We start from the raw sequence: 72,089 nt of genomic DNA on the forward strand, positions 1-72,089 counted from the left end.
TGTTCTCTCTATCGTGGCGAAAGACAGTGTACTCATTAAAAAAAATTCACAGTATTTATTTTATATCTCACCGTTTGGCTCGTACACTAAACGCTGTTGTTTAAAAAAAATTCACAAAACGTTCTCGAATTCGCAACTATGTCTGATTTGGGTGCGGGACATATATATTAAGGAATGCTTGTAGGCTGCCCAAACGGCGTTACATACTGATTACTTGTGCTTTCTTATTTGCCTATTTTGGTCAATGGAAGCGCTCCTCACTTTGCAGCACAGAAAGCTTAGTGAAAATAAGAACCTTTTAGCCCAATCAATCGTGGCTTTAGGAACTTCCTTGAACCGCTATTCCTACCTTTAGAGTAACGTTACTCTTAACTGCGCATTTGTGAGCGCATAACATTAAAAACAATTATATATCATTTATTATATGTTCTAGCAAATAATTACATATTTTGGTTAATTCTTTATATTCCGAAGATGGTATAAACTCCTTCCTGTTTCGCTAGTAAGCGAGCTAAGAGCTTGTATTTGCTGACGGGACTCTTTTCTATTCGTACAGGCTTTCGTTTGGAGTAGGAGCCGCACAATGAGAACGCAATTTCAAGTTTTCTTGTGCGGCGCCTGTTATATGGCCATATGAACAAGCCTCCATAAAACACGACTCTAAGCAACGTAATAAAGTGCGATTGGCCGAGTGTGTTGTATATAAGTTCTTCCGAAGTATATCGCCGACTGTTTTGGGAACCTCGCAGCTCAACGCAGAGAGCATTTCCCAAGCGCGAGATAGTTGTGGTGAGTTCCCTTTCCAACGTTGTGTGTTTTTTTCATATCCTTATTTCAACGTAGGAATGTCGGCTTTATGAAATTTGTAAACATTGCGGGATTACTAGTGCCGACTTACGTCTGGAGGCCCTAGGCTCCATTGCATCCACTCTGGGTCCATTTTAACTATGTAGTCAGAATAAACCTCAATTCAAAAGTGTCAGTAATCAATTGTTTGTACTCCTTACCGATTTTAGCACGTTTCTTGAGACATGAGAAGTGTTTGTTTTTTGTCGTTGGTGTCTTTGCGCAGATCGCACTGCTTGCCGAATCTCAGCCAAAATCAGTGGGTTGGTCAGTCCACCGAGGGCACCTGGTAAACAGGTCGCAAAGTTGCAACTGAATCACAACACTTGTGCCCTCATGAATGTGATTCTATTTTATAACCTGTAAGCTGTATTAGGGTGGTTTACAGAGTTCATAAAGCAAAAATAACTGCACGCTAGCGCATGCAACATCAGTACATCGGCTTACGACACTTTGCTGACTACACTGCATTGAAGTACCATGGTCCATATGCGCGTGCTACAAGCACATGGATAGAAAAACATGAGGCACATTCAGAGTACAAAAAATACATAGGTTTTTTTCAACTGAAGCTTTTTTGGGAAAGCCACAGAAATGTTTTTTTTTTCATTTTCAACTGAAGCCTTGTTTCTAAGGTTTAAAACAAAGGTGAGAGCAGCATAATTTAGGCAACATAAACCTGCGGTCCAGAAAATTACACATTTCCCATCACGTTTCCTGCACTAAGTACCACTTAGGAAGGTGATCAGATATTTGTGAGGCTAGTTGGGAACCTAGTGCACGCCAGATGTTCTAAAATAGTCATCTGAGAGTCTCATAATACAGCAATACAATACTTGAACAGGGATTTAGGTCACTGTAGCTGCCGTCTTGGTGCAGAGCCTGCTCGGAGGAAGACTGGGAACCAATGTCCCTTTCTTATTTCGAGCAGCGCCTTGCACGCTGAGAATGATGCACCTGTAATTGCGGCGTTTCGTCGTTTGGAGGCTATGTATAAATGTTATTTTAGGGTTACCTGCGCGCTGACGTATGAGACAAACGAAGCACTAACAGGGCGGCTTCCAATTACGCTAGTTCGCACAGAGCGTGAATTCTCCGCTTTTTTCACTACTGTATGAGTGAGGTGGCCGGCTACGTTGCTACACTGATGCGACGGCTACTTTCAACCGCCGCGGACAGTTAATCGGCAACCAGCGTATGGGCGTTCAAATTTTCTGAACTTGCAAGCGGAACCCCCTCCCCGTCCACATACGGCATGCATGCGTTCGCGCACGAAATCAACCCCTATGTATGCACAAAATAAAATTATCGTTTTCCTTTGTTAAAGGGAAGCTGAAGCGCTTTCCAAAAAAATTGAGTTAGATTAACAGTTATATAGTTTCTTGCGCGCTGATTCCGAATATCACATTGAAATTTATTGTACATGGGTCCAAGTGGCATTTATCTTGCAAAAAGCGCGGCCCCGTTTGAAAGACGCGCGCTTTTCATCTTTTGACGCCCTTGATTGGTTGCGCCCGTCATGACGTCAAAGGAGGACACCCTTTGGCCGCGCGGGATTGTCGGAAGCATTGCGAACGATCGGACGGTTGCTTTTGGAGCAATTTAGCTTGCAGTTTAATTTTCGCACATGACTGGAAGTTTGTTTTATAATTTCCCGTGCTGTTGGTTCAATTATCTTGGAGCTTAAATTTGCTTTACACGACAGAAAACCCCAAAGCAGTGACTGTGACGTCGACTAGTGGGTTCCATCAAAATATTTTTGAATTAGGCAACCAGCATAGGGGGATTTTATACTGCCTTAACTGTTTCTTATTATACATAAAACCATTTATGCCGAAGATTAATGGGCGTTTTATAAACAATCTACCAGCGAAAAGCACGTACGTGCACTGCGCGAAAAAATAGCGTTCATGCGCTGTAAACATATATGCGAGACACATCTTGCCGGTACACGCATAAACCAACAAGCAGACTCTGCTTCCGCATTTCCGTTGTTCGTTGTCGCCGACCCCAGCCCCGTTACTCATCGCCGTACACAGACCCACACGCGCGCGACATTTCGGCAGCGGCACTACGGCGCCTCCGCGATTGCTAGCTGCACTTCGATGAGTGGCGTCTCACTGTTTCACATGCATTTATTCTGAAAACACTGCAGCATACTAGTGCCTGCATGCTCAGCATTATTGGCTGTAGTAGGACTTGATTTTAGCTTGTTAGTTGTGCATTCTGCTACAATATTACGGCCACCTCGTTATAATTAACAGACCAGTCGGACAAGGCAGTTACGTTGTAGTTACGTTACTTTAGGTAACAATCACCAAACGTTTGCGATAATGAATCGTTGGCCTGTTTCAGCATTTCTAGATTTAAGCATTTACCGCGCCAGTCGGACAGAGGCCGTATATTTACTCTTAGCTCCTAATTTTTTTAGTATCATCATTATATATATCACCGACTACTATCACTGGAGCACACTTGAGGTTCAGTGAAGGGCTTGCCAGGTTATAATATGCAGCCACACGGAATCTTGGGCAAAAAATTAGGCCCCCGCAGTCAACAAAAATTATGGCACGGTGGTGGTTCGGAGTGGTGTTTTTTTTTAATTCCAGACAAACATCACCTTATATCGTGACATGTATACTTGCAAAATAAGTAATGTGGTGGTCTTGGTTCTGTTACTGTCACTTTGTAGGAATACTGTTTACCTCTTAGCCGGGAGAGAACTTCTATCAGGATTGGCCCCTTGTTTTAGTTTCTCCAAAAAATTGTTTTTTTGAACACTGTCCTGAGCCCATAGGGAAAGAAAACCGACGCGATTAACGAAACAAGTATTTCCTGAACAAATGTGACTTGGTTTCTGGAATGGAACGAGACATCCCCGCCCAAAGTACAGCAGTATTCCCCATACTTCCTAAATCTAGAATCTAATGTGAATATTCACGTCCGTCGCATAAAAAAAAACCGCATTGGAGCGGTTTACAAAGTATTTAACGTAGTGTAGTATATTCTCTGTCATCAAGCACAGCCACCTCGGCTGTCGCTTCAGTATGTTATCAAGCATCCCGGCGTGGCATTATTCTGCTTAGGAATACGGCATGATAACATATGCCTCGTTTGGCGTCCGTGCATACTTTTTGAACACGAAAGTCGTACAAATGAGTGCTATCAACCACAACAACAACAAGTATCATTCACAAGGAAACACGGCTAAAAGAGCATGGCCGAGTGGCCGATCCGGCCGGGAGTCCAGGTGTGACGTTTTTCGGCCGGTTTTCGCCCGCGCTCTTCGGTCTTCCGGCATCGCGCGGCGAGATGGAGGAGGGGCATCGGGCCACGTTTGTTTGCTCATTGCGCCGCTTCTATTGCATGTATTACGAAAATATTTCGTACACATGAACTATTCAATATGTACTTGCTGCTAGTCAACTTTTCTTTTAATTCTAAAACCGCTTCACCTTCCCTTTAAGCACAGGAGGCAGCAATAAAGCAATGTTGGATGATCATTTCTCGGTGAACTTCTGTGTAAATTTTCCTATTCAGCCCAAGTACAGGGAACGTTCGTTAATTCTAACTCGGTTAATTTGAACTTCCGCTTACTTCAAACTCACACCCTCGTCCAGGCACAGCCCTTTATATTTCAAGCGGGGGAAACTCCCCATAATTAGAGCTCGTCTGTATCCAGAACGGTGAATTTAAACTATGATCCCCTGGTTTGCACCGCTCTTCGCAGCAGAAGTCGGCCTAGAGTGATTATAATGTGTTGCAGATCCAAACTAAACCAGATTTACTAGACACGTACAACAACGAAACAGAAAAACAACAGCCTGGTGCTTCGCGCTTATACGCGGAACGCTCGTGTAACAGCTTATTTTGCTTTTACAGAGGACGCCACGCCACCGGCGCGAGTGCTCCGGCGCATGCCGTTATTAGATGCGAAGCATCTCATTGTCGGGGCTATGTCCCTCCTTTGTTGTTGTTGCGCCGTCCACACCCCCACTGCGCATGCTCCGCTTGCTGAACGCCCGGTGGTGTCTTACCCTTCTATGGCTCCTGGAGCGACAGTGTTGCCGGTGTCTTCCTGGGCCGGCACGAGACGAGCACGCTTCACGCGCGTTCCCCGTTTCATCGTCATCGGCAGCGGCGTGTGTGGGTGAGTCTCGGCGGGCCGTGATTACAAGCAGCCCACAACAATCCGGGAAACGATGTGCATCGACCTCATCTTCAGCAACTTTAGTGCTCATCCACTACAACAGCCTTTGACTTTACATTTCACAGACCATAAGGCGGTCATAATCAAAGCGGAACGCCAACCACAGCTCGGCGCCACCTACGTTGAACATGATGATGATAATGCCTAAATAAAGACAAACTCACACCACGCACAACATCTCTCTGTCTCTCTCTATCCCTTTAATGCCTCTTCATTGTAACAACCCCCACCCCCCTCCAATAAAATTACACCATCTTCCCGAAACAGCCATGGGGTCAACGCTATTTCCCATTTCGTAATTCCGGTAAGTGAAAAGTGTGGTAGTTACCATGGAAACCAAACGGTAAATATAACGGTAGCTACGTACTTCAAGCTAACGGGAACGACGAACTGAAAACTAATGGGCCCTTGAATCGACCCCGTGGCTGCTTCATATAATACTCAGTGTTCCCCTACGGGAAGATGGTGTAATTTTTATATTTACAAAACATTAACGAAAATTACCTGCCATAACCGTGTAGTAGCGCCCAAGTCGCAATAACAAGGTCAGAGGTGTGTTTGTTGTATTCTGCCTGCGCAGTGAGTTGCAATTTTCTTTCCTTCTAGCGCCCACCTGCTAATTCAAACTCCGCTTAATTGGAACAATTTTATGTTCCCCTTTGAGTTTGAATTAACGAGCATTTACTGTATGCAATTTAAATTTTGAATGTCCGCGTTCTTTTTTTCTATTCACAGCTTCTTGCAATGAACATGGCATTTTTCTCCCGGGTAAGCAAAATGTCCCAAGATTGCGTTTTACGCATGTTCTTGTCGTTCGTTCTAGTATAAAGTACTCTCGATTTGGAGGTTTCATAAGTTCAGACGGACATTCCTAATTTGTTATGCTGGAAGAGAGTTTGTATCGGAATAGTTAGGACAAATAAAGTGAGAAGCAGGATATGATGTCTCGGATTGGCTGTGGTTTGAAACTACAGCCTTGGAGCCACTTCTCTGGCTTGCGCTAACAGCGCGAAACTTGTCCGCCACCTACACGTTGTCGGTGATAGAAGCGTTGTGGAACACCATATTGAAATCCCCACAACTGCTTCAACGGCTGTAGGGCACTTTACACTCTTCGGATTGTGTACCCAGTTTTTACAGGGCAACGTTTGGGGGTCTATGGCCTATTCAGTCTCACCTATAGGAAACTTCCGATCGTACTTCCGATCCTACTTCCGCACTTCCGATTAAGCGCGTGGCACAAGAAGTAAGTGACGTGTTAACGTACATTATTAATCTATGTCTGTCCACCGGTGTTCTTCGTGAGGAACTTAAAGTTGCTAGAGTGTCACCGATTTATAAAGGGAGAGCACACGACAATATATCAAATTAGAGGCCAATATCTGTCGTGACAGTTTTTTCCATGGTTCCTATAATAAATTATCGACTTTTGTTCTTAAACACAATGAAATTTTGAAGTATCAATATGGTTTCCAAAAATCTAAATCAACAGAGAAAGCATTACTATACATAAAGATAAAAAATTGCAAATATTGAAAACTGGCAGTTCACAATTGGACTACTTTTAGACATTAAAAAGCCTTTAAATCGATAGATCATAATATTATGCTAACTATATTGGAGAGATATGGAATAGGTGGTGTGGCAGGTAACCTTTTAAAAGGCTATTTGACACAAAGAACGGAGTTTCTTCAACTAAACTACAGTGCATCAAACATATTAGAGCTAAAAAACGTTTCCCGCAAGGCTCCAAGTTAGGCACGCTACTGTTTATAGTTTATGTAAATGACATCATAAATATGGAAGGTCCGCAAGAACTTGTAATGTATGCGGATGACACTAACGTATTCTTCATATCTGATAATATACTTAAACTTCACAAAATGGTCAATGTTTACTTGGAACAATTATCAAATTGGTTATTAGATAATACATTGCAACTTAACGCTACAAAGATCACTTACATGATATTCAGGCCATACGATAAAAATGTCGAGAAAGAAATCCCGATTATATTCAACGAAACCAAGTTAAACCGCGTGACACAACAGAAGTTGTTAGGTGTTTGGTTTCAAGAACAACTTTCGTGAAATACGCATATTGCTCACCCGTCCACCGAACTCTAAAATTATAGGTCTCATATATAGAATCAGCCATTTGATACCACTATGGTTAAAACAAAACTTATATAATGCTCTCACTTATTCGAGACTATGCTAGGGGATTTTGGTGTGGGGGACCACAACTAAAGCTAATTATAACAGGCTCGTTTTATTGCAAAAAAGAATTTTGCGCATATATTTAGATTATCATGGCTGTTACGCCGATGTGAGGACAAGTCCTTTATTTACAGAATATTCAGTGCTTCGAGCTGACCAAATCTATTACATGAAGGTTCTGCACACCATTTGTAGGCAAAAGACCCACAAACAAGTTAACAATAAATCTTCTGGCTATCGTCTCAGGCATACAATACGGCAAACTCCAAAAGTAAGAACGAAGTATGGTGAGCAATGTTTTCTGTACCAGTCAGCTGAAATAATAAATAAATTGGGAGAAGAATTAAACTTCGACGCCAGTGAACTTACGCTTAAAAAACAGGTCAACGAAGTGTTACTTAAGCAAGACGCTTGCAATACTGATACATATTTAAGGGTTTAAAATATATGTCTACATGTTCCCCTAAAGGTAGAAATTCAAAACAACTACAAACAAAAATGCATTCATACGTAATTGTGACATAGTAGTGTGATGAAACTTCATGTGTACGAATTATTGCGTTTATGTGTACACTGTGATCCTTCTGTGAATTTTAGACCAATGCTTTGTATAATACATAGGAAATGTAGTAATGACTTTGCTTTGTGCTATTTCTCTATTACGATTGTTCTATTATGCTTAAGTTTGTGAACAGACGTGTTATTATGTACGCTGAAAATCGGGTGGCTGAGGCCCCTGTCAGGCCGCGTCCGCCTTTAGTTTCAGCCTCCCCTTGGGTTTGCCAAGAAATAATTGATTGATTGATTGATTGATTGTAGGGTTTAACGCGCCGACGCAGCGCAGGCGATGAGGCGCGCCGTAGTGGAGGGCTCAGGATTAATTTTGACCACCTGGGGATCTTTAACGTGCGCCGAAATGTCGTACACACGGGCGTTTTTGCTTTTCGCCTCCATCAGAAAAGCGGCCGCCGCGGCCGGGAATGGAACCCGCGACCTCGTGCTCAGCAGCGCAACGCCTTAGCCACTGAGCCACCGCGGCGGGTGTTTGCCCAGAAATAAAAATCAAATACTCAAATACTGTAACACTGCGTACTGTGTAATTCATTCTGGCGTCCGCGAAACTATCACCTTTCATTTGTAGTTGCTTGAGCTGAGATTAACTTTGCAAAATTTTAGAAACAACAAATGGGCGCAATTGTTTGTTAAGGCGGCGGTGTGTCGTCACAGCGAGCAAAGATACGCTCAGGCAACCACCTGTGTATACAATTGATGTGATACTTGGACAGCATATTGTGTAAACAACCATGACGAGTGATTGCTTGATTGACTGATTGAAAGGTTGTTTGTTTGCGATAACTTTTAGTCTGTGTAGAAAACAAACTTTTTAAAAGCTGGCTTCCTTAAAGGCAATAATTTCACAATGGCTAGTTAGCTTACGCATAAGGGAGCTGTTTAAAATCTGCCCTTATTTTCAAAATACGAACTGAATGCTGCCGCACGAATACATGCACGTTAGATTTCATTCGAACCAGGTTGGATGAAAAAATTCGCAAAAGGGGTACGTTATTTTGCGGAAATAATTCTGACACAGTTTGTTACATCGTACAGCAGTGGTAAAATTAGCTTGGGAATTCAACAAGAATAAATCGAACCCACCAGATGGGAGATCGCTACACCAGGGTAACTGCTGTTTTTAAGAAAAAATTGCTCGCTCCACATCCCACCAGCAAAGCTGCCACTTAGGCGCTAACTTGAGAGAATTGTTACCCCAGGTCCTGTAATTGTTTCTGTGAAAAGCGTGCTTCAGAAATTAATGATGGTATAATTTACAGCACTCTTTTGGTAACGTTATCAATCAAGACAACTACTCCTGAAAAGAGATAACTGACGCAAACTTTGAAACAGATTTCCAGATACCACGTGGCGATGGCTATTCTTTTCCTGGCGCAAATGGCTCCAGAGGAGGTGGATGCGTCCTGCCAACGACTTTATAGGGAGGTGAGAATTAATACCCTGCGTTAACGTAGTCAATTTAAACATTAGAAATTTTTAGTTTTAACTATAGCGTTTTCTAAAGTTTTCACTGGCGTACGTGTGCCAGGGTAGCACTAATACCTCTCTCACTGCATTACAACAACGTGTTTTCAAACTGTTACCGCTACATTTGTGTCCCGTATTTTGTTATACTGGCCTGTATCAAGCACTAAGTCTCCAAATATTGTTGCCGTGCTTGGGGAACCGCCCAGTGAAGCTCATAGTCTAGCTGTCGTTACTTTTCCCTTGCATGACCTGCCAAACCCACGTTCGTATGTCTAATGATCCACTGTCTCACACTATTGTGTTTTTCTTTGGAGAAGCTGATTTTTTTATCGTGATGTTTTACGCTTGTTATTGTCTTTTGCACGGCTTGCTGGGCCAACCTAAATGTCTACTGAATTTACCCCGGATACCACTCTTTCCGTATGACTGACGTTTTGGGTAACTGAGTAACAGACTTTTTGGGCCTTATCCTCCCTTTCTATAATAATTACCGAACGTAGTCGTTCCAAACTAATCAGATATTTTTTCATGCGTGTCATAGGAATTTTTACTGAAATTGTCGCGAGATGAATTGTATGACGTTGTGTGAAGAGGAGGATTAGGGAACAAAGAAAGTGTGCGTGCCTTCGAAAATGGCACAAGAAGGCGCTGGGTACGCCTATTTCCGTGCGCGCTTGCGCCTACCGCACGACGGCACCGAGCAGCCCCGAACCTTGCAGAACCAAGTGTACCGAACAGCACCGAGTGCACCGAACTACACCGAATGCACCGAACTGCCTCGAGTGCACCGAACTGCACCGAGTGCACCGAACTGCACCGAGTGCACCGAACTGCACCGAGCAGTTATACCTTGCGGTGCAGTTGTGTGCCTCTTCACTGTGCGCTATCGGCGCGAAAACCGAGATATCACTTGACAAACGTACTTTAATTTCTTTAGATCAGGGAAATGTTTTTGTTTATGTAAATTCGCTCTTGAGCTTCTTATTTTGTTCCTTTTGCTCTATTTGTGGAGGGTGCAACCTGCTGGACATACGTTGACTGCGGTGCTACCAAGAACTGCCCTAGTTCCCACTTCGCTATCCATTCATACTATCCAGTCCCAAATGTGTCGTTAAAAAGCAAGTGCAATTGCACATTGGACAACTAAACTGCAGTCAGCGTGCGTTTTGTAAAAACTGGCGATCTTTACGGTGCGGCGAAATCTCTGGGGCGTTTTTGTTTTTCTCGCCACCATAAAAAGAGCCGCCTTGACCGAGATAGAACAATCGGCCTGGGGCTAAGTGCCAGAACGGCCTTTTCAACGGGGTTCGTGACCTTCCCTGAAGGCTAGAGTTTCATAATGAATCATGCAGGAGTACTCAAAATACAACTAACGAAAACACAGCAAGAGAAAGTCATTTTTTCACTGCGAGTGCGCTTGCGCACATAACGCGCAGCGCCCAAATTCGGTTCGAGACCTCACCACACAAACATTGGGGCACACTAGTTCATAACAGAAGAGCACAGCTCCCCGTGAAGTGCTGTATAACAGTATTTCCCAGCATCAAGGCAAGAAAGGGACATCCTAGAGTTTATGAGGCGCGAGTAAACGGGTCTCCGTAGCCTGTTACGCCGTTGGGTCGTTGAATAATGTCCGGCCCGTAGCTGTATGAACTGCAAAACAACCGAAAAATATAATGATGGTCACATCTTTCGAATTCTCGTCAGCACATAATTCCGCTGACGTGCCCTCGAAACACTAAAATAGGATAACCATGTGCATGGGGCGGTCATCAGAGCAGGCTGCGTGCCACATCAATGTGCCAGATCCTACGAGAGCCGAAATATAGGCGCGAGTTATCGAGCAGATTGAGTGCAGTTCAGAAATATAATTATCAGTAGCAACAGCGAAGCTGATATTTGCGATATCTGCAACCTCATTCCGGTCTACGTGCATGATGGACCTCGTACTTGGAGAAGCATATTAGCCGTCATGTCATCTGTGACTGGATGCCTGGTTAAACGCGAATAGAAAAACCAAAAAAGGCGCATGCTCTTTCTCGTGGTCAAGCACAGTTGTTACTAGGCGTTGGCAGCCTTATATTGGATTGAACACACCACGACATAAAACATCTGATACGCATCTGCGCATGTATCACTGCTCGTAAGGATCTTCCTCGTCTTTGCTCACAATTTACCAGATAAAATGCTGCATTGATCAAACACGCAGACAAAAGCACTCCTTTGGGACAAGCGCACCACTACATCCGCAACCACCGCACATACCGAGAGTGCCCAAGGCCTCAAAATTCCAGCACTATCTCTTGCTATCACTTTCTTCCTGGGGTCGCATACACCTGGTGCAGCTGGATCAGCCCATACGGTGGCCTCAGTTCACACAGGACATCCGGGTATTCTGGGAGCCCCGATGTCTTCGTGTTCTCCAGCAGAAAATCTTGCTGGGCACCTCAAGCTGCCACGCGACACAACCTAGAATCGTAGGAATAAAGCAAGCCAGGTCGCCCTCCGTCAGTCCCCATGCGTAGTATGTGCCAAAAGGCCAATTTAGCAGTGCTTCACAACTCTGCGGATTAGGTAAATGCGGTGGGCTGCAAAAGAGTTAGACATGTGAATTTATATAATTAATATTGTAATAAAATTGAAAAACAAAAGATGTGCCTCAAAAACCTCTGTTTCTTCATTGTTTCGCCACGAACTCAGGTATTCATTCAACTCAAGGACGGGCTAAAATGAACCTCAACCAGGTGTCTTTTGTGCTTAGTACCAAAATATACAATAATTACTTTGAATTTTCATGCACGCGCTAATGAGTAGAGGCTGTAAACTAACGCCTTACTGTACACCCTTGGGACATAAGTGAAATGTACCCACAGTAGAAATAGCGTTACATGCGTGAAGAGTTAGACAGATATACCGCATACCGTCTGCACAAGTATAAAAGGAATATGTGTAAACCTGTTCAATTGCCACAAATGGCGTGCAAACATCAGTGGACTGCCAGGGCGACCGACAGCATGGAGGCTAGGAGCACCGTCAACGTAGTGCGAGAGGTTGCAAGAGCAGCCTACCAAACATGGTTCGAGCAGTACAAAATAAAAAACAAATCAGAACTGATTTAAAGCCACCCAAACAGCAAAACAAAATCAAACATCATAAAAAAACGACGCCACATATGCAGTAATTTTGCTCTGTCTTGCTACCCTGGTCGTCCCCACTGTATTTCCAATTATGGTACGCCACAATACCTTCATTATTACTTAAAAAGTAACCTACCAAAGTAAGCATTCCCTGTCAAGTAGGCCTGGCATTCCAACGTCCTGTTGGATGTTGTAACGAGCTGCGCCAGGAAAATACCGCATGTTACATCGCCATCACGAACCTCACATACAAAAAAACCCCTTCCAACAACGCTAGTCCACGCTCTCACCTCACCCATAGGTGGCACTGCAATATTCCCCTTTTGTTAAAAGCGTGTCACAAAGTGCTTGTCGTGATAAGCACGCTGCGTAGAATTGTTGAAAATGAACGCTCAGTGGCTTTGAAACCACCATAGTCTAAAATGGGTGCAAGGCTTGTGCCAGAGAAATTTGTGTTCCCATGAGGCAGTAATTTAGTGGAAATGGTTTTCTTGTGTAATGGTTTGAACAGCAGCAGGCGGATAAAGCTGGCCCTTAAAGCTGTCTAAACACGGATGCCGCCATGATGCCACGCCAGGTGATTCGAAGATAGGATAACACTATTTTTCGAAAATCATTCACAAATTTAGCGTGCTAAACTAGTAGTAGGCAAGTATTATGGCAATATCTGAGAATATTTGCTACGTGCTGTATGCTTTTTATAAGTTCTCTGAACGTATTCATGTCTGACGATCAAAAATAAATGACATATGAAGCCGAAGAGGAAAGTTCTGATGAACCTGACTCAGCTCCGGTATATTCAGAGGAGCGTCAGTCATGTGGGAGTGTCACAAATTGGGGCGTAAGGTAAACGTATCGTATTGTACAACGCCTAATTCTGGTTATCCAGTCGTTCGATTTGATGAATTTCATTTCCGCTCGCCCCGGGAAAAGCCTGGAACTTTCTCGCACGAGGCGTCTATGCCTCCGCCCACTCGCCGGCTTGCCGGTAAGAAAATAAAAACAAAACCTCCGCCGCTCAGCATTCGTCGAAGCTTCGAGCGCTTTCGAGGGGGCGAGCGGAGCATTGCCAGTGGTGATGCGTGCTGATGACTCCAGAAGGGAGAAAGAGGGATGTTGTGCGCTCGACGCAGGCGGGCGCATTGTGTGTCCTTTCTGTCTCCACGCGGGCGCGGTTATAAAAAGAGAATCCGTGCGGTGACGAACTAGTTAGGTTTGGACGTCGTAGATGTGGCAACGGCTTCTCCCGTGCGTGCACCACCATCGGCGACCGGCACCCTGGAGGACTCCAACGGGCTCCCGGGCCTCGAATCCCCCTGATCGCCTCGGACGGCCTGGTCTACAACCAATCCACTCTTCACCGGGACCCGAAGCGCCTCCGGCAGCGGTGCATCGTCCGACCAGGTCGGTGCATATTGTTGGACTTTGTCTCTCAAATGCAACGAGCTGTTTTACTTTTAAATAACTTTTCTACCTCCTAATATACAAGTTAAAGCTCCATTTTGCACGTTTCGCATTTGAACTGTTTCCCGCATTTGTACGCGATGTTGCCTCTTGTTAACGTTACATGCCGTCGTGCTTGTAGAGTGTTTTGCCTGTTCATCATCATCATCATCATCATCATCATCATCATCATCATCATCATCATCCCCAGCCTGTCTACGCCCACTGCAGGGCAAAGGCCTCTCCCATTATTCTCCAATTACCTCGGTCCTGTGCCAACTGTGACCAATTTATCCCCGCAAACTTCTTGATCTCATCTGCCCATCTAACTTTCTGCCGCCCCCTGCAGCGCTTGCCTTCTCTAGGGATCCACTCTGTTACCCTTAATGACCACCGGTTATCTTGCCTTCGCATTACATGCCCTGCCCACGTCAATTTCTTCTCCTTAATTTCTACTAATATGTCTTTAACACCAGTTTGCTCCCTGACCCACTCCGCCATCTTCTTGTCCCTTAATGTTACACCTATCATTTTTCGCTCCATTGCCCGCTGAGTCGTTCTCAATTTAAGATGAACCCTCTTAGTGAGCCTCCAAGTTTCTGCCCCGTAGGTGAGTACCGGTAAGATGCAGCTGTCAAACACTTTCTTCTTCAGCGACAATGGTAGGCTGCTATTCATTATCTGAAAATGTCTGCCGTATGCACCCCACCCCATTCTGTTCCTTCTAATTATCTCTGCCTCATGGTTGGGATCTGGGGTCACAACTTGGCCTAAGTATATATATTCGCTTACCACTTTCACTGTCTCGCCATCTATCTCAAACTGCTGTGCTGTCCCGAGGTTATTGATCATTACTTTAGTTTTCTGCATATTAATTTTCAGGCCCACGCTTCTACTCTGTTCGCCCAGTGCGGAAAGCATGCTTTGCAATTCTTCCCCGGAGTTACTTAGCAAGGCAACGTCATCAGCAAATCTGAGGTAACTGAGGTATTCTCCATTAACCCTTACTCCCACCTGTTCCCAATCCAACGTTCTGAATACTTCTTGTAAGCATGCTGTGAATAACATTGGAGAGATTGTGTCTCCTTGTCTGACACCCTTCCTTATAGGTATTTTACTGCTCTCCTTATGGAGGATGATAGCGCACTTCTCTATCACCTGATTGATCGTGTGAATATTGTCCATTGTTGAATAACCTTTACGGAACCCTGCTTGTTCTTTAGGTTGACTGAAATCTAAGGTTGCAGAGATTCGGTTAGTGATTACCTTGGTAAATACCTTGTAGACGACTGACAGTAAGCTGATCGGCCTGTAGTTTTTCAAGTCCTTCATGTCGCCTTTCTTATGGATTAGGATGATGTTCGCGTTCTTCCAAGATTCCGGTACCATTGCGGTCATTAGGCATTGCGTATACAGGTTTGCCAGTTTTTCAAGTACAATTTCTCCGCCATCCTTCAAGAGGTCTGCTGTTATCTGATCCTCACCAGGTGCTTTGCCCCCTTTCATTTCTTTCAAAGCCTTCCTTACTTCTTCGGTCGCTACTGGTGGGATGTCTATCTCCTCTGAACTACTGTCTCGTTCGGCATTATCCTGTATGTCCCGGCTACTGGACAGATCCCTATAAAACTCCTCGGCCACTGTGACTATTTTATCCCTATTTGTGATGACATTGCCTTGCTTATCCTTAAGTGCATACATCTGATTTTTCCCCACGCCAAGACGTCTCTTTACTGCTTTCAGGCTACCTCCATTCTTTACAGCGTATTCGATCCTCTCCATATTATACTTCCGTATATCAGCTGTCTTGCGCTTATTGATTAACTTCGAGAGCTCTGCTAGTTCTATTCTGTCAGCTGCGGTAGAGATTCTCATGGTTTGCCGTTTCCTGATTAGATCTTTCCTGTTCATATATAATTAGATTGCCTGTTCATATATAAGTATTTCTGTTGTTGTTTCCTTCAAGGCTCTGACTAATTCTTACCGCTCTGGTCGGCGAAAACCGCACGTCAGATGGCGACCACCTTCGTCACCCGTGCCCTCTACATTCAGTGGGGTTATTCGCTCGCTTGAGTCAACTCCCCATACCTTCTAACAGCGCATCTTATTAAGGAAGTGGTGACAATTTCTGGCGTCACGGACAGGACGTCTCATGTGAGCGTTGAGGAAGAGAAAAAGCCTATAACATTTGCCGCATAGATTGCTACTGTCTTTTGAGTTGGGGCTCTCGTTAACTTTCTCCGTGTACATATACTTAGCTGTAGGCTAGGGTATTGTGTCTAGATTACAGTACATTTGATATCATGGATCTCGAGAAAATTGTAGCGTTGGGCTGCCAGCTTGGGATGTCAGGAGCCTAACTGCGAAAGTGGGTCGCTCGGAAAAAAAGCAGAAAACGAGAAAGTTTATAGGGCAAGACAGGCAGAACGAGAAGAGGCTGAAAGAGCTGAGAGGGAAGTAAAAATGAATTTCAGAGACAACTTCGGTTGGAGCGAGAGAAAGCTGAGCGAGTGGAGAAAGCACGCAAACAGGAGTTAAAAGAGTAGGGGCACAAGTTTATGGTCAGCGCTTGAAGCTCGACTGCTCATCAGCAGATCGGAGCATGGAAGGGCAGAATAGGCGCCTGGGCAACGGTCTAATTAGTGTGGCGTCATGGCGGCGATGGAAACAGTCGTAGTTGATTTTACCCAACCGGACCAACCGCTTCCGCTCACTGACTAGCCCGAGTCACTGTTTATTATTGATACCGACGCTGGCTAGTCAGTGAGCGGAAGTGGTTGGTCCGGTTGAGTAAAATCAAGACGGACTGATCAGTTGCAGTTGCGAAAAGACACCAGCGAGGATTGCTGCACTGGATGGGAGAAGCCTGTTTTTGTTTTTACCCAACCGGCCAATTGGGTAAAATCAACACGGACTGCTCCCATCGCCGACATGATGCGACTTTATTTAAACCCTTACCAGGCGCCTGTGCCTCAGTACCGACCTTGCAGACAAGGTTAAGGGAGATTTCGGAAGCGCGGCAGCGGACAGAAAGAGTGCGAGCCGAAAAACCTCGCTTAAATGTTCCTCTTGTAACAAGTTTGGGTACATTGCCAAGGACTGCCGTAGCACTTTTTAGAGAAATAGTGCTTGCAGGTGTTTTACGTGCGGGCGAGCTGGACATAAGGCGGCTACATGCAGGAGCAGCAACAAAGAAAGGCGCCGGGCTTTCAGAAAATGCGCACCACCCAGGGCAGCCAAGGAGTACGATGTTACTGATGGCCCCGAGGAACGAAAAGGGGGAAAGGAAATTCACGTAGCGGATACATTACATTTGCGTCGAAGACACTGCGAGCGCTTGAGGGAAAATTGTCGCTCCACCGGTACAAGCGCTCCACCGGTACAAACAGAGTTATGGTGCTAATGGATTTAGACCGAAATGACGATTTCCCTTAAAAAACAAAGGCAATGTACAGTATGTACGGCTTAATGCGAGAGTTGCCGGTAGCACAGATCGACGTGGAAACTCTCTACTTCCGCGGAAGTGTAACCGCCCTCTGTATGGAGAGGTCCATGTATGGCCTCATCCTCGGCAACATTGACGGCGTCAGTGGCCACGACGACCCGATCACTTCAACGGCCAAAGAAGAGCCACCTGCCGTGGCGGTTGAAGAGGCCGATATAAAGGAGCCACGCCGCGACCGCGATGTGTCGACTGGCGAGACAGCTGAGGCTGCCGTACCGCAAGACACGAATAGGAGCACAGAGATAGTGCAAGATGAGTTCGATCAGAAAGATGAACTCGATGAGGGAAACACGAGGGAAGAGAAGAGTGGCCGGAGTACTAACCTTGAGAAGAAAGTGGATGATAGTGCGGTAAACAATTGTGCTAGGGATTTTCATCCAAGGTGATTTTCAAAGAGGTGATCGAATTTGTATCGCGATGCGAAGCGCCGAGCAGTCGGGGAGGCTCGTGGACGGCAGCAAATGAACCTGGCCGAGCATGAAGTGCGGCGAGAGGCCGATGGATGGCGCTACCTGCGTGCAAGAAAGAACACAGCACCGATCCCTAGAATTACTATCCACGTGCACATGAGGTTACACATGCGGGAAAGGGGATGATAGTATTTTGAATAACCTAATTAAGGATAGTCATTCGCAATTGTAGAGATAGCAGCGACCAAATATCTGCCTCCGTGCTAAGCCTAGAGTTCCCAATACCCGAGGCGAACTGTGCAACACAAGTCGGCTGCAGCTGTTGGGGAAGGCGTTCTTCTAACGCTCGTCGCGTTCGTGCTGCGTTTGGGTTGCTCTACCTTGCGGGGGGGGGGGGGGGGGCACCAATATTCGGTTCCCCTCTTCTAGAACTGCGTATGTGCAGCACTGCCATATTCCGCTGACTGGCCTCGCAGCGACCCTGCACCAGCCCCTCCGGGCGACGCGGCGACCGGCGGCGGCCGCATCGCAAGCTGCTTCATGCGCGCATCGCAGGCCGCTGCAGAGAGCTTGTTACCGCCTGCCCGAACGTAAGAACGAAGTCACACATGCGAGGAAGGGTATGATGGTGAGCTGAAAAATTGTGGCAGGAATTGTGACCAGCACTGGTGGTGAAAGTGGCAAACCCACATCTGCAGAACTTCGCTGCATCCGAGTCGGCCATGAGCCGTTGGGGGAGAACACCTTTCTAAAGCTTTCCCCCGAGCGAACTTGTTGCGTTTATACTTTCCTCAGGCTCTCCTATTCCAAGGAAAGATTGTGTGAGGCTTCCATTCACCCGGCAACCTTGTGGCCCGTATCTGAATGGGAACAGAAAATTATAGAATGAGCTGTTCCGGCCGAGCGGTCACGCAGCGCCGGAACTTCCAAATATGACGTCATCTGCCGCCGGCCAATCGCGCAAGGCAACCGAGGCTCTCCCCACGCTCATGGGCAGGGGTCGTTTTAGTGTTGTACGGAGCGGCGTTACAAGGAAGTTCCTGAAACTAGTTCCTTTTTGGGGGAACGGAGGAACGCCATCGTTCCTCCGTTCGGTGGAACTGTAACGGTAACTCTTTGGGTTTTTAAAGGAACGACAGGAACGGCGTTCCTGCCGTTACATCGCTAGGATTTGGGTGTTTTTGATGCTAAGGCTCGAGTACAAAAACCCACAAGTCGCTACTGAGTTTCTCTTACTATAAGCTGGTCAATTTTCCCGCCCTTCAGCCATAAGTCATTCCTCGAAGGTCAAAGGCAGAAGAATAACCACGCAGCAGGCCGCAGCTTGTGCTTGCTTTCATGCTGGTTGAACTTACGCGGCGTACGACGGGTGAATAGAGTAGCCGCGAGAATGCTTTTCACCTTTCTTCGTTGTCCTGGGGAGGCCAGGACGCGCATCTGGCCGATAGAATTGGTCCCTGGCGTGGAAAGTTTGTCTAATACTGGATCCGCAGATTTCGGTGTCGGACATATAGGTGCAGGACGTTTCGGTCCGGAGATTTCTGTGCACGGATATTTTGGTGCACGACGTCTTGGCCCAGACCTTTTGTGTCACGGGATGTCCCAGGCATTCTTTGAACATTTTAGCTCTGGTATTGTAATTTGTGACTTGATATGATTTTACGTTCGAGACTTGTGCTTGCGCCACACTGCGTGGAAACGAATGCTAAACCATGGCGGAAAATTGCCACGTAAAACTCAATTTCTGTAGTAGATGGTAAAAAGCAACGTTGTTAATTTGCATCCGTTCAACCATTTTTTTTTATAATTCTTGTGAACAACCCCACTACTTTAAGTGTTAGTAAAGCGATTTGCTTTCACTTCACCCTACGGTGCAAGACGCTACTGCTTTTAGTCCATCCTCCCCCCTCTGCCCCCCCCCCCTCACAGCAAAACATCCGCGAAAAAAACAAAAGAAAAACCAGGTTGATTAAGCCCGTATGCATTCCGTTTTCATGATTTTCTCAATCAATCTCGTATTCGTTGCATTTGGTGTCGGTTCTACTTAAAACTAACCAACCAAAGATCGCACTTACGCTGGCGTTACTTAAGGGCTGGGAAGGCTGAGCCCTGCCGGCTACCAGCCCCCTTGGTAGAGAGAGAGGGGTGTCACTTGTGGTTCCCAATTGCGTCAACTGGACTTCGAAAACTTGAAGACGACTGTTGCCGCTCTCGTCACACGAGCGCATTCAATTTTTTTTCCTTATAATGAGAAAGCAATGTATGCCTGGGGTGTCCATGATATGCGCGACGTGAAGAGTTAATTCCCAATGGGGAGACTGAAGGCGAAGAAAGAGTGATTCCTGGAGTGGGGGCACCATCGGTATGACCGCGACGCGCGGAAGGGTGTAGCCAGCAAACGATAGCGCCCATTGTGTTCTCAGCGGCTGTTTGGGTGGCTTTTTGTTTCACATTATAGAGATTTCGTGAGCTCGTGGTGAATTGTAAGCTTTTTCCTGTATCACTGCGGTGAGGCTTCGGAGACCGCAAACTCCGCCACGCCTGTAGGATTGCCAGGGAAAACCGAAAATAATATGACTGAAAAAAAATCTGGTCGAGCTTCAAGCGTACACGCGGGAAGGGGCGGTGGTGCCGTTAGGATAAAGAAATAAAATATTAAAATGTGGTGAATGGTGGCATGTAAACACAAAACGAAGGTTGGATTTTCCGAACAGGATGGGTGGAATTTGTATGCACAACCCGTACGCGCGTAATCAGCAATTGAGACGCATAGAAGCTGCGGCTGTTTTCAAAAAGCCCCGTTCTTTCCTAACGACAATATCCTAGACCAGTGTTCGCAAATTCATTTAAGCAAGGCAGCCCAGCCTACGTAATACTCTTCACAAGGTTTTCTGCATTCTAGGGGGCTAATTAATGTTTGATACGTTTTGGATAGTGAGAGTGTGCATGTAATTTTTGTAATTTGAGGTTGTGTAATTAAAAAAATACTAAAAAGGCGTCGGACCATTGTAAACACCGGTTAATTGTCTTAGCTACAAAAGAGCCAACATAAATTACAACCTGTCGTAAATGAAAAAAGAACGTGTGCTAAATAATTCAATCGGCTGCATAACAGCTGTCCCCAGGAATAGGTATTAAACAAAAATATATAAATGTAGAATTTCTAAAAATAAATGGCAAAGATCAAACATGACATCAATCAAAAAATAAATGCACCGCTCCAGATTGTTGTCCATAACCCACGTTAAACGGAAATAAAAATATAACGGCTGTCGCAAACAGGCAAGCACCGGATAATTTGGTCGCCGAAAAGTTTTCGCACCGAAATGGCCGTACACCAAAATGTCCGTGCACCGAAACGCCCGTACACTGATATGTCCGTACACCTAAATTTCCGCACTGCAACATCCTGCACCGAAATGTCCTAGAGCCGTCTGGAGTTTGTCCGGTGCTCACTGAAAAAATTTACCTAGGAGATTTTCTCTTGATTATTTTTATCTCCAGATAATCTGCTGCCGGCGGTGTTATTAGTTGTATAATATACGTAGTTCGATGTGAGTTTAAAATTTCTCAATTCATTTCGCCCCAGGAATATCCTCATTGTAACATTAATGTAGCGACACGTTCCAATGTTCGAAGTGGAGCTGGAACGCGTACCTTTTGCAATAAAGGAACTTATAACAAGACCTCTTTCAAAATTGGGAAAGAACTAGGAACGAGCTTTCGTTCCTATTTTAGAGGAACGTGTACAACACTGGGCCGTTTGTTTTCACGAAAAAGAATGGGTGGGGATATTCACACATAAAATAAACATGTTTTTCGAATTCAGCTTCAAGAAAACCGTAATGTAATTCTGCCAACAAAGTTTTTTTTGGAAAGCTCTGCCGGACTTCCTCCACACGGGCGGAGCTGGCAGCGCTGCATCTGGCCGCCGACCTCCTTCTCGAGAGGTGGCCCCATAACCACCAAGGGTCAGTCATCCTCACGGACTTCAGGACTGCCCTCCTGCTGCTGCACGCGGCCGATCACCCTACCAAGAACAGCGGCTACCCGGAGCGCTCCCTTGCAACCAAGTTGCGCACTGCGGGCTCCCGCGGCTGTGACCTGCGGCTACACTGGCTGCCGGGCCGCAGTGGCATCTGGGGAACGCGGACGCCAACGCCCGAGCCAGGGAGGCCTACCACGAGGGCACCGCAGTCTCCGAAGACGTCACCGCGTTCGACAAGGCCCGCACCGCCCTCGCCCGCATGGTGCAGACGATGCACCCCGACCCTCGGGTCGTGAGCGGCCTGGCGCTCCGACCCTTGCCCGCGCGCGTCAGCAGGGATGCCCGAGGCCTTCTTCTCCGCATGCAGCTCGACTGCCGCAGTGTGGCGGAGCATCTCCACCGACACGGCCACAAGGACTCCCCTACATGTGCGGACTGTTCCGAATTGGAGACGCTGGAGCACCTACTCTGCTTCTGCCCCTACCACGCGGGGCCGAGAGGAGGGCTCCACCGAGCAATCCAGCGTCGAGGCCTTCCCAGCGCCGGCATGGAGGGCCTTCTGTTCCCGAAGCCGCCTGCGGCAACCCAACGGGAAGTCTGCCCATCTGCTGAATTACCGGGAGACGACAGGCCTCACGCAGTGGTTGTAGCCCGGAGTGCAGTTATTGACTGATTTGCCCGGACTGACAGCTTCCTAGGACTGACAGCTCTCTTTATACCTTTCTCTCGCTCCCTCTACTTTATCCTGTCACCCGCCCTCTACTTCCCTTCTCCTGCACTGGGTTATATGCAGGCCATCTCCCTGGCGAGCTCAAAATATCCCCAGTGCTTTTCCTTTCCTTTTCCTGTCGCAAACCACAACCACACTTGAGGCGGCAGCTGCCATCGTAAATGGCCAATTCACTGGGTGGGTTATTTATATTGCTATGACTACGTTAAACTTCATTCTGTGATTACCATATTTTGTGCATTATTTTGATTTGGCACTGTCCAAAATTTACGCGTTACAGAAACTTCAAACCTCCTCCAAATGCCTCCTCCTCATACATCGACCCTCGAACACTGGAACCCTCCACGTTGACTTTAATGGCGCACTACTCTCTAGAAAGCGGTCTAGCGCGAGCAGTTTAGAGCCGTGAGCCTGCTCTCCTCACCCCACGTGGCCTCTTCCGCCTTCGTAAGGAGCCATTCAGCTTCAACTTGAACGGTTTATTTTCAAGATGTCCCAAGCCTCGAATATCCCACCCTCTACTCCCACTTCCCCCACTTGACCTAGCGTCTTCCTAATGTAATAAAGGCTATCTCCTCCTCCTCCTTATTTCGCGCCATTCACCGTCAAACTTTGTGTCCAGTGAGCTGCCTGTGCTGCATGTGGACGTTTTTCCAACTCCAGGTACAAAACGCATGCACTAGGCCAACCTTCAGCAAGCTACAGTCTTGGTTTTAAAGTTGTGCGGTGGTAGCTTTCCTGACTCGATCGACGGGCTTGTGGTCGAACTTTATCCAAACCAAAATATCTGTAAATTTATTTTACATATTTCTTTTTATTTCTTAGTGGGAGAATGACGTCCTTTCGAAAAACGAATGCATTTTCTCCTAGACTGGTTGGTCGAACAAAAAGCTTTGATGAAATCTACACCCAGATATCATTATCATCCAAAGAAGAAGTGACAACTGGGCTAGTTTGTAATGCATATGGGACATCTTGAAGGTAGCGCACTTAAACACGGAAACTAGCGAAAGAAACGACAAACCACAGCGCTGACTCACAACTGATTTTTATTAGAACAGACACACACCTAAATACTACAACCCAAACCCATGTGACCAGACATCATACATCCGTCACAATCCAGCGTATCATTTCTAAAACATGACAGGCATGAAACAGACTGTGTGGATGAAGGCGCGTGTTATATTTACGTTACAGAGCGATTTAAAAATTCAAACTCACTCTCATGTAAATGAAGTTAGAATTTTTAAATCGCTCTGTAACGTAAATATAACACGCGCCTTCATCCACACAGTCTGTTTCATGCCTGTCATGTTTTAGAAATGATACGCTGGATTGTGACGTATGTATGATGTCTGGTCACATGGGTTTAGGTTGAAGTATTTAACTGTATGTCTGTTCTAATAAAAATCAGTTGTGAGTCAGCGCTGTGGTTTGTCGTTTCTTTCGCTAGTGTCCGTGTTTAAGTGCGCTACCTTCAAGATGTCCCATATTATCATCCAAACTCTGATCCAAACCCAGATATCTTTATTTCATTTTGCCCACTTTTGTTTTATTTTCTCGGTGTCGTCCGTAATTTTACGGCGGCATTCCGTTCCCTAGTGGGTACAAGCCAGGCACTACCTGTGCACGCCAAGCGCCATCTACTCGTTTGCTCGGAACACTCCTTCTGTTCTTTTCAGCAACTGCTAAACAGACTCATATAATGCGTATTGGTAGCGCAGGGGGATAATCCCGGGTTTTTGAGTCAACGTCCTGGGTTCGAGCCCGAGCAACGGTAATTGTACTTCTGCTCAATTTCCCTATTTTTGTTTGTTACGTTTTAGGTCGGCTTAGGACCGAGGCTAAACATATCAAAGCGTTTAACTAACGCTCTGCACGGCACCGTCAGTGCCGGGATTGTGCCTACCTCGAAACAGAATATCGCAATTTTACAAGCCGTTTCTGCCGTTTCTCTGTGACACTTGCCTAACTCCGGATGCCGGCATTTGGGCTAAGAGGCCCAGTTATTCTTTTGCAAAATTATACATTCCAAATATCATGCCATGTATTCTTTCGTTTCGGGATTCAGTCGATCACCGGGAGAATATTGCATGCTCTTCCAATTACATACCGACGACACTGGCATTCCAAACAGTATTTACATTCACATTGACGCATAGGCCCATATCTGTGCGCGTATACAGCCATTTTAATACGTAGAATTTTGTTATAGGCAATGGAGCTTTCAGTTGTATTAAGTACAAACACTTAACAACATTTTCGACCTTTCACGGTACCTTCTGAAAGTCGGTTGCAACCATGAATATTTTTCTCATCAACCTATATATTACCACATTCGAACACGTGAACAGCGGAGGTCTTTCCATGCTAGTTCAGTGATTTTAATTCCATCAAAAGGCATTACACAGCGTTTTGGTGCCACAGATGCTTCACAGAATACACAGTTATTAGTGTAAGTAAAGAATATTTTTTTATCATCACACGGGTACACTTTGTGGGATTCCACAGTCGGGCCTCAAAGGTAAGTCTTCTCGCTTCGGGGTGTAACCAGTGCATCAAAAAGAAAAATACACAAAACAGGTTAAGGCTATATAACAGAAACAGTTTGTCATAACTGGAATATCCAAAGAACGAAAGTGCGTTGTTAGGTGTTTACGACAGCAGATGCTACTCAGGGCGAGGTGACATTGGCCAGTGATCGTTTGTGAGCCTTATGCCGTCGGTGCTTTTTCGTTCTTTTCTTCACATTAGACAGACTGTCCAGGGATTGCTTCATTTCACGGACGGTGCTCACGCTTCGCCTGAGGTCGTTTATGGCACACGTGATGCTCTCCTCGGGGTCCGCCAGAGGCGCGTAAGTGCCGTACTTCAGGGGCAAGTAACGGAAGGAGTACGCCGACGAGAACGCCACGGTCCCGATAAGCGCGAAAGGAGAGCCAATCATTCAGAACCTCTGAAATCACTGCAGAGCAACGTGGAGCTGTGACCTTGGCGCGAAATTCATCAGCTACGCCTACTTCACTGACGCCACGCTGGAGAGCTATTGATAGGGACGGATGAGCTTGACTCGTTGTTGCTCTCAGGCTGCAGAAAACTTGCCAAATGCGAATGTCTCTGGTGTCAGTGTGTCATGGCAGTGTGTCGTGTATCTCCCTCTTCCTTTTGTGTTCGTTTTATTCAAGCTGATTCCCACCGAAGTTGCCAAATGCGAGTCAGCGGTTTGCGGGGATCAAGCTTGAAACAAAATTCTTTCCAACGCTGTCTTGCGAGCTTATTCAAGAACTTCTCAATGCGCTTCTGTGCATGCCTTGAAGCTCAAAAGTCATCTGGTGATAGGGGTTTTATAGCACGGCGCTCCACTCTCCCGGGAATCGCGCGAAGGCGTTCATACTCTCCGTCCACTGGTCTCCACGCCCTTGGAACCAAGCTCTGCCGTGCTTACTATGACTGAGCCCTGACAATAGCTTCCGCTAGCTCTTTGTTCGTAGACAATGCGTCAGCATTAGCTTCCAGCATGTCTGGGAAGGTAGTCCAGTTTACAGTCAACAGTGGCCGCTTGATGGTAGCGCCACCGACTCCATCAATCATGCTGTAAGTTGGGATGTGGTCGTTGCCGAAGCTTTCAATGTCTGGATACCAGGATGCGAGAGGCAGCAGAAAAGTGGACACCATACTCACATCCAATACGTTTGAAAACCGGCCCCGAAAGAACGTGGGACAACCACTGTTGAGCACTGTTAGTCCTGCTTGGCTGGCCACATCGAGCAGACAGTTTCCCCTCTGTGTCGTCTTAACACTGCCCCAAGCAAGATGGTGCGTGTTAAAATCCCCTGTAAGCAAGTGCGGTGGCGGTGTAGTGTTCAAGATGGCTTGCAAGCGCTTAACTTTGAACTTTGCCTGAAGTGCAATGTATCCAGTGAATATAGTGAAAGTCACGTGATTGTGCTTCACCGTAGCCGCAAAATACCCATTCGAGTCATCTGGCTCCACATTGTGCACTAGAAAACTGAAGTCATTACGAATGGCAAGGAGCACTCTGCTGTTTTCTGAGCTCGTCAAAAATCTATACCGAGAGTATCCCGAAAGACGGACATCCCGACGCAGTCTGGATTACGAAATCGCGATGACTGGGAACCCATGCTTACTGATGAGTTGCCTAAAATCAGACAACCGGGATGATAGCCCGCAAGCGTTCCACTGGAATACTGTTGCCTGATTCCGAAGAGTGTGCATCGGCTTTGTCATAGCACTCCCAGAAGAAGTTACAGCCAGTTTCGGAGGGATGGGGTAACGGTGTCAAGTAAAGAAAGAATAGCACGAGTCACACGAGACGCGAAAGGTGCTAGAACGAACCGTACGGCATTAATTGGGAAGAATATTGATGCACCAGAGTTACTGGATGGTTGCATGCTCTGCCGGCTCATGCGGTATTGGCTGGCACGTGTCTAGGCACACTGCCGTGTGGAGTAGGAGCAGTGGGAGGAGTTGAAACTTTAGTAATTTGATCAGGCTTCCGCGGTGGTATCGGCGGCAACTCAGCAAAGTCAAAATCGCTGTTCTGACTTTTCCTCTCTTCTGTCGTTCTTTTGGGGTCGCGACGCGTGGAGTGCTTTTGGATTCCGCCGCCTTTGCTGCCTTGTAATTTACATTGTTTTGTCTCTTGTACTTGTTAATACTTCTCTTTTGTGGACACGTTGGGCAAAAGTTGAAGTCAGTACCATGAGTCCTGCCACAGTTTGGACAGCGCTTCTCAGTTGAAGTAAATGCCTTCAGGTCATGGTCGTCTCCACAGCGGGGGCCACCAAACTTGCGCTTGCACTTTCCAGGGATATGTATGTTTGCTGAAGAGCTGTATGGGAGCTGTGGCAAAACTGCCCAGGCTTGTTTCGCGCACTGCCCCCACTAACAACAAGCGAAATACGTATATAGGTGCAAGAGTGAGGATAAGAGTGACCACACGGCTGCGCAGTCGGTGGTCTTATCTGCAAAAGGCTGTGTCGAGCGAAACCTGCACAAAGGTCCGACAATGAAGCAAAGACCGCCAGTGTCTATTGGCATTGAGTATGGCAAAAATGACTCTCCGCCGCTACGTCTGCAGTCGTGACAACAAGTTATTGAGCTTCCCGCTCGGCCCGCAAGCCCCAAGCAGCTTGCCGAGAAGCGTTCCAAGCAAATACCTGCCACTTTTGCCCCCAGCCAGGCACCCTGTATCATCTGGTCTGGGAGTGCCAACAATCCTAATTTCCTCATATCCAATCCCCGTCCCACTTACGAGGAGTGGGTTGACCGGCTGTACAGCTCGGATCTCTCGACCCAGCGCATGCTGATACAGAGGGCACGAGCAGCCAGCAAGGACCTGGGCATCCCGGACTAGCGGACCCCACCAGTGTTGCTCTCACCATCCTGCACCATTAAGCTCCCAATTAAAGATGTTTATTCTATCTCTCTCTCTCTTTCCAAGCAAATGCACCTACCTAGATCCAGCTTACAGCCGTCGACGAATTCTAGCTCCTCATTTGTCACGCGCTTTGAAGCCGGACGTTCAATCCTAGCAACGTTTTTGCACAATCTGGCCTAAGGCATTTTATACTCCTGAACACCTTTTCGCCGTTTTTATAAGAATGGTTGTAAACCATCTTGTCAGTACCGAAACAGGGAGCATCCGAGTCGTTCAAAATCGAGCAACTGCGTTTTATTGGCATGGGTGCGGTCTAAACCACGGATTATCTGAACTCCGTCCGCTAGCTGACAATCATCAATACTTGGTCACTGCAATATCCGAACCCTGCCGGCAATCGGATAGCCCTTTGTGGAGGTACTCGCTTCATCAGTTTCGGCGAACATGGATCAGAGCCAAGTGTTACTAGGAATTCGTCAGGACTTCCCCTTTAAAATTTTCAATGTCGCACTGGATGCTATTGTCAAATGTACAGCAGCAACAATAAATCATGATCGCGCAACGTTCTTCCCAATGAGCGGGTATGCTGCACGGAGAGCAAACTTCAGCGTTATGCTTTGGTGGATATTTTGACCTAGACCTCCCCTGCACTTTGCTCACAGGTGACTGCAAGGCACACCATGCAGCTTCCGGCGAGCAAAACAACGCCAAGGGGAAGGTGTCTATTCCGTGTAGCCGGGGAAGTGGAGCTCGACGCGGGAAACGCGCATTGCCGGCACGCACACGTTGAAAAACCTCGGAAGTGCTGGAAATTACTATGAATCGTGGTTCCCTGCCGTCCTCCATGTCTTGGTGTTCTAATGTAGAAAGTTTTGGTAGTGACGACGTGGCCTTATGCACCAAAATTTAAGGAATAGGCGTAAAATCTTCTTAGCGGAACGTATACTGTGTGAACTGGGGTACCTCATAAAACCAATCAGAGTATAATTCTTGGGCCTATCAATAAGCGAAGAGTTGACAGTTGCTACTCGTCGGGCCAAATGAGTATCAACACGGCAAAGTGTACCACTAAGGTCATACACACCACTTGATGGCACTATGAACATTATCTCGCTAATCGTTGGCTGATTATTTGAAACTTCAACTCAGAAGATTTTCAGAAAATTGGATGCTTCAAGGCCGGCTCCAACCGGGGTACGTTTAAATAAAAAGATTTGCAGTGATCCCGTTTCAGTTTCTGCAGCTTTTGACAACTTTTTAAACAATTATGTACTAGTACATGACGAACGGGGATGACCTTGGTATATAGGTATTGCGCAATATACTTTTACGAAGATGACATTGTTATCTCTAAGGAAGGTATAATTAAACTGCTTTTAAAATTGGATGACAGGAAGACTTCAGGGCCCGATAAAATACCTACCGAGTTTTGAAAGCGCTATTGCGCATGGGTAGCAGTATTCTTGGCCAAACTTTTTGCCTCCTCATTGGAAACTGGTGCTGTACCACGTGACTGGCTGCTAGCGACGATTGTGCTCGTGCACAAATTAGGAGAGAAGCATATGGTTGAAAACTATCGCCCAAGTTCAGTACACGTACAGTAGGGAAAGTGGCAGAAAACGTAATTGGTAAACATCTTGTTGTGTACTTTAAAAATAACAACCTCTTATAACACAAACAACATGGTTTTTGTCGACGCCTTCCAACTGTGACACGGTTATTGGAAACAGTTCTGTATTTTGTTGCAGCCATGAATTCTAAAGAACAATTTGGTGTTATATCATTATATTTATCAAAAGGTTTGACAGGGTATGTAACAGAAAACTTCGAACTAAGTTTCACGTTACGGTGTCAACTTACAAATAATTAGGTGGATTTGACCTCACTTGATAAATCGTCTACATTCGTGGAAATAGCTGGAGAACGTCCATTTTCCGTGTTCATTTTTCCCGGTGGAGTCTAAGGCTTGGTTTTAGGTCCAGTTTTGTTTGTTGTGTACATTATGGTCGTTGCAAGTGGTGAACATCCCAACATCAAAATGCTATTGTTTTCTGACGAGTGTGTTTTGTTCACACGTGTAAAGGCTATATCTGACCAAACTTAATTGAATGATTCGTAACAGATTAGTACAATTGCTGTGCACAATGGGTATAGCAATCAACTATAAAATTCTCCCTGCATGGTAGTTTCAAACCAGAAAACGCACTTCATGTTCGACTATATAGTCTACATGAACCGAATCAAAATATCCACAGAAATTAAATATCTTGGATTGACAATTACAATTACCCCAAATATGAATTAACATGTCGACAATATCTGCCGATCAGCCCAGCGAAAACTCGGACTATTGAGAGGTAATCATTATCCTCATCAGCTTATCTACACCCACTGCAGGGCAAAGGCCTCCGAAATTAAACTTCAGGGGTGGTCCCGAAATTAAACTTCAGAGGTAGTCCTTCTCAAATTAAACGTCAGGCGTACGAAACTATTGTTCGACCTACCTTAGAATAGGGTAGTGTAATCTCGGACCGGTACCACCAATATCAAATAAATAAATTGAGCGTGTTCAGAGGGTAGCAACGCGATTTATTTTCTCCATTTTTGAAAGGCGCTCTCAATAACATCTCTGATCTTTGAGATCAAGTTCGCAGAGCTTGCAATTCGTAGAAAAATCATGCGACTAAAACATTTGTATGACCTTTACAACAATAAGCTCAATTTAATACCTTAATCTCTATTTGCATACACCAGCAAGAGTTTGATCACGAAACAATCGTCCACATGGTGACATGCCGTATACACCAATAATTGACACATTCAAAAACACTTTTCTTGTTAGAAAAATGGTGAACTGCAACTTCGTTTTCGCAGATTTCTGTCAAGATCTAGACATTCGAATCTGTCGTTGCGAAATTAGAATTGTTGTTGTATGATATATTTCCCAATTTATAATAGCCCGACAGGGCTTTCAGTATTTTAAATAAATAAATAAATAACCATTCATCGGGGATGTTCAAGCGTACACCCGCGCCCACAAGGGCTCTATGAAGAATAATATTAAGCAGCCATAAAGCGCTGGGTACAGTTTTTTTTGAAGGTTGGATCCACGCAAATCACCAACACGCATATTATAGGTGTTCCGCGGCATGAGAGCCCCACCCAGTGAGATATGCCTATTTTCTTCTATAGTTCTCAAGCGTGGAGTCAGTGCGGTAGACGCTGAGGAACATACAGTGGAACCCCGATAATGCGACGTTCAAATGACCAGCCGAGAAAACGGTCTCACGGGATAGGTGGGCTTAGAACTTATTTAAACTACTATATTCGACGTGTTCTCTCGTGATTTGCAAACCTTTATCGGAAATCCCAAATTTCAAAATAAGAAACACCTGTTTTGTGCCCCCCTCCCCTCCACGGGTGCTGAGCTAGCCGGCCAGCCAAGGGCGGCGCGATGCGCAACACCCGCACCATCCTGCGGTTATTACAGCCCGCCAGTTCTGCGCCGTGCGCGCGGGAGATAAAGCCGACGTAATATTTAATGGCGAATACCTCAGTAACCTCTGATTTGCTGATGACGTTGCCTTCCTATGTAATTCGGGGGAGGAATTGCAAACCATGCTACCGCACTGGACAAGCCGCGTAGAACCGTGGGCCTGAAAATTAATATGTAGAAAACTAAAGTAATGCTCAATAACCTCGCCAGAGCGCAGCAATATGACATAGGTGACGAGGCAGTGGAAGTAGTAAGCGAATATATCTACTTAGGACAAGTAGGAACCCCGGATCCCAAACATGAGGCAGAGGTAATTAGAAGGATAAGAATATGGTGGAGCGCATTCGGTAGGTATTTCAAGATAATCAATGGCAGCCTACAATTGCCACTTAAGAAAATGAAGACAGCTGTACAGTACCGGTACTCACCTACGGGAAAGAAACTTGGAGGCTCACGGTTCAACTTAAATTGTGAACGACTCACCGAGCAATGGAACGGAATATGATAGTCGTAACATTAAGGGACAAGAACAGAGCGGAATGGGTCAGGGAACAAACAGGTGTCGAGGACGTATTAGAAAAAAATAACAAGAAGAAATGGGCGTTGGCAGGGCATGTAATGCGAAGGCACGATAACCATTGGTTATTAAGGGTAGCAGAGTGGATCACCAGAGAAGGCAATCGTGGAAAGGGGTGGCAGAAACCTACATCGGCAGATCAGATCAGGACATTTGTGGGAATAAATTGGTCGCATTAGCACAGGACCTGCATAATTGGATATCTATGGGATAGGCATTTGCCCTGCTGAGGGCGTAGCTAGGCTGATGATGATGATGATGATGATTTTGGGGGTCATGGTGTGTTTGTTTGAATGTGATTGTTTTATATTTTCAGTGCTCAAGAGGCGACCCACCCTGCTGCAAAGGTTCATATTGCGTCTTCATAGCCCCGTTGATTACATTCTGCGCTCCGGTTCGGAATTATATAACCAGTAAATAGGTCAGCTCGCACAATGTGCCAAAGCTGGGATTTGTGAACTCTGAATAAAAGGCTGCACTTAGAGCTGCTGTAAAAATGCTCAAAAGTCCTAGCTGATCAAAAGTCCCAGGGCATCTGCACTAACGTGAATTTTGGGAAGGGGCGAAGCATGCATTCAAGTGTGTTCAAATACGGCAAGTCTCTTTCTTTCCCCACAGCACGCGCTGTTGGAAGCCAGAGGTGCACCGGCAATCGTGCGCTTGCTGAGGCTGTGGCGCCCTCTCTTGAGTTTTCCCAGATTTAAGCGATTTGCATGCCCCGTATGCCCCAGTTTGGGGTAGTGGAAAGGGTCAACGCGAGAGCAGTGCAATGCCCGCTCCTCGCCTTGGTGGCTCGTACTCGGTGATCAATGAGGCCCCGGCGCTGGTAAGTATGCCTGGCCTTGCTTCGACCGACCACCCAACCCCATCAGGATTGCCGTGAGAGCCGGTAGGTATTTTAGTGTAACACGAATTATAACCCGTCTAGAAACAGTTTGTGGTTGTCTTGACGAGGGCTGCAGCGGGCAGCGAGCGTTCATTAAATCTTTAATTCATGTTAGTTTATTTTGGACCAAGGTATATCTATTGTAAAATTTTCTTTTATTACACGTTACGTTCTAGCATAAAATGTGGGAAAATGAGTGTCCTGGTGTTTTAGTACCGTGACTACATCAGACGACGACGACACAAGACGCCGACAGCCCGAGCCCCTAACGGCCATCGCCCCTAAGAAGCATGGCCCTGGGATTTAAACACGTCGTCTGACAATGTACAGAGGGGAGTGGACAGTACCGAGGCCTAACTCTAGTGATGGATGATTTCAGAAAGGAGATTGTGATTTCAACGACTAAAAGTTAAAAACGAAGAAAGTGTATACCTTACATGGTATGGCCCTTGTCGGTTCTAAGAAGTCCTTCAGACAAAATAAGGGCTGGGCGAGAAAGTAGCAGGTAAATATTCACCATTTCATGTATTTATTAAATATCTGGCCGAATTTCTCACCGGTGGTCTTAACATTGTGCACAATGTAACAGGAAAAAGCGGTATTTTGAATGCACCAAAATTATGTTTAGTTTTCGTGGTCTGCTTAAACTGCAAATCGTTTTTTTTGTTTGAGTTCACCAACAATATAAATCACCGTACCAGTTCGCGAACCGGTTCAAGTTTCCAAACCGGTTCGGGTTGTGATTTGGTCGAACTGGAAGGGAAACGGAACAAACTTTATTCATCCGAACCCGAACCGTAACCGAAGAGGTAATTTTTTCGTTATACAGACTGATTAGCACAAACACTTCGCGTTGTTAGCAACTGCTACAGGGCCTGGATGTATAATAGTGTACCAGCCCGGAGTGTCGGCTGCTGAAGGAGGCGAGAAAGCGGACGTAGAGCTGGTTTGCAGTTTCAAGACAAGGCTGTTTATTTTCAAAACATGCGTACGCCGACAGCGTCCCCCGCCGAGGGAAAGAACAGAACCCCCGCATTCTTCAAAACAGAGAGGAAAGGGCCCTCCAAGCTAGCAGACGGCAACGGCACCAGGAATAATGCCAGGAGTCGGCCGGACAACAAGTTTAGCTTTCCCCGAAAGGCGACCGTTGAAGAGGACGGAGAATGACCCCCGTAGTAAGCAGGCGGCAGCGTCGCCAGTACGCGTCTTCCACAAAAGTCGAACGGTCGACAAGCCGGAGGCCGACCGGACAGAAAGGAAAAGTTCCCGTCGGCGGAAGCCGCTTGCGCTGGGGTGCCTAGTGGCATCCGCTACAGAGGCCCCCCCCCCCCGCCCCTAGATTGCGGAGCTTTTAAAGAAAGGCAGCAGTTACCGGCTGAATGCCGAAAGGTCAGAGTCCACTTGTTACCACTGAAAACGTAATTGAGAGGCTGCATTACACAAACCTCAATATGAACAGGCTTGGCGTGGTCGACGGTGACGACTGCTCGTGTGCCCTGCACGTCGATTATGATGACGTACCAGAACTTTGAAAGGGCCGTCGTACGGCGGAGTGAGGGGCGGCTTCGTTGCGTCGTGTCGCACGAACACGTGTAGCGGGTCCATGTCGGGAAAAGTTGAAACCTTCCCATTACGGGCGATGCGAGGTGCTGTTGGCCTGAGTTGCGCAAGCCATGCGCGCAGCTTCTCGATGTGGTCGGAGGCTGCTGGGGCGGAAAGTGTCTGGTCGGAAAAGAATTCTCCCGTGAGGCGCACTGTTGAGCCGTACACCATTTCCGCTGCGCTGAAGCCGAGGCCCTCCTTCACCGTTGAGCGTAGGCCAAGAAGAACGAGTGGAAGCTTTTCCACCCAGTGCGGGCGGTCTGGTTTCGCTGTAAGTGCAGCTTTGAGTTGCCTGTGCGAGCGCTCAACCATTCCATTGCTGGCGGAAGGAGGGGGGGGGGGGGGGTAGGCGGTTGTATACTCCAGCCTCGTGCCGAGGAGGGTTGAAAGCGCGGAAAAAAATTGGCCGCGTTTCTGCTCCTTTCGTTGCAAATGTCGTCAAAAGACGGTAGTCTTTGTAGACATTTACCAAGGAAATCGTGCTCTGCGTGCGTTCTAAGCAGAACACGGAACCTAGCTACTGGGACAACCGATTTAGCCCTGGCCAATACAACCTTGTGGGTGCGTGCCAAAATATTTAAGGACATCATCATCATCATCCTTCGTTGCTGTTATCGCGTGATTTTTCATATGCCGCCTGGAAGTGGCGCGGGCAACAGCAGGCGGCGGTTTTCTGCAGTAGATATAGAATATCGTTTGCTACCGAAAAACCAAGCATCCATGAATTTATAATAAAGGAACACTGTAAATATCCTTGTGTACTAATTCCGTGTCTTATATTTGCGTAATGTTTTGTTATTGTTCAACAAAGTTGACAAGTATGAACATACCGGTCTGAGACGTTTACCTTTGGCTGACAGTATATAAGACTATTGCGCAATATCTACTTTTCTTTGGCCGGGCGGCTGAATCGAGCCACTCAGGAGCGTAGTGCATCTCGTAGTTATCGCGGAAGGGCCCGCGCAGCCCTTCGTCATCGTGCTGCTCGTCCAAGCGGCGAAATGCCGCCACCGCGCCATCACTACTTCAATCTTCGGGTGCCCTCGGGCACTTCGGTCGACGCCGTAATCGATGCGGCCGAGGCCATTGTCCCGCCGACGGAGCTGTACAGCGTACAACACATGGGCGTACTGGATTTTCAAATAAGAGTCAAAACAGCGTCAGCGGTAAGGAAATTTCTGGATACCAACGATCTACGTATAGCAAGCAACATTGTCACTATCGAACCAGCAACCAAGCAGCATGTCGGCACTGCCGTCTTCTTCCTGCCAACTTTTCACACGGACGATGAGCTAGCCAAAGCCCTTGAACCTTACGGGAAAGTTGTGCAAATAGACTCGAGCCACTTCAGAGACGAGCCGTATATAATAACAGGACTGCGATATGTGAAAATGGAAATGTGCATGGACAACCCCGTACCGAACTTCTTGCGAGTCAGCGGCCAAAGGGCTACGTTCGACTACTGAGGCGTGCGGAAACTGAGTCGACGCTGTGGCATGGAAGGACCTTTCAAGGCCTAGTGCATCACCCCGCGTTGCGACAGGTGCGCAGTTTTTTGGCACGCGACAGAAGGCTGTGAGCGCAATTGCTCGCGGTGTGGCGGGACGCACGCCACTGTAGACTGGACGGCGCGCGAGCCGTACTCGATAGTGACAGCCGGAGGACTTTCGGCGGGGTTTCCCCCTCTGCAGGAACGGCGAGAGCGGCGACCCAGACCGAAGTGGGCCGAAGGAAAGGCCGATAGAGGGGAACGACGACGGCGGAAATATGACAACCCTTGTAACCACCGACGACATGACCAGCGAAGAAAATACGCAGTCTCGCAATATCCAGGTAAACCACAGTAAGGAGAATGAAGGCAACGAGGAAACGCCGCCTCAAGCAGCGAACGCGATGGTCGACAAATGCGCAGGAGGCAAAGGCGGCGACAAGACGCCAGCCGGTGCGGAAGGAAGACAAGATGGCGACGGAGAAAGTCGACGAGACGGGGAAGACGGCAGCCATTATGGTGACAGCCGGAAGCCATCCGGTGCGGAAAGGAGCCAAGATAGCGGCGGCAGCGGCGAACATAGACAAGAGCCCAAAAGGAGTTTTTACCTTATGATTCAGCTCATTCAAAGACCATCAAGAGGGCAATAGCGGCGTCATGCTTACAGTCATCCCTCCTGAAATCTTGCATCCATTACGCAGACAAAAGCTTCAGAGTACAGGTTACTCGGCTTGAAAAAGCCGGATTTCCTTGCACGGTACTAGTCACAGTTGTTGAAACCCTCCTCCAGAAGCTTAAGGGCCAACTGCACTAAAATTTTACCTCGACCAAATTTATTTTTAATGCGTAGTAAGTGCCCCCAAATCAGCTTGGACACAAGTGGTAGCCCCGTGAAACGCTTCGTTAATCAGTCACAAGCGTTTAAACATCGCCTCCTGTAGGAGGCGATGGTTTAAAAAAGCTCCGCCGCAGACCATGCTGCACCTGCCGGCCAATCGCGTAAACATGCCATGACGCGCCTGTGACGTTCCAGCCGTCGGGGGCTCCTTTCTCGGGCCAGCCACGCCGCTGGAGAACAGGTTGAGCCCTGCTGCGCACGCTTCACCCATTTGCGCGCGTAGAGCTTGCTCACAGACTTTCTCCCGAGCTGGTGACCGTCCGGCCACTCACTGGACGGCTGCAACGTCACTACAATCGCCGCGCTCTCCTCGGTTTCAGTTTAAAAATCGCCGATTTTTGCTGGCCACTTGCGGCGTCCACGCGCGTATTTTAGCTGTTGTATATTCTATGTTGCTTTCTTTTTAAGCAGACTATACGAAAATAGGGTTTTCAAGAAGTCGAAATTTTGTGTGCAGTTGGCCTTTAAGGGCAGAACTGACCGCAGAACCGAGCCAGTGACGAAAGAAAAAATGGCGGCCGTGGTGCCTTATATCCACAAGGTGGCTCATAATTTGAAAAAAGTCGCCACCCCGCACAACGTACCCGTTGTGTTTTCTGCCCCCAAAAAGCTTGCGCAGCGATGTCCACGAACTTGCGCCCCAGGCGACAAGAAACAGGCTTGCCAAAAGCGGCATGCTAATCATTACGTGGACTGCGCAGTTGGAGTGGTCTACCGCATTCCTCTGACATGCGCCAAAGAGTACATCGGTCAGACGGGAAGATGCGTAAATGACCGTGCAAGGGAACACTATCTTTCACTAACAAACGCAAAGGGGGCACACTTGCCTACCCACTGTAGCGAGTGTAGTTACAGCAAATGCACCCCTTTATTTCAGGAGATTAAGATTGTAGGCAGAAGCCGTGATAAGACAGCGCGAGAAATAATGGAGGCTCATCATATCAGGAAAATGGGTGACAAGTGTGTTAGCGACACTTCGGTATGTTTTCGTGGCAAAGAGCAAGTGTTTTTGGATCTTTTCAAAACGTGATAATGGGCTCCGGCGACTTTTATACTTCGATGCTTTCGGCAAAACAAACACAGTTGTAAGTGAGCGCTAGTCCCCTCTGGTCTTTCTGTGTCTTTGTCGAATTTTTACGCTCAAGTTTCCACTTATAGACAAGGAAGAAGGCGTGCGGCTCGCGGACGCGGAAAACCGAGCTTGCGTCGCGATGACGGAGAGAACAAGGGAGCGAGCGACCACTCGAACCAGCTGGGCGCGCGACGAGGAGACGACAACGGACGCGACCCGGCAGACGGGCGAAATGTGGCGGCGCACAGCATGCTGCGGGCCGTGGCGCGGGACGACTGGACGACTCTTGAGACTTCAACGGATGACGATCGCCTCGTCATAGATGAGCAAATATCGCATGCAACCAGCGGGGACAACGGGACGAGTGCGGACGAGCGGACAGTCAACGGTGGGGTGAGAGTGAGTGCAACAGAGCCCGGTGACGAACTGAAACGGTCAAGCAAACAGACCAGCAGTGACGCCTCGGCCAGCAAAGCCAAAAAGAAGCCCAGGAATACGAATAAGGGTTAGCAACCAAACTCGCTCCACTCGAGCGAGTGGTCGAGTAGCGATAACTTTGAGGATCCCGAGGACGATGAAATGTATTTTTAGGATAATACAATGATAAGGTTGTCTTTTCAATTTGTTTTTTTTTTGGTTGGTTCATTTGCTCGTGTGGACAGAAGGGGAGGCCGCACTCGCGCCCAGCGTACGCGTCTGAGAGCAATTACGCCCCATTAAAACAGTATTTCACTAGTTCAGGTACAACAACAAACGGTAGAAAATAAGCAAACGTATGGGAGCGGGCCAGTGCGTACAAGCTGGGGGTGCGGGAGCGGCAACCCAGTCTTTTTGTGTTTTGGCGTTTCTTTTGCTTATACATCTTACGCGAGCCCTTTTATTAGCAAACGGAGACACCTGCACTCGGGGCGACGAATAGGGGCCACGAGCAATAGCAGGCGGGCACGCCGACCAAGAACGCACAGTATCAGGCGGTTTCCGGCGATAAAGAAACGCACGCAAGGTATCTCTTGCTTCCTAGCTTTAGCGAGCTCCGTAGCTTGCCAGCCTGGCGCGATAACTGCTGTGCCTGAACGGGTGACGATGGGAAAGTGTGCCCGCAAATGCTGAGTGATGAGCAAAACGGTGTGCCTTGCGCGGTGCGCACTCACCAGAGAAGCCAATGCCGTGCCCTCCCCTCTTCCTCTAAGGTGGCTTCGTCCCCGGCGTCGCAACAGGTGCACAATGGTTTTTTGTTCACAGTTGGTGTTTGGGTTTTATTTCTTTCTCTCCTTTTTTGTCTGCCCGCCGAGTGTTTGTTGGCCGAAAGCGGAGATTGCCTACCGATTGCAGATAACCGTAATGCCGTGTGCTCCGAGTGCCTTTCCTTTTTTTTGAAAGACAAATCATGCCTAAATAAAGACAGGACTTGGATACGTGAAAGTGTTAGCATTGGATATGTGTTACCAACATGTCGGGCACTCTCAGTGTGTTCGTTTTCCGAAGGCAAAGTTGTCTGCTGAGGCATGAACTGTCGATGCTGTCCTGTTTTCATATACCATCGAAGCCTCTGTCATAGTGTGAACCTGTGAAAGGCCTCAACGACGTATCCATAAAACAATGCTGAACACCTGGGCATGGAATGTTCGGGTCTTTAGATCGCAGACCAAACAACATCAAATAATAGATCTTGCATTACGGCAGACCAAACAACGTCAAATAATAGATCTTGCATTACGGCAAAGATGTGACATACTCTGCTTACAGGAAACAAACGTAAGATTCCTTCAGGATGTCCAGAAATTTGAGGTGCAGTTTGGACAGAAGGGAATCTTTTCATTTCCACTGCAAAACTTCTGTCGAGCCGGTATAATTGTCTTTAACATATCTTTGCTGGCACACAGCCATTTCACCTTTGACACAGAAGGCAGAACAGTAGTTCTGGATTTCAACTAGAATGGTCATCTATATCGCCTAATAAATCTTTACGCTGCCCCACGCTACTCCACAGAAAAAAGTCTGTTTAAAAGCATAGAACACTTGTTCCTAGACAACCGACATATCATATGCCTAGGAGACTTTAATTGCGTAATAAACCAGGCTGGTATAATAGGACCCTCACAGCATGTAGATTACCAAAAGCGTGAATTAAATAAACTAATCCTCCACTTTAACTTAATTGACGCACACGTACTTCTCCACGGCACAGCAGTCCAGTACACATGGCAAAAGGGCCGCACGCGAGGTAGGCTAGACAGAATCTACGTAGGCTCGGCTCTGGCAGACACCGTTACGGAATGCCAAATAGTGAACACCGCATCGTTGCCCACGCGAATTTCAAATCACAGTCCGCTAGGAATTAAAATAGTCAGTAAAGGAAACTGAAGCAGTAACCAAGTTTGGCAGTTGGACACACACATATCACATGAGAGAACGTGTAAAGCCAGCTTAAGAAACAGAATTGCAGCATCGTTTGAAGGGAGGCATGTTATTGACTGGGACTCACGAAAAAGAGAATGGAAAACTATCTGTATCTACGAAGATAAGAAACTGTCACACAGACAGTCAGATATCCTCACAAACATCCTGAAACGAATAAGAATAGTAGAAAGAGGCCACCCGCAATCCTTACTCATGGAAACTTATCACAAAGACTTAAAGCGGAGACATGCCAGGCTAACCAGGTTCTACTCCACTTCTGCAAGCACGTACAGAGCCAGACAATCTCCCAGCGCTAATTCAGAAATCTTCAGATACGAACGAAACAGGCAGCTGAAAACAGAAATAAGCAGGTCTAACCAAGCAAACTTCACACCAAGAGACATCAAAAGGTTCATTTCCCATTTCCGGGCAATGACCTCCAGCAAACCAACCAAAGATATTGGCAGCATTATTTCAAGTTCTTTCCTAGTAAGTCTACCACGACTACCAGACGTAGACTTTCTACACATAGTAGCCCCAATTACGCTAAAAGAGCTAACAGAAGCAATGGAGAAACTACACAAGGGTAAACCGCCAGGAGAAGATGGACTGCCAGTCGAGTTTTACGGTACATTCTGGGACCTCCTTGGACCTTTCTTATGTACTGTCTTGAACAACATTTTTGCACGTCACACAGTCCCCCGCTCTTTTAAAAGAGGCAGAATAATCTTAATACCGAAACACGCCAGGGATTGGAACCAACCCACCAGTTGGCGCCCCATTACTCTCCTGGGGCAGACTACAAACTACTCGCGTCAGTACTAACAAGGCGTCGACAACTTACACCACCGGAAGTAATAACATCATGGCCAACCTGCTCAGTTGCAGACAGAGACTGCCAAACCTTGAACATGCTAAATCGAGATATACAAAAAGTACACAGGCTAAAGGATGGCTCGTTTCCTTAGATCAAGCACAGGCGTTCGATACAGTAGACCAAAATTACACTTTTGCAACGCTAACAGCTTTCGGATACCCACAGCAGTTTATAAACGTTTTGGCAATTTTTATGAAGACATTCAGAGTGATCTAGTTATCAACAAAAGGTAGTAACTAGCTTGAATGTAACAAGAGGTGTCCGGCAGGGGTGCCCACGTTCCCCATTACTCTTTGTCTTAGCAATAGAATCGTTTTTAAAAAGCGTCGAAGCGAACACGAACATCCTAGGTCTACGGCTACCAGGAAGTCAGACAGTTAAAGTAACAGCGTATTCCGATGACGTCACTCAGTACCTAAGAGACGACGACAGCCTAGTGCACGTACTTAACTGCTTTGAGCAGTACTCTGAGCTAGCTGGCGCAAAACTCAATTGCACGAAAAGTAAAGCTTTAAACCTAGGTCCACCAACAAAAAAAGACCTATATGGCATTCCAGTAGTCACACACGTAGAAATCCTTGGTGTCTTTTACACCGAGCAGGCGCAGCGCTACAACATCGCCAATGAGGCTGTCCCACCCTACTGAAACGTTACGTATCACGGAATTATGGGAATACGGAGTTCATACGGATTATAACGTTTCCACTGTCAATAAAGTAGATATTATTTTTATAAAGCCGGGATTCATGTGAGTTTGGACAATAAGAATGTGTGGCACAGTTTTCTTGTTTTTATCTTCAATAATAGGCAAAATCATGCTCCTTATGCTTTCTGTATACCCCGTATATACGGAATTCATACAGACAATTATTGGGCGGTTATAGTGAACTTAACGACATAAAATGGTGTCAAATGTTTTGACAAGTATGCAGTATTTTATTTTCATATAGTTCTAAAAATAGTCCTAGCATTGTGGTGCCTTTGTGTCATTCTGGGGAAGTACTCCGTAGTCCCAGAATTCCGTATATACTGAACCTTTCAGGAGGGCAGAGCGCGTCGTGGCACAACTTCGGCTGCTGCTGCAAAGCCACGATGTGTACAACGACTTCAAAAAGGCAGTACTTGCTCATTTCGGCTGGACCAGCCCTTTCTTTCGTCAGCAAACTTATCCTGCGCAACATCTTCAGGACCACCAACTGCCACTGCGGAGACGCCACATTCAGTTCCGCCCTCCGCATCGCAAGAACACACTGAGGCCTCACCTGACGCCGATGCGCACCTGACTGCCATCCACGCCCACGCCCACGCAGCTTCAGCCTAACAGTTTCGGTGAGCATTTTCGTGCTGTAGATGAACACTGGTGTTTGCAGGCCCAGTCCATACCTGCAACTACAGACGTTTAACGCCAAAGATGCCGAGGTATGGCTGGCTCAGGCCGAAGCGTTTTTCTCCGTCAACGGCATTACCAGTGACGTTCTTATGTGCAAACTGGTGATTCGAGCCCTGCCAACCGATCGCCTGTCCTTCATTCGCTACAAGCTGTTTTCTGCTTCTTCACTTCAGTACTCCCTGCTGAAGCAAGTGATCCTCTCGCCAATACGCCTTCATCAACATACCTCAACACCTGGCCCGGCGATCTCATCTGCGCCTAGAACCCCAGAAGTCCTTACTACGCGTAACGACGTACCTGCGGATTCTCCATTATGTCTCGACCTCGTCTTACCAGTGAGTCAGACATGCATGCCCAAGTGTGTCTCGGCCCCATCCTCGACTGCGACCATGAGCGAGTTTATGCGATCTAAACTCTCACCACATGGACAAACAACCAAGCCAGGTTCGGTACCCGCCTCGCAACTGGGATCCGACAACAAGCCCAGTGCGCCCGACAACAAGCACAGCGACAACAAGTCCCTCACTTTTGCTGCGCCCCTTCGCCGACGTCGGAGACATCGCCATGAGTTCTGTGCTCAGCATCGCCTGCTGATACCATGATCACAGCGCCAACTAGGGACCACGCCCCAGACGCTGACCACTGTGTCTGAGCAGATGCACCAGAACATGTGACGTCCTCCACCAACGAGAGAGGCCTTTTACATTCTGCCATTTCAAATACGAGGGATCGCAAATCACCGCAACGAACAAGCAGCCCGTCGCCAGTTCAACCTCAGCAGTCAGAGGCAGCTAGCGGGGCAGACCTTCTGAAAAGCAAGCCCTACGCCCAGAAATCAGACGCGACTATCGTGCCTGTAAGAACGATGGCCAGGACTGCGCACCAGCGGCCAATCGGTCACCGTCAACAACGACCGCCGGCACGAGGCTACAATCAGCAGTGTCAACACAAACACCGGACCAGACGGTTACCACCTAGGACATGGTGGTCAAACAAAGGCCCTCCATTCCGAACGTTCTAAACTCGCAGCTCGAGTGAAGCTTTCCCGAGGTCCCCCGTGGCGTGTTCCCAGATCCGAAGCCTCCTACCATTGGTGCAACAACCGCTCGGCCACCAAACAGCCTCGTTTTCTCCCCCTAGAACCGTCAGAGCTTCTGTGCGACATCCCGCAAATCAGAAGACTCTACTTTCTCTCCGTCCTCGACTCGCGCTGCGCGCTCTCGCTCGTCCACCAATAAGCACCCTGGCACGACCACCCGAAATAATGGCTAACCACCGGACAGCTTCCATGGCGTGGCCAGGTCTGGATACAAATTGTAAATAGTGAACAGCTTGCTGTTCCTCTCCCTCTGGACTATGACTCAAGCGAACTTGTATATAGTGTACACTGCACATAGGACATTTGTTGTAGTCAATATTTTGTTCATTTTTGTTCGTTCTCTCGCGCCTCACCACCGAGAGCCCACTGGAGGAGGGGTAGATGTAGCAGCTCAGCCGCGGCAGCCGAGGGAGCTCGCGCAGTGCACCGCGTGCCTGCCAATCCTGTCCCGAGCCGCTAGCCACGAGGCACGAGTCACGCGGCTGGCAGTTGGAATCCAGACACCGAGCCGACAGCACCGAGCTCGACTCTGCCACGCAGGATCTGCACCGGCGCCATGGCTGGCCCGTCTCCGCCGCTGATCGCCTTCTGCTAACTTATCGGCCCTCCTCAATAAATGAAGGCGGTACCTCTTCTCACGCCCCCTTCAACATAACTCGGTACGCGCAGGTATGTGATCGGTTCCCGCAGGTAGTCCAAATATCTTCTGAGCACGTTACGTCTGATTCAACAGTGTCTTTTAAAAATTCACTTGTAATGATAATACCAAGCGAATTTTAGCAGAACGTCGCAGCAATGTTCTTCTGTCTGGCTCGACGATATTTTTTCAAAGAAAGGAAGAGAGCGTTCCAAAAGAATTCCGCATTTTGAAAGCGCGGCACTTTCGGTTTTTATGATATAAACCTGGAAAGGCTACAGCAGCGACCTTAAACAGCCCAAGTTTCCGTTTTTATTATTCTTCGGATGTTACTTTAAGGTGTGCTATGAAGATATACTGCAAGTTTGGCTGATTGGAAAGGTTAGAATAACTCTGACACCACTTTTGACGCAACATTCGCTCAAATAAGCTGTGCGATGAGAAAAAGAGCAAACACCATGCGACACCATGCGCACTGAAAACCCAAGCGCATTGAACTTGTGATGCCTTATCACAAGTGCCTATTGGCCGCGGCCGACGAAATCCGACGCTGTTAAAACGGATTGTAAGCTTGGAGAGCGAGATATTCAAGCTTAAATGGAGGTCACCTTCCTTTTGTAATAGTAAGAATAGCGGTGTAAACGTGTTCTGTACGAACACGTAAACATACAAGGATCACTGCCTACTGCGCGTTATGCTGGCTAGAGCTGCGCAGCGGTGCGGCTCATAAGGGCTGGCTGACACGATGCTAGCCAGTTTGCATAAGCGACATTTTATTACCTGACCCTCTTCGTCTAGCATATTCAATATTTGCCGAAACGATGAGTACTGATCGTAACAAATATAATCTGCGCGCAAAACCGGTCAAGAACAAAGGGAGGTGGTACAGCAGTTTTGAGCTAGGCTGATTCGATAGCAGCGAGCAGCGCCAATGCGTGCATAGAAGCGGTATTTTCGATTATGATGATGCTGATGATGCTTAGCGGCTTCCCCTCTGTAACGGGGTGTCGTTGCACAGCGGCCTTAGTCGCAACGCAACTGTACAATCACCTCGCCAAAAAATACAAAAAAATGAATAACAAAATATGCCAAATTAAAAAGAAAATACTTTGACAAAATTTCTGTGCTAGTCTAACTTCTTTGTTCGCATGTCTTCCAAGGATTTTTCTATGCTCTTTTCCCACCAACATTCTAACCTTGTTTGGCTAACCTCTACTGCTGTACAATTCACTTTTACGCTAACCTTAAAGCCAAGGGCTTCCGGAAGCTGGATGGCTCCATCACTTAGGGCTGGACGGATACTTTTGCACTCCGTTAGAATATGTCGCATGGTTTCTGGCTCATTTCCGCAGCCTGCGCATATAGTTCTTCCTGTACCCGATTGCGGAGAAGCGGTTTTGTTCGCAAGCAACCCGCCCGGGCTTCAAAAAGCAATGCACTCCCTTTGGTATTATCGAATAATTTTTCCCTTGTGATCTTGTGCTTCCCGATCCCGATCCATCCTCTTTTTCCAGGTCGTTGTGTCTGCTTCTTTCACTTCATTTTTAATTGCCTTGGTCGTTTCCCCTGCACTTCCAGATTTCATATACTTTGTCCTGAGCCTTCTCGTTCTTTTCCGTCACTGTGTGTCCACGCTTTTCATGTAAAGCTACCGTAATACTTTGGCCGCACATCTCTGATCATCCATATTTCTAAGTCGTTCTTGGAAACATATTCTGCTCCGTGCTTCTCTCACTTCGAAGGATGCCCATCCCATGTCTCCCTGCACTGCCTCATTTGTTGTTTTACTTTGTGCTCCAAATGCCAATCGACATACGGCCCTCTGATTTACTTCTAGCCCTGATTGAATCTCTGATTTGACAAACACTACTGCGTTTGAAAAGGTGAGTGCTGGTACCATTACTCCCTTCTAGATTCCTCTCACTACTTCATATCTGTTATATCCCCACAGTGTTCTGTGCGTCGTGATAGAGGCGTTTCTTCTGCCTTTAATTCTTAAATGCTCCTCATGTGTTTTTAGATAGCCTGACCTTCGTTTAACCATATGCCGAGATATTTGTATTCCGTTACCCACGGTATTGCTGCTTTTTGAATGAATACGGATTCGTTACTAGCGTTGTCATTAAAAACTCGAACTCCCAGCTTTGCTGTGCTAAACTCTAACCAAAGGTCAGTGGCTTCTTCCCCGCAGATATCTGTGAGCTGTTGCAGACACTGTTTGCTATCTGCTAGTAGTACTATGCGGTAATGTACGGTGCGGTAATGTGGCGCCACGTATCGTGGGCTCACGTAAACAAAGCCAGTGCCTCCTTCCTAGGAGAAGGGGAGGTGAACAATAGGCCTCACCGTCGACGCCAGTAGAATGTTTTGCCGCGAGGAACCGCCACACAAACGGGGTTGGAGTGTTGGTGGGAAAAGGGAGGAAGGAAGAAAACTTTATTTTCCTAAGCACCCTTAGTGCCCTTAGTCCAGGGCGCCGTCTTTGGAATCTGTGGCCATGGCTTCCTCCGCCCTGGACGTGAGCAAGAGATATGGCGCAGCGCTAGGGTTAGCCAGACTAGCCTCCCAGGATGCCAGAGTAGGATTCGGGATGCGGGCAACTTTGGATGTCGATCACAGGCCCATATTGTGTGGAATCTGCTTGGGTAACCTCCACAGAAAGAGCCAGTAGGGGTGCCGGGTAAATTTGAAAGCGATGTGTGAGATTTTCAGTGGGTAATGTGTTAGTCTGTATATTTCGGAGGAGAATAGACTGCTGCCTTGCGAGTGTACGATGTGGGGAGGGATGTACCATGCACTGTGCGCGAAAAGACTCGAGGTATTCGCGTGGGCTGAACAACGGCTGTGCATCGCTTAAGGTTGACGAGAGCTGGTCAGGTGTTCGGTAACTAGTTGCTCGGGCAAGCGTATGTGCCCGCTCATTTCCTGCCAAACCCTCGTGCCCAGGAGTCCAAATAATGTGAAACGTGTGCGTTTCGTTGTGGAGCGCGTCTTTGATGAGGCGGGCTGTGCGGTGGTGCAAGTCATGCGTCTCTGTGCATTTTGCCTCCGTGGAATTTTTGTCCCAGCGACTGGGTTTCGATCCCGCGAATTTCGCCTCAATGCGTGTTGGCTTTCTTCATATATATGGTAATCGGGCATCGCCGAGACGGCACAATCAGTCGCCCAGCCGGCGGATCACGCACCCTGCACAATCGTCCTTGGGCTGGTCCCAATCTAGCCTTCTAGATTATGATTCATATGTCATTGGCTGCGGTGCCTACCTCGCTAGTTAATGGGCGACAGCGGCTATTCCCTTTGTTGCCACCTGCCACGTATCCTCCTTCGTGGTACAACTTGCGCTTTTTCGAAATAAGCCTACGTGAGTAATGAAGCTGTCGTCACCAGTTCCATGATACACAATTGTGGAACAGCTTTTCCGTTCTTTATGTCCACAACTTCTGCATTCTTCTTTTTACCGTTCTATAAAGAGGCCACGCACTGAAAAATCACCAATGTGTTCAATAAGTTTTTAATGGGCTTAATGATGCAAGCAATGCTTCACATATAAAAAAACATCTGCATTGTGGAGTGAACATATCCTTATTTCTGTACACTAATACGATATTTGTTTTCGATTTCCTTGAGTTTGTAGATGACATTTCTAATCACGAGTAATCCAAGAGCGCTTCCGAGCTTGACTTAGCATGTGACAATCCGATCAAAAAAATTTAGGTTCGCACTCACGCACAAGACTTCAATGGCTAATCTATTGCAAAGGAGCACTGCCGGACACAGTTAAGTTGCAATATCATGGCTTGTTTGCGTAGTTGCGTTTCTAGTAACCATCGTCATATGCATCGAAGAGGTCCTCCTGTTCTCCGCGGTAAGTGGTGGATGCAAAGCCCCCCGCAGCATTGTAGACTTCCACCAGCGCTTTTTTATCGACTCGGGACAGCGGTGGCGGAATGCTGAATGTGCAGGCCGTCTCGGGGAGTATTATCACACTCGTAGCCATGTCTCCAATTTTCCACAATGGCTTCTAGAGAATGTGGCTGTCGCGGGGACATCTCCCAAGCAGGGTGTCTTTTCAACTTTAGCATTACAGCTTTAGCATTAGCGCTGGTGGTTTTTACATGCGCGGTAGCGGTTGATGACAGCGCTGGAGGCTCTTTATTTTCGCCAAAGCCACTGCGCGAGCCGGGGACTAGACGGTCACCGCGAGGCGCGCGCCCATGACTGTTCGCAATTCTCTTAATATTTGTTTTTCTACAACGGCAAACTTGTGGCTGTAACAACAGCTCCGATGTTAAAAAAGCGGACCGGACGGCTTATCAGTTCATATGGCCATCTACTTTAGAGAGCGCAAGCAGTAAGTACAGATTTGTTCCTTCGCCTTCTTTACTTAGCTAGGGCATGGTGAAGTCCTCAGAAACCTGCCAGGAATTGACCTGGCCCGCCACGGTGGTCCAGTGGTGAGAGTGCTTGAATATACTGAGCCGAGAGACCCATTTTAGATCCTAACGGCAATTGTCGCTTTTAAAAAGGAGGGAAATGCAAGAACGCGCGTATGCTGCGCGGCATTGCTGTACGGTAAAGAACCTCAGGTGGTTAACCTGGGCCATTCTTTAAAAGAGCTTCTTCGCAGCAACAGTCGTTTGGCCGCGTTAAACCCTATAACCTCAGCCAAACCAGTACCTAAATGCCGTCACCAATACATGCATTTAACTGGGACCGTGAAACTGAAAATAGAAAGCGCTCAGTTGCTGTACGCGGAAATTACAAAACGCGGCGCAGTGAGAGGGGTGCGCTTTTCCGCAACGCGGTAGCGGCATGCTTCACAGCAAAGCACGCACGCTGCGTTCCCGCGTTAGCAGAGGATACAAAGCCCCGCCTGTAAGCAACTATGCGCCTGCGCCGCTTAGCTTCGATGCGCGGCCGCGGTCTGTGCGCTGGCGCTCCGCGGAGAGTGGCCACGCTGAGCCGTGTCCGCACCTAAATTGGAAGTTCCTGTACGTCTGGTTTGATCGTGATGAGTTCGTAGTTTAGCGGTGCGACGACAGCCGTGATACCTCGCTCATCTTCCCCAGAATGTGCGTCAAAGTAGTAAACGTGCTTGACGGGGCCGAGGCGCTGCAGCGTTTCCAAGAGGACGTTGGTCCTGATGTGGCGCCATTCAGCATGCCGGTCGAAGTCGATGTTCTTTGGCAGCGGAGCGATGGTGATGCGTGCTCGTTGTTCAAGGGAGAGGCATCTTTCTTCGTGCAATGCGGATGGTGGTGGGTCCGCAGAGTAGCCGAGATCACGCTGGATGGCACTGCCTTGGTTGGTGCTATGGAGTGGGTGGAACTGTCGTAGGTGCTGCGCGCTTTGGAGCAGAGAACATTCTGGGAGACATCTGAACAAAGAAATCAGACTAGCACAAAAATTTTATAAAGGTATTTCTTATTTTTATATTTTTTGGTGAGGTGGTTGTACAATGAAGTTGCGACTAAGGCCAATGTGCAACGCCACCCCGTTACAAAGGGGAAGCTCCTAGTCATCATCATGGTGCATGGGGTGCGTGCGCGAATGCCCGCTTGAGGAGACAAGGTACAAGTCGGTCGAGGAAGCCGAAGAGCTGGATTTACGTGCAGAATGTTTGTGCATGGGTCGCGCCTCTTTCACCTCGGGAAAGAAAGACACCATTTCATTGTGCAAGAGAGGGATTAACAAGAGGACCTGAACCGTGACAGGAAGCAGCGGGAGGGTCACCGCGAAGAGAGTACTGTTGCCGTGGCACAGGAGGATAAAAACAGCAGAACCGGGCGGTAAGGATCGAGCTGTGGGAAGGTTCTGATTAAAATACAGCTGCAGCATTAGGCCAAACTGTGAGGTAGGTAAGAAGAGTGAAAGGGGCGCGTGGTAATTGTGTCAGGGCACACGAACATGCGCTAATCGAAAGGGTAGATGAGAGGTCGTGTGAGGGGGGATGCCAGCATACAGGTAGGTGTGTTCCATGGCTATAGTCAGGGTAGATTTATAGAGCGTGTGGCACAAGATGTGAAGGAATAGGCGGGGAAGAATGTAGTTATTTTAGCCTGATGAACCGAAGACATTATGGAGGGAAGGGGCTCGGGAGTACGGAACCATAGCTTGCTGGTGCAGGTGGTGCATACTGATGTTTCGAAATAATACGCGTAGAAAAACACGAAGACACGCCACAAAGAAACGACGACACACTCGATGGACTAGCACTGAACGACACAGCTGAAGAATGGTACAACCTATGATCGACAGGCAGGCGTGTTCGCTACCACCCACCTTCTTTTAGTGATACCCCGCTGCTTGCTAAGCGCCCCGCTTCATTTTAATACCCGATTTCCCCAGTTTCATTGATCCGCGGGGCTGTTTAGCCCCATCACCGCCACTGCTGCCTTAGGCCTCGCAGCTATCATGTCGGCGCCGCCGGCGCTACTGCGGCCCCCTGTGCTGGACTTGCAGCCGGCGTCGCTACAGCCTTCTGCGTCTACAACACCAGTCATCACCACGCTGCCCCCATTGACCACGGCTTCGCCGCCACCGACCCAGAATGTGACCGTCCCTCGATCACCGGCGCCAGCCCCCTACGACCACAGTGCTCGTGACTCCTCGCGAACTGATTTTTCGCAAGGAGACCACGACGACGAGGAAATCTACGACGCCGAAATGTCGGCCCCCAACGAAAGTTTGCCACCGCGCCACACCGAGGAGGGCGTTGACGACGACGGAGACGAGGGCTGGATCGTCGCGGGAAGGAGACTACGCCGACGCGCCGCACCGAAAGTGGGTGAGCCGGCTTCTGCCTCTCCCGCAGCCTCAAAGCAGCATCAGAGTAGTTCTAGCTTCGCTAGGAAAGTTACCACGCGACTGAGCAAGGCAGCGCGCCTACCCGTGCAGCTACCGCGCGGCGAAACCAAAATTATCCTCCGCCCGAGAGGCGGACTCAACGTAGCTCGCACGGAGGCCAAGCGCCTAATGTTGGCCATCTTTAAGGCCGTGGGGACCACCATGCAAGAGTCGAGTCAGGACACCATTTGCACAAACGCCACACAGAACGTCATTATAGTCAGTACACCCAGCGACGACAGAGCTAAGAGGTACGTACAGATAAAGCAACTCCAGATAGGCAACGCCGAGTACGAAACGTTCGCGTACGTATCGGCCCCCGACGGCACTGTAAAGGGCATTATCAGAGGGATAGATACGTCCGAATCGTATCAGGACTTACAAGCCAACATTGTCAATGCGGCCAACCCACTAGCGCTCGAGGCGCACAGGATAGGTAACACCTCCACAGTGATAGTGGCCTTCGATGGCAGCAAGGTGCCCAACTCCGTCAAGTACGGCGCTATGATAGTCAAATGTAGCCTATATCGCCAACACCACGAGTTCTGCCGTTGCTGCGGCAAGCTAGGACACCGCGCGGACGTATGCCCCAACCCGAAGACCAGGGTATGCCTGGAGTGTGGGAAGCGCGAGCCAGAGCCCAAGCACGAGGCCACGTGCAGACCCCATTGCAAACTCTGCGACGGGGCTCACGCAACGGGCGCCACGGGCTGCACGAACCGTTTCAAGCTTCCCCACGTGGTGGCGCAGCGTCGCGGGGAGCGCGCGCAACGACAGAAAGAAGCAGTAAAGCAACAAAAGCAAGCCCCCCCGCGCAAAACGGCGGAGAACTTTCCAGAGCTGCAAAGCGGGAACGCCCCCTTCGTGACAACGCGGGGCCAGAGGGGCGGCAACTTTAAGGCAACGACGTCAGCAGCTACGCCAATGTCCGCGTCAACGCGAGCGAGCGGAACAAGGGAAAATAGGAGAGTGCAACTGCACCCGCCAACCGAAGTGACGTGGGCGGCGATGACATCGGGAGCGGGAACAATGGGCAAGCCGACCCACGATGGCGACAACGGCCTCGGACGCGATTCCGCGCTCGAAAGAGAGATACAAAGTGTAAGGCGTGAAAACGCATTAGTAAGGGCCCAAATGGAACGCCAAGAGGATACCATCGCGGAGCTGTGCCGCAAGCTCGAGAAAGTGTTCGAGAAATGGCAACCGTCATCGTCGCCGGAGACGAGCACCCCGACATCCTCTCCAGGGAGGACGACGCCACCGACGGCCGCCCGCTCGCGCGTGAGGATACCACTCGAACCGGTCGAGGACGCACAAGACGACGACCCTTCCGCAAACGAAGGCGCAAACGTCGAGGAAATGCACGACGACATGGAAGCCGAGAACGAGCCCGTCAAGAGGAGGCGCGCGCTCAAGTCGAAGGCGCGAGACGACGCGCGGCAACAGTATGTAACGAGGGAAGAGCTCCAAAGCTACCAAGACGCCACCAATAGACAGTTTGATACGCTCAACACCCGGCTATCGGCAGTGGAAGCGGCCAAGGCGGAGATGCTGTCGAGCTTCAAAGCCCGGTCCGACAAGATAGAGAACATGTTAGCGGCCCTGTGCAAGAAGCTTACGTCGCGATCGCGCTCAACAACACCGTCACCCAGACCGTCCCCGTAATGACGACGACGACGACGCAACCGAAACAACACGACCTCCTCGTATGGCAGTGGAACATCAACGGCCTGCGAGGGAGGAAGGCGACGCTCGCGCAATACGTAACGCAAGCGGAACGCCGACCGGACGTGATCTTGCTGCAAGAGACTCACAGCGAACACGCCCCGACACTGCCGGGGTACCGCACCTACGCTCTAGCACACCCCAAGGGCCCGGAACGCGGAGCCCGAGTGAGCGGCGGGGTCTGCACGTTCGTCAAGAAAGGCATAACAAGCCTGGAGCATACGCTCGCGCACACCGCGAACGTCGAGCACCTAACCGTGGAGCTGGTGGTAGGCCGCGGCAGCAAGAAGGAGCACGTCTACGTCACCAACGCATACGCGAAACCCCGGTACGCGCAACAACGATATGGAACAATCGTGGGGAAGCTCAAGCGGCTTGCCGAAGACCACACGACGCTGCTCTGCGGCGACTTTAACGCGCCGCACACGGAATGGGGCTACGGCCACGACACGGCAAAAGGAAAGAGTCTGCTGACGGAAACGCAAGCGGCCGGCTACCACCTCGTCAACGACGTTTCCATCCCGACCAGACACGCCCCGACGTCGGTGCACCGGGACACCAACCCGGACCTCGCCTTCAGTAACAACGCGAAGGTGAAGTGGAGAAACACCACCGAGACGCTCGGCAGCGACCACTGTCTCCTCGAGCTAACCGTTCCGTTAAAAGGCAGGGCGAGCCCCAAACGCACACAGAAGCACACAGACTGGAACGCATTCCGGACCAACCTCGCGAACGTACCCAGCGTCATAGACGACATAGAGAGGTGGACGGAGGCGATCCGCCGGGAAGCAAAGAGGGCCACCACCGAGCTCGAAGCCGAGGACGAAGTCAACGAGGTAGACAGCCGGCTCGCGCACCTCATCGAGGCGCGCGACTCGTTGAAACACCGATGGCGAACTCAGAAGCGCAACCGAACGCTTCGCAAGCGCGTGGCGCTCCTTAACAAGGAAATCGAAAAGCACTGCGCAGCGCTCAACCGCCAACGTTGGCACGCCGTATGCCAAGAGGCCGACGGACAGTTACACAAGAGTAGGACTTGGAAGCTGCTGCGCCACCTCCTCGACGAGAGTAAGACCAAAGGGGAGCAGCAGCACGTCCTGGCCCGCACCCTCCTCAAGGCTCGCAGGGAGCTAGGGGACGACGAGGTGCGGCGCAGACTGGACGCTAAGTACCTGCCGGCCACGCCGCCGACTCCGCTACCGGACTACGAGGGCGAGCCCAACGAGGCGCTCGACGCCGACATCGAAGAGTGGGAGGTGCGTGCGGTCCTGCAAAAGCTCAACGGCAAGTCGGCGGCCGGCCCGGACGGCGTGTCCAACAAGGAACTACGAAACCTGAGCGACGAGGCCATCACCGCGCTCACGACGTTCTACAACGCGTGCTGGCGGAGCGGCAGCCTACCCCCCAAGTGGAAGGAGGCTCGCACGGTCCTAATACCCAAGCCGGGCAAGCCGCCAGACATCGAGAACCTGCGTCCCATCTCGCTCACGTCGTGTGTGGGCAAGGTGCTGGAGCATGTACTACTTAACCGATGGCAAAGGTATCTCGAGGACGGCGAGCACTATCCCAACACGATGCTCGGCTTCCGTGCGGGCCTCAGCACGCAAGACGCCATGCTGCTTCTCAAGCACGATATTATTGATAATAAGAGATCCGTGGACAACGCCGCCGTCCTGGGCCTGGACCTAAAAGGCGCCTTCGACAACGTTCGCCACGACGCCATACTACGGCAGGTGTCCCGCCTCAACATGGGAAGGAGGACGTTTGCCTACATTAGAGACTTTCTCACGGCACGCACAACGACCATCGTGGCCGGAGACTTAGAACTACCAACGAAAACGTTGGGCAGCGTGGGCACGCCGCAAGGAGCGGTGATCTCTCCGACGCTGTTCAACCTGGTGATGATCGGGGTTGCGGAACGCCTCGGCAGCGCCCCCAACGTCAACCACACAATCTACGCCGACGACATCACCATCTGGGTGCCGGGCGGCAGCGACGGAGAGATCGAAGACTCGCTCCAGTGCGCGGTGAAAGCGGTCGAAGACCAGCTCGAGGGAACGGGGCTGCAATGCTCCCCCGCCAAGTCGGAACTACTAATCCTGAAGGCCCCGCGAAGCCCCAAGAACGGGAAGGCGGCAAACATCCAAGTGCGCACGGGCGACGGGTCGGCCATACCCGAGGTAGAGACCATCAGAGTCCTCGGACTACACATCCACCAACACCGACGCAACGCTCACACCGTCAAGCTACTGCAAATCAAAGCAAGCCGAGCACTCGGCCTCGTCAAGAAGATTGCCAACAGGCACGCCGGCATGAAGGAACGCAGCACGCTGAGGCTGGTCCAGTCGTTCGTCATAAGCCACCTGGCGTACGTGGCCGCCTTTCACAACTGGACCACGGCCGAACGCAATAAGCTCGACGCTCTCATACGCCGGGCATACAAAGCTGCGCTGGGCTTATACACCCACACAAATACACAGAACATGCTCGACTTAGGCTTGCACAACACGCTGAGCGAGATCATAGAGGCGCAAGCAACGGCGCAGATAGCCAGACTGGAAACGACGCGCACGGGCAGGGCCATCCTTGTCGCGGTAGGACACGAAACGAGGCTGCGGGAGAGCAAGAGGCGGCTGCCGCTGGCGCGCGAGGCCCGCGACAGCATCCGCGTCGCACCGATCCCACGGCACATGGATCCAACAGAGAACCATGAGCGTCGCCTGGCCAGGGCTCGCACCCTGGCAGAGACGTACGATGACGACGCCGGCGCCATGTACGTCGACGTGGCCCGATACCCCGACAACCGCCGACATGCCTACACGGCGGCGGTCGTGCAAGCAACCACCGGCAGAGTCGTCGCGGCGTGCAGCGTGCGTGTCGAGACGGCCACGGAGGCGGAGGAAACGGCCATAGCGCTGGCGGCAACCGCCAGAGGATGCACGACGGTGCTAAGTGACTCGAGGGAGGCAATCGCCAATTTCGCAAGGAACCAAGTGTGTGTGAACGCAGTGAGGGTGTGCGGAGCCCTGGACTCGCGGATGCCGATAACCTTGCGATGGTTCCCGGCCCACATGGGCAGCGTGGGACCCGTTCGCAACCGCAACGAGGACGCGGACAGGGCGGCGAGGGCGCTAACCGGACGCCCCGTCGGCCGGCGCGCCGCGTCACCTCGTGCGGCCAAAGAAAACAACGACGCCAGAGACGACAACGACAACGCAGAAGACGAGGGGGTGGAAGAACAGGAGCCCGCCCCGATTACAACGTATGGAGGGGTCCTGGAATGGCACAGGGAGCAACGTAAACGCTACCCTGCGCCGCACCCGGACCTCACCCGGCAGGAGGCGGCGCTCCTCCGACAACTCCAAGTGGGAGCGACGTGGACCCCGGTGTGGGCCGTGCATGTCACGCCCGAACGATACATCACGGACCAGTGTGCGGTGTGCGGGGCCGCGAGGGCGACCATGACCCACATGATGTGGGATTGCAACGACGCGGAAGCGGGAACGAATATACTACCGCCCCATCTCGCGCGTGCGGTGCGAGAGACGGACAAGGACACACAGAAAGCCGCCGCGCAGTTTGCGCTGGCGGCGATCACACGCCAGCAGTCGCGGCCGGCACCCCCCTCCTAGCGAGGGAGTGAGAGCCACCGTGACCTTTTAGCCGGCGAGTAAAGATGTTGTTTCCCCCCCCCTATGATCGACAAACCACCACGCCAGTCTCCAGTCTGAGTTCACTGTCCTAACCAACAACCCGAAGCCGTGTACGAATGCACTCTACCGAACTCTCTAGGCAATTGAAGGTACTTCAACCCGATTTTTTTCTTGTTGCTGTCCCACACAAAACGCTTCAGTTATCTCATCGACCTTTTCGTTCCCCGTTGTCCAAAATAGTTAGTTTTTGAACATGGCGTAGACCTCCACTTGCAACAGTGATAGGGAACGTGACTAGCTTCTTGAGAGTTGCTCAACCCGCAGTGTTTGGGTAACCGGTCATTTACACATCACCCATTGTATCGATATACAGCGTGCCACATGCCAGAAAGATTCTGAAGGTCGCCGCCATGACACAGCTGCGTACAGTGCTCACGGATTGAAACGCGACACTGCGAGTGCGTGGCCGCCGGTACATGCAACGCCGCCCGTGGACGCCCGTGGAAGCCAGGTGTTGCATTGTGGTATACCGCGACGATGAGAGCGCGTTGGCAGTGGGCTTATCTCATCCGGTTGCCAATGAGCGGGAGTGCGGTTCCCCGCAGCGACAGCGGGGCGCTGCGAGCCTGGAGCGCTGGAACGCATTTGTGCGGCGACGGTAGTGGCCTGGCTATAGGGACCGAGCAGCTCGACGGGTGGCGCCACCACTCGGCGCTCCCCTCGTCAGTGGAATGAGCCGGTGCATTGGACTACACAGCTTCCCGTTGTTTTTGTCGTGTTTGCTTCGGTGCTTTGAATGTTTTTGTGGCGTTGTGAGCAGACATGTGAGATGAAACGAAGTCTAGACAGATGTGCTGGGTTCTTAGATGCAGAAATGACTACGTAAACTTGTCGGACGCATCTAAAGTTGGATATCGGCTGCAATGGCATGAGCGCTCCTTGCAGCGATCTGCGCTTGGCTCCACCCGTTCTTAGTACGAATAAAACTACTATTATTAGTATTATTTTCTTCTTAAATGCACTAACGGCTACGCAAACTTATTGGATGCTTGTAAGTTTGGGGAAAGGCTACATTGACACGAGCGCTTTTTGCAGCGCTCTGCGCCTGGCTCCACGCTATGTGAGTAGGAATAAAACTATTAGCAATATTAGAATTCATTTCTACCACTTTAAATTATCTTCACTGGTTTCAATGACTACAGTTTCCACGCCAGCCTTAGCGCTGGAATACCTCGATACGTGTGCTTTAAATAGAAAGGCACCTGCATACCAGTTGGATTACCGTGTAGCCGTAGAAATGTTGCGGTAGTTTACACTTTCTGTAACCGTGAGCTTTGTACCTTCGGTTTTGGTGAGCGACACTGTGACAGCATTGGAGCCTGATATCCGAAGTGGAAATCCCACGTTTGTGGTGGTCATTTTATCAAGACCAGAAGTTATTCACCAACTCAACAGCCCAAGCTAAAACCACCCTTCCTCCTCTTCCCGTTTTACCACCTGCGTAGAATAAAGGCTGGAACCGATAGTTAAAAAAATGTGGCAGTGTTAACATCAGTCCGTGTTTTTTAATTCTTTACAGAGTACCTAAAAAATCATGTAATGCCTGGTGAAGACACCAAAAACGCGCGATTAGTTGCCTCAAATATGGGTGATGAGCCCGAGTCCTCCACCACAGACATATTTCCGACACGCTGGAAAAGGTTTAGATTTGGAGAGGGGGCATTGAAGTTAACAATGAAACAGCAAAATCATCTAGCCCTCCGTATAATGATTATGATGGTTGAACACAAAGCTTTCTTCGTGCGAAATCGAATGGGAAATGGTCAAAGTCAGAGACGCTGCGACCAAAAGACCAAACTGCGTGCTCGTCAAATTCGAAGATTAACTAGTCAAAGTTTAAATTCAGAAGGCAACCAAGAAAACCCATACGATAGAGCTTTGCGATAAACCATCATCGTCGTTAGACGGAGGTGTGCATGATTTTCCAAGCGTGGGTGGCAGCTTGTAAACCGACCGCAGCATTCAGTTGTGAAGATGTTTCGGGCACCCTCTTGTCTTGCATCCTTCAGCCACGCAAAAATTGGTTTTTGAAAAACCATTTACCAACTAGCCAGCAACCATTGCAGTTCTTGTAAAACAATGCTTCTCCACGACAAGCAATAACGTTCTACTATCATGCGGTATTTATTCTATCAACGATTCCCGATTACTGTAGTAAGAGCATTTCTGTGAAATTAAACACGTTTCAGCCGTAGGGAATGAAGTTACGGAAGCGTCGTCCGTCACAATTTCTGTTTTGAAGTAAATCTTCGAAGACACCCCAACCCCCCAACTCTGTCTTTCGTTTGTGCACGACGTCGACGCCGTTTCATCATCAACTGCCAAAGGCCAGCGCCGCAGCATTCCTAGATTGATCGGTTGCACACACCGGCTTTGTGGGAGCATTTAGCGGCAATATACTCCTCGATTCGCGAAACTGCATGCAGGCATGAAAAAATTGCATGAAGCAACGAACTTTCACTTCCAGCTTGACTTCCAGCTTGGCGCATTGAGCGTCGTCTGCTATTTGTAAATACTGAGTATGGGCGTAAATAACACACATGGCATTCCTCGTAAACGTCACATCCACGCTCCAGATTTACCGATCTTAAAAATATAGGTGGGGTTACGTACGCTTTGCAAGACGCACCGCAGAAAAACGACAGAAAACCATGCACAACTACGCTGCGCTGGCCGCCACCGGCATTCCACTGACGAGCGGTTCGCCACGGGCGGCGCTGTTCGCTGAAACAACGGTGGTGCCATACAACGGCCGCCCGGTCCCTATGCGCGCAGCTCATTTTGCGACATCGTGTGCACGTGCCCTTCCAATGCGGCACAGTAATGTTCATGTAATGCACAATCACGCTCATCTGAATAAAAAAATCTTCTGTACGAAGGAACAGCCAACTTTACTCCAGGATGTGAATTAAAAAAAAGAAAGACGCCTTTGCAAGCACGTTCACATGTGGTGCGGTGCATTGTACTTCGTCGCCTCTCCTTTTTTTTAGTTTACATCATAGAATAAAGTTGGCTGTTGCTTCGTGCAGACGCTCGTGTTATTCAGATAAGCGTGACCCAGGCTTACATGCACATTATATGTGTCGCATCGGAAAGGCACGCGTAAGAAGAGCACCCGAGCAGACAATGCCGTAAAATTGCCTGCGCCAGGCGGCTACAACCGGCGCACAAACGCGCTCCAGGCTCTCAGCGGACCGCTGTCGCTGCGGGGAACCACAGTCCCACTTATTGGCAACCTGAAGCAGCACGCCTACGGATAAAACGCTCTCACCCTCGTGGTATACCACAATGCAACACCTAGCTTCCACGGGCGTCCACGGGCAGCGCTGCACGTTCCACATGCCACGCGCTCTCAGTGTCGCGTTTCAATCCGTGAGCACTGTACATGTTCACGTGTTTTAAGTGCGAATGCACTTCTTAAGCGACCCTGAACCTGCGTCCACCGGCGATGTCCGCGCTCGTGCGAATGCTCGTGCCTGGCCGCTGACATGGCACATACCCACGTGGGGGATTGGCCAGGAATCTCCTCGTCTTCCTTGAAAACGGGGGGAGATGGGCGCGCGCTGCATGGCTGCTGACATGGCACATACCCACGTGGGGGATTGGCCAAGAATCGGGCGTGAGAAAGGCTAATGCACCTGCTTAAAGGAGTACTGACACGAAATTTCAAAGCTGAGATCCGCTCTAGCAATCAAGTACAACGACAACACAAATAGGTGTCTGTGAATAAATGCGTCTTTCTTTCTTTGTAGTTGTGTGTGTGTGTGTGTGATCTCTCTTTCGCGAACATTACCGAACCGCGCAAATTCAACTCGTGCATTCGCACTTTCACATTCTTCCCCTCGGGGAAATGCGGGGAATTTTTTGTCCTGCCAGCCTTCTTCTTTTCACAAGCAATGTCCAGATAGCCTACACTATAGACCTGTCCAAATAGACCTGTACTATATACCTCCCTAAAGTTTTCTAACTATTGTGCGAAACTGTGAACATATGGCATTACTTCAACGTTTTTATTTCCTTTTTTTGTCTCATCATAGCAATCCTTGTATTTACCTTTTGAACGTTAGATGCAGGCACTCAGTGACCGCTTTTAGCCCAAGTGCTGGAACCCCTGGAGTACTCCACCTCTAAATCTGAAATACGAAGCTTTCCTAAATAAAGCGGCCGCAGGATTTCTGAAGCACATTCTTGAAACACAGTGTGGCTAGGCTCTTTTTTTCTAAGAATGGCTTGAATCAAGCCGAATTAAAGCCTTCTTAGTCATACGATGAACGTGATGTTTGCGCCGCAGTGTTCCTCGATTCTATATCTATATAACCTATATAATATTCTTCGACAACAGTTCAATTTTGAGACCGCAACTTCATCCAGACGGAAGGAATCTGCATTAGTTCCTATGTGCCCACTGTGCCGCGTAATATATGTTTCGCTGCGTTTACACAAAAACTTCAGAAACTCAACTCTACTAACGAGAACGTGCTTCGAGTATTTTGTGACGTCCATGATTTTTTGATCGTGGATAAGGTTATACATCCTAAGAGCCTGGGACATCTGTTCGAAGGTATTTTAATGTATTTTATTCATGTGCTGACTGGCAGAATTTTTTTCCCCCTTCCTGAAAAACATAGCATTAGGTTGTTAGATTTAACTTTTAGTTTTAAAGGCCACAGCCATATTTGCAGGATCGACTTTCTAGAAGCAAGAAGTCTTTACTGCTGCTCGATTCAAGCCACTATAAAAACACGCGTAGCCAGACCATATCACCAAAAGCTGCTTTCAAGAAAAGGAGCGGCCGGGTTATTCAGGAAAGCCTCAGCCTCAATATTTAGAGGTAGACTGCTGCAGCCTTCCCGGTATCACAGGTTAAAGCGGTCGTCTAGAGCTCGAATGGCAGAATGAGTGCGAGGATGCGGCAACAACAAATTAAAGAAAAACGTTGAAGTAATGTCTTATGTTCGCACATTTTCGCACAATATCAAGAAAATTGCCGGAAAGCATGGAGTACAAGCCATGTTTTCCAAATTTTTCTGGGCTATCAGGACAATTCTTGCGGAAAGAAAATACCAAAAAAAGAAAAAAAGTTTGAAACACGAAACATGTCGAAAAGTGCACAATCTGTATGATGCCTGTAGCATGCAGAATACCGTTGACTGGTGGCAAGATATCAGCAAGGTATCAGCCAAACGGGCCGCTGTGCACATGATTGGTTACGCGACTGGTAACCCGTCATGTGGCTCACGAACCAGTCATGTGTATCCTTCAAACAGTCAGGTGTCGTGAACCATAAACCAGTCATTTACTGCAGTAAATTACTGGTTCGGCGAGTACTGCGCGTACGTTGACGAACTGACACGGGGCTAGGCACCCTCCATTCCACTGTCATACACGCGGTAGTTCGCCATGTTTTTAAAATGTTAGAATTTTTGAAGCACGTAAAACGAAAAGGGAGAGAGAGATATTTGCAGTGTTATGTATGCGAGAGCAACGAGAAGAGAATTGGGTTAGTGTATTTCCCTCAGTGATAGGAAGATCGCGTTTCTATATGGCTCACGTTTTTTTTATTAGAGCGGAGCACTGAGTGTGCTGTGCGTTTTCCGCATGCTTGGCTGGTCGTAGGCTGTATCATTCTTTATATACCCACTAAGTTGCTACTCCAGCGATTGTTGTCTTTCTTTGCCTTGTGTCTTCGCGTTTTCTCGCTGGCTTTTCCAAAACGTCAGTACGGAAGCAACTAGAGAAGAGATTTACCGTAAAAACCCGCGTATAATACGAGTTTTTTTTCCAAATTTTACTATGTAAAATTTGTGCCTCGTATTATATGTGGATCCCAAAGTTTTCAGCCGAAAATTTGCACTTTCGGTTTCGGGTTCAGTGGAGGGAGGGCCAGCTAGCAGTGGCGCTAGCTGGCTGCTGCTTTTCTCAGCCGGCGCCATTTTGATTGTTTTGACCACGCGAAGGATCGGCACGTTCACCGCAAGTCTATCACGATGTCGGGTGCACGAAGGCAGTATTCAGCGGCAATTAAAAGAAAAGTTAATTTATGTGCCGAGATCATCAGGAATTGCGCCGCAGGACGGCAGTTTGGCGTCAACGAAGGCAGCATTCGCGGGTGGAGAAAGCAACTGGTGCTTGACTGGATAAAGTCTATGTGGTGTCGGCGGCCGGGAGCACTGTTGGGGGTTCCCGTCAGTGCTCGTGTTGAACGCCTTTCGCTGCCACCTGGCCAATTCGGTGACGAAGTTGTTGCGCGAACCCCGCATCGAGGTCATCGTCATTCCAGGAGGAATGACATCCCAGCTGCAACTGCTAGACGTTTGCATCAACAAGCCTTTCGAAGACTGCATCAGGTCCTGCTACCAAGAGCGGATGAGGTCAGGAGACCCGGAAGCGACAGCTACCGGATGGCTGACGGGGGCTTCTCCAGCCGTGCTTTGTGGCTGGATCGCGGATCCGAGGGCCAGCATCCCAGAGGAGCTCGTCAGTCGCTCTTTTAAGAAATGTGGCATCTCGAACGCTCTTGATGGCACTGGGGACCACTTTCTGCGGGAAGACATTTTCAACAAGGCGACTTCAGGAGACAGCGGCAGCGAACCTGACGATGACTGCAGGGACGGAGACAGTGCCAGCGAAAACGGACAATGACTGAAGGGTAACAACTGCAGTGCAAATAAATGTTGTGTGCTGTTTACCTAGTATTATATGCGGATGAAAACTTTTTTTCTGATTTTGCTGTCCCCGAATTACACCTCGTATTATACGCGGGTTTTTACGATAGTGAACTGACGACGCTGTTCCGAGGTGTAAAGATCGACGTAAGCACGTTACTCGTTATAATTGGGCGAGGGGCACATGTAGATAGGGCAGCGTTGGCAGTACACAGACATGCGAGAGCTACGCAAGGCGGTGAATTTTGCAGTCATCGACATCAACACTGATGAGCGCCTGTTCTTTGGAAACTGCCGTTCCAGCGTGACGGAGTCCACTTCAGCAGGCAGGTGGGAAAGCCATCGTGTTATGACACGTGGAAATAGCAGTGGTTGTTTAGGAAGGGCCGCAAGCCTTTGCAAGAATGGAGCAGGCCGTTAGTGAAAACAGATATCTAGGTCGATATATATTGGTGCAGGCAGACGAAGGGGGCGATGCCGGAATGTAAAAAGAATAGGATAGGACAGAAGGTCGCGTGAATAAGCGTGCAAGGGAGAAGAAACTGTAGAAATGAATAGAGATGACGAAACAACTAGAACACAAATATATCCAGGTAGACGCCATGACCAACAAGCCCCTACGCGACCTTGAAAAGTATGTCGAAGAGCATGTAGGGGAAGGTTGCAATGTTAGGGCTGGATGGATTAGAGCCGGAGTAGGTATGCTTACACAATAAGAAGCCAATAGTGGAAGAATGAAAGAAAACTCTGAGAATATGTGTGGGTGAAAGAGATGGTACGGGTAGGAAAGCGTCTAAGGGTTTTGTAACACCGGACGGGTAAGCAGAGTCAAAAGAAAATGAAAGAATTGGCTCCAATCTACGCAGCGAAGGTGGTTCGACTGCGAAGCTGTAAACGACACCCGCAACAATTACCCATGTGACGTCACTTCAATCCACATACGTGGCAACCGGTCACTGCTACCACATATCATGCTCTTCACCTCCCCGTCTCACTCATCCCTTTATGAATTGAACAGATGTCATAGAGTGAAATTCAAATTTCCCGCCCTCGCAGTTCCGGCAAGCTCCCTACCTGAACCGGGCGAGCGAGAGTTACGTTCTTTTTTTCTTACTTTCGTGTCGCACGTGCCGGTGCCTTACTGCGCTGCTGGGAACGCGCCGTTTCTGGCGGCAACTTTTAGCGTCTTGGCAAGGTTGAGAGGAGAGCGAAACGCGCGTCTTTGACGTCAACGTTCTCACTGCTTCCTCCGCACTCTTGTTCAATGTGTCGCCACAAAATAGTGCCCTCCCCCTCACTTAACGCTGCATCCAAACCACCGGCTGCCTCCCCAGTTTCCACATGTTGGTGAAGCTTAGTCCGAAGGAGGGCGGGCACCAGCTCCTCTTCTCCATGCGGGCCCAGGCTCGATCCGTGGTGGTGCCAGCAGTTTATGTAGCAAGAGTTGCGGCCAGAAGCCAGTGATAGCCTGCGATGCTTTCTTTGTGTAGCCAGTAGCAACCTTGCCGTTTTCTGCTGACACGGACGCGAACGTTTCCTTGGCTGTTTAGAGGTAAACTGCTTAGCAGTAACAATGATCAAAACATTGAAAACAAAACATCTCTCTGTACTGCACACTATATACAAATTCGTTCCAGTCACAGTCCAAGACGGAGGGGATGGCGTGCTGTAAGCTATTTACAAGTTGTGTCCGGCACTGGTCAGGCCGTTGGAGCTGTCGGATTGTTTTCTATTATTTCGGGTGGTCGTCCCAGGGTGCTCAGCACTGGACGAGTCACTGTATGCAGGAATAGTCGAGGAACTAGAAAAATTACACCATCTCCCCCGTGGGGAACCATGAGGAGGATGCGAAGCATCATGGGGGTTCCGGGTAGGTTCCATTGTGTTGCCGTTATGTTGTTTGTTTTATCGGTGCACGAATGGGAACGGAGTGTAGAGACAGAGAAATGTAGACAATGTAGAGACAGCGAAGAGACCGAGACCCTCGTAATCTGATCGAACACCTACTGGTTCTCGTCTTTCTTTATTGTGTGCTCACGCTCCTTCCCCGCAGCCCGCCCTCGTCGTCCTCTTCTCTGGTTGAGCTGCAAGGCGCGTGGCGCTTCCCGTCACAGCTTTCCCACGGGAAATTCAACATCTTCCTCTAAAGTTTTAAGTTCGTCGTTTTCGTTGACGTTCAGCTTCGTGTGCCTCCGTTGTATCAGTAGCTTCTTGACGTAGTTTGAACGAGTGAAGGACATAAGGCGCGTTCGTAGCACGTGCTTCCGTCTCGGTTTTTAGCGGAGTGGGAAGACCACCACGTACCTCCTGTTGCAGCCAGAGAGTCGTGGGATTGAAACCGGGTCCGCCTAACTATTTCTTTTTATAGTGGACTGCGCTGACGTCAGGCCAAACGCTGACTGGGCTGAAAACACGCGCATACGCAGTAGACTGCGGACGGCGGACAACAAGGAAGAGAGGCACACAGCCTCGAGCATGAGATGCTTCACATCTAAAATCAGGGGCTTCTAGTTGAGCAGCGAGTTGCACTCCAGGGGTCTACGTTGATCAAACTTCGCTTTTTCGGAGCCGTAACTTGCTGCAACAATAGAATGAGGCTCCTGCTTCGACACCACGCCGTCGTGGACATTGGCACGCCTTGAACCGAGCTTTCAATTCAGGATATTCGAAGCGAACGGGCTTCGTTTTGCAGTCGTGTCTAACACGGTGCTGTTTGGTCGGGCGTTAAATTTGACATTGTTGATTGCAGCCTTGTACCGGAAGTAGTTTTAGACAGTGACTTGTTTCCCACTGGTGCGCAGACCTGGCCATCGTTTTTACAGACAGGATAAGCGTGTCGAAAGGCTTGCATTGGCAAGTGCGTTGAATGACAGGTGGGAACTTCGCGCTTCCACTAAAGTTCTCGATCCTTGAGATGGTGTAGTGCAATTCTTCGGCATAAGGCTTGTGCTCAGGAACGTCTGCCCCACCTCTGACTGCTGAAGTGGAACTGGTGACAGGTTTCTTGCTTGTTGCACTGATTTGCGAGCAGTCGGATTCTAGGTGGCAGAACTGAAAAGGCCTCTCTCTTGGGTGGAGGGCATCATACAGTCTGGTGCGTCAGCGGAGACACAGTGGTCAGCGTTCCGGGCGTGTGTCCCATGGGGCGCTGCGGTGATGGAATTAGCAGGCGATGCGGAGCAAAGAAAAGATGGTGATGTCTCTGACGTCGGCGACGGCGCATTGTCATGAGTGCGAGGCGCACTGGGCATGTTGTCAGGCCCCAGTAGTCTGACGGGCACTGACCATGGTTAGGTTGGGTCAACGTGAGCTGGTGGTGTAGGTGGCGTAAAGTCGCTCACGGTTGCAGTCGAGGATGGGGCCGGGACACAGTTGGGCATGCATGTCTGACTCACTGGTATGATAACGTCGAGACATGATCGAGAACCTGCAGGTGCATCGTTACGGGTCGTCAGGATTTCCGACTGCCGGCCGCGGGACTCGGCCTGGATTTCCGACTGCCTGGATTTCCGACTGCCGGCCGCGGGACTCGGGCTCCGTGGCTCGCCGCTCAGGACAGGATCTGCAGTCACGCGGTACACTGTTCCGGCGGCGCGAGCTCACTCGGCTGCCGCGGCTGAGTTTTTACAAATTTAAGGGCTCAGAAAATTCAATAAGATTGGAACAATTCCACAGGTTCATGGCTGCTTCTAGTGTACTATGCTGGGCTGGTTAGTAAGAACTAAGTGCAGTGAAAAGAGCACGAAGACGGGTCGACCAAATTGACGAAGCTGCTACAGAAAGCCTATTGTTTGTCTTTTAAATGCGGAGCATTTCTTAGGCTCGCCTTGTCCTGTGTCGTTGATGGCAGCGCCGTCCACACGCTCACTGCGCATGCGCAACTCTCCTCCTTACACCCACAGCTCCGCGATACTACACCATAAAAAAAAGTAATAGTTAGCGGCGCCCGGTTTCGATCCCACGACTCTCTGGCCGCAACGGGAGGTACGCGGTGCTCTTCCCACTACACTACAAATCCGGGACAGGAGCAAGTGCTACGAACGCGCCTTATGTCCTTGACTCATTCAAACTACGTCAAGAAGCTACTGATTCAACGAAGGCACTCGAAGCTGAACGTCAACGGAAACGACGAACTGAAAACTTTAGAGGGTGATGCTGAATTTCCCGCGGGAAGGCTGTGGCGGGAAGCGCCACGCGCCTTGCAGCTCAACCAGCCCCGTCCGCAGCGCCTCTGATGTTGATTGTGGCAGGATGCCGCTAGGGATTGGCCAACCAAAGAATCCATCACGAGATAGGTTCGCGTTCATCCACCGTCGTGATCTTCCCGTAGGGGAACCGCCGAAGAAGAAGAGGAACGAGAAGACAAAGCTGCGAAGAGGAGGGCGTGTACATTGCTCTCAGCCGGTGCACCAATGTCAACAACCTTTACCTCACCAAAGCTGACGGAGACTACCGATTCTACCACAGAGACAACATCGACAAGAACATGATGGACGAGTTTCGGCGCCTCGAGAACCACCGCCTACTCAGCGTAACACAACAGCACTTGCGTGCCTTTGCCACCGGTGTGGACCCGGACGCGGATTTCCCTCTGGCGCTAGTAAAAACCAGAACGGCAACACAATGGAACCACACGGAACCACCACGATGCTTCGCATCCTCATCAGGCTTCCCTACGGGAAGATGGTGTAATTTTTTTGGCCGTCCCCTCTTCACACTGTGTTCAGTGTATTCATGTTCACGCTGATAAAAGTGGAGGACTTGAATACGAAGGCGTCCACACACTTTACTGACAGCAGGCACATATCTACCAAGGGCGATTGACCATACCGGTAAAAAATGCAATTGTGTAAGCTACCATGTCTGCACTCAAAAGTGGAGAACCAACTTTTTTACGTGGAAACATGTGAAGCACCCTCGACGTCTCCATTGTGTCGTCACCAGTACTGCCCAGTACGAGTTGGATATCACATATTGAAACGCACTGGAGCCATGACATTCCGATTTACGTCTCTGGGGATTGTTTACTTGGCAGTCATCCTCAACGGACAGTGCATTGCTCGGACTGGACGTCTTTACAATGGACAGCGGAAGAGGCAGTGGACTGTTCGTCATCCTATGACGATTGTAGAAACCCTTTTAACGGCCAGGACTGCCTGCATAAATATTTGAGGTTACAAAAAAGCGTACAGTACCACGGATGATGAGTTTAAAAGGCTTAACGCAGTGCGTCGGAGAGCCGAAAGAAGAGCGCGGCAGACGCAATAAGCTGAAGACTTTCGAGATGCTAGAAGAGCACAGAAGGCCATTCAGAGGCACATGAACAAGTTGGCTAAGCGCGAGTAGACTTCTTTTTGCTCGAAGTTGAACCCCAGGAAGCCACTCTCTGTATAATGGCACCTGGTTCGAAGTCTTCGGGCAACACCTACACAACTTCGCCCCTTTCACTCTGTTTCGCTGAGTATGAACACCAGTGACCTAAACGCTGCATCGCCTTCTGCAGGAACATCTCCGCTGCTTTGACCTCAATTATAAAACCCTCATCGCCCACAAGGGTACCTGCCCTAGGCATAACATCACATGCAGAACTTGTCGCTGCGCTGACCTCTGTCAAGAAAACTACTTCTCCGGTTCCGGACAGTATCAGCTACACTGCCCTTCCCAATTCCGGCGTAAATGGAAAAACGTGCATTTTAGGTATCTTGATTCGTTCTTGGGCAAACTGGGCGCCTAGAGCAAAAATGAAAACAAGGACGTATTTTGCGGGTACTGAAGCCAGGAAAAAACCGACTAAATTGAGTCTTACCGTCCTATTGTCCTCCTGAGCTGCGTCGGCAAGCTTACAAAAAAATGGTGTTCCAACGCCTGGACAGGGACCTAGCCACTCGCAATGCATACCAGCCACAGATGTCTGCCTCCCGCAAGGGACGCAGTAGCGTTTACAATTTCATAATCCTTGCTTATTGCGTAAAACAAGCCAAAACACAGAGCAACATTACTATCGCTGTGTTGCTTGATATCAAATAAGCGTATGAGTGCGTGTATCATGGAGGCATATGCTCGGCCATGAGGTCTTCAGGCCTTGGGGGTCGCATGTATGCATGGATCTCTGACGGCTTAACAGACAGATGCATGTACATGTCACCGGATAGCGGTAACACACCGCTATCCCCGGTATTCAATTGCGTGGAATGCATGCAGGCGACCAAGTGTGCGCCACTGTATCTGTGGCCAAGCGTCTGTTGCTAGGCGACGTTGCGCGCACGGCCCGCAGATCAGGCACCCCTCTTCTCCTCCATGCAACCGTGTGAGTGCGCCCGTGGCGTCCGCGCCGCCGGCAGCCGATCGCAGTGGCCACGGTGCGCCGTCACTCGTTATGTCGGGCTCCGCGGGATGGCGGCACTTGTCCAGCTAAGCACGACAATGAAACACATGACTGTGTTTCACGTTACGAACTCTTCGCCGAACACAAAGAATCGCGTCGAGTTCACTGTGAGTGCGAATAATAACATATCTGTTGGCGCCACAGTTTAGAATAAGAATGGAACGGAGCAGATGACACACGCCGGTGCCTTTTTTTTCCTTGGGCGTGCGGCCGCAGTGACCCAGGCTGCGCCGTGTCCGTGGCGCATCAGCCATGTCTGTGGCTGTTTCCAGTGTTGCCAAGCGAAAAAGTGACCGCTAAACTTATCAACGAATACCGTCTATACGAAGTGACCCGTGGTGTTCTACAGGGTGGTGCCCTCAGTCGGACGCTCTTGAACATCACTATGATGGGAATAGCGAAGTGTTTACCGCTGTCCGGTAAACACTTGTTAAACCCTCCCGTAAAATATCTTTGTACGCGGATGACATCGGCCTGTAGAGCGCTGGACGCGGTAGACGGGTACTGCGTGCGAGACTACAGCAGGTAATCAACTCTATTACGGAATTTATATGACCTGAAAGGCTAGATATATCAGCTGGCAAGTGCACTACCATCGCTTTCACGAAGCGTAAATTATGGACTCACCGTTGCAGGCTGCTCCATTCCCTATGTTCCGCACCACATGTTTTTGAGTGTCATATTCGACAGGACCCTGAAGTTTTCAAAACACGTCAGCCATACAAAAGATAAACGTTCGTCTTTCCCCAACACCTTCCGAATATTATCTAGTAACGCCGGCGGATGCACAGTCCTGTCTCTTCTCCGGCTGTATGATGTGTTGTGCATAGGATTGTTACGCTGCAGCCTTCCTGTACTCCTCCCCCTTTCAAAAGGAAATGCGAGAGTCCTGCAAAGTATGCTAGCAGAAGTCCTGAGGGTGTGCATTTGAGTTCCACATTTGAGTCGTCGACACTCCACCATAGTGGAGTGTTGACGACTGCCGCCACTTGCTCTTGGCGCGCAGGAGCTCCTCCGAACCCAACTGCGTCTTGTAGCCCAACAGCAAGGTCATCCTTTGGCACTCAGCTCAGCCACTGAAGAGCGATACCTTCTGCCTCTGCAATGCCAGCACCCTGCTCCGTCTCTGCAACCGCCTTGGATGTTCCTGTGCCAGCACATTACAACGGCAGTTCCTGGCTTTATCGGCAAACAGTACATCCCCACCCCTGCCTTAAGGTTTTTCGCCTTGGAACTCATCTACCAAGAACGCAGGGCCCACACCCATCTATACACGGATGAATTTGTGATAGCTACCTCAACGGCTATAGGAATCTGGCTTCCGTCCTCCTGTACCGCCTTCAGCGCAACGCTTAGCCACAGGAACACATCCACAGGTACCGAGTTTGCAGCTCGCCGAGGAACTTTCGCCTATATTATCGAGCAAGCAGCACGTCGGTGGCAATCTCCACGGATTCTCGGGCGGCCCTTCAGTGCTTAAAATGGTAACCGAGATAGCAGCTTGTTTTCGACATCAATGCATTGCACTTGTAAGCTCTAAAGGCGCACCATCATGTAGAGCTTGAGAGGATTCTTGCCCACTGCAGTATAACTGGGAATGCCAAGGCGGCCACTGCGCCATCAACCGCGCATGACCTGCACGGTCCAGTGATACCGATACCACTCTCCAGTCGAGATGCTTCTGCTGTTGCGTCCAAGGCTGGCTGGAGGTTTCAGCGATCTATGTGGGCTGTTGCGTGCAAAAGTACGCCCCCACTTCACTACATAGACCCGCGCGGGACCTTTAGGAAGTCTGATGGACGGTTCAAGGATGACGAAGCGGTTCTTCACCACGCGCGGCTAAATTCCGCTTAAACAAGTTACTTTCGCTTCAAAATAAAACAGGCTGCTTCCCCCCATGCACAGTCTTTCCGGCGTGCGTGAGGACTTAAACCAACACGTATTATGCGAATGTACGTGGTATACAGTAGTTAGAGCACCCTTTTAGCGGTCGGGGGCCTTCCGCTTTTTAGAGGAATAACTCGTTTCGTGTTAAACAAACTTTAAACAAAGATATCTAGTGACAAACGCTCTATTATCTTTCCTGCGAAGCACAGGACTGGATCAGACTCTCGAGCAGGACTCTATTAATAGCGTATCATCGTCATCAAAGTTTTCATCATCATCACATCAGCGATTTCTTTTTTATTCACACAGCTGGAGTAGCAAGCTGAGCCCCTTGGCCAGGCTAAAATCACCGGTATCACTAAAGAATATTCTTTCTCTGTCTCTCGGAGTGCAAAAGTAGCCAATAGCATCGAGATCATGTTGTGATGTCACCGTGCTTTCACATAAAAACTGTGGTTGATTACCGTCATAGGAATAGATAAACCACGAAAGTGAAATACGAACGGGCAGCGAAAG

At 49.0% G+C, this 72,089-nt stretch overlaps 1 long non-coding RNA gene across 1 annotated transcript; it reads left to right on the forward strand.

Moving 5' to 3' along the window:
- Positions 1-740: 740 nt before the first annotated feature.
- Positions 741-32,525, forward strand: LOC144157674 (uncharacterized). The gene is made up of 4 exons (XR_013319817.1): positions 741-789; positions 5,792-5,824; positions 9,181-9,273; positions 32,319-32,525. It is a non-coding gene; the product is annotated as an uncharacterized LOC144157674 (long non-coding RNA).
- Positions 32,526-72,089: the final 39,564 nt, after the last annotated feature.

This window comes from Haemaphysalis longicornis, unplaced genomic scaffold (genome assembly GCF_048455015.1).
Source record: "Haemaphysalis longicornis isolate Haplotype H1 unplaced genomic scaffold, Haemaphysalis longicornis Haplotype H1 scaffold_10, whole genome shotgun sequence".
In the NCBI taxonomy this organism is placed as follows: domain Eukaryota; kingdom Metazoa; phylum Arthropoda; class Arachnida; order Ixodida; family Ixodidae; genus Haemaphysalis; species Haemaphysalis longicornis.